At 35.1% G+C, this 72,089-nt stretch overlaps 1 protein-coding gene and 1 non-coding gene across 2 annotated transcripts; one reads left to right on the forward strand and one right to left on the reverse strand.

Annotated features, from left to right (window-relative positions):
* Window positions 1-4,571: 4,571 nt before the first annotated feature.
* On the forward strand, window positions 4,572-4,643 carry Trnag-ucc (transfer RNA glycine (anticodon UCC)). The gene has a single exon. It is a non-coding gene; the product is annotated as a tRNA-Gly (tRNA).
* Window positions 4,644-6,633: 1,990 nt separating this feature from the next.
* On the reverse strand, window positions 6,634-16,262 carry LOC125661541 (dynactin subunit 6-like). The gene is made up of 8 exons (XM_048893585.2): window positions 16,212-16,262; window positions 15,994-16,058; window positions 13,490-13,595; window positions 12,235-12,311; window positions 11,691-11,738; window positions 9,737-9,879; window positions 8,698-8,817; window positions 6,634-7,139 (listed from the first exon to the last, which is right to left on the reverse strand). The coding sequence occupies exons 1-7, from the start codon at window positions 16,223-16,225 to the stop codon at window positions 8,725-8,727; spliced, it is 546 nt and encodes a 181-aa protein (XP_048749542.1). The 5' UTR covers window positions 16,226-16,262; the 3' UTR covers window positions 6,634-7,139; window positions 8,698-8,724.
* Between the last annotated feature and the right edge of the window lie 55,827 nt (window positions 16,263-72,089).

Below are 72,089 nucleotides of genomic sequence, written 5' to 3' on the forward strand. Positions count from 1 at the left end.
AGGATTTTAAAAAGACGCCTCCGTAGGTTCAATGTATCTTAGTGATTTCCCGTTTCAATAATTTTGAATCTTGTTTACCCAAGTATGCTTTATGAGGCGTTTGGTTGAAATGGGTCAGCTATTTTGGTGAAGACGTAAAAATTGTGCAAAGTTTACAGACGGACGGACGGACGACGAAAAACAGAAAAAACAACAACACTTGAGCTCAGAAAACTTATACCGTATATCTTCATGTAAAACTTTGTTCCTCTGTTGTAGCCTCACCCTTCTTCTGGGGACTACAATTTGAAGATACACGAATCTGCACTATCTGAATTGCTTGCATATTGAAATGACAAAATCGTGACATTGTTGTCTTTTAGTATACTTGATTCTAACGATCCGGCGTGCCCGGGTTAACCGGCGATGACCGGTGACACACTTGATTGTGAACCGGAATTGCGCACGCATCCCGCCGGGTGACCCGATTGAGCCGGGAAATTTTGATAGACGAAGGCGGCTTGAAGCTGGCGTCCTTGGAATCAGTAGTATCGAGAGTGGCTTATTCTAAGACAAAATGTTTTTAATTTTTAGTTACACTGGTGAAATAAACATGATTTGTAAATTCATATGTTGGTCATTTCTATGCGGAATAATGTTTATACAATAGAAGGTCAACATTTTCATTACTGCACTGTAGCCGGGTCGCTTGATTCTTGGCGCGTCGCCGGGTATACCCGGCTTAGTTCGATTTAGCCATATTTAATCAGAATCAAGTATGCAACTTGACAAGATGGAAACTGCAAGTTCTACGGCTCAAAATATAGTCAGTCTAAATAAAGCACAATACATTATTGTACAAGTACTGACTTCATATTTCTCATGAAATTATCATAAATTTTACATGATTAATGCACGCAGCAATATTAATCATACACAAACAAAAGCAAACTCCATTTACATATACATTGTATACAGTATTACATGTACAGAGACATGTATACATATGTGCACGGAAAAGAAAAAAAAAATGCATGCTTGGTATCATGGATTTAATATGCAGAACTTTGATCCCCTTTGGCCCCATTTCCACTGGTTAGAACAATTTAAAATATACATTATGTCAAAAACGTTTGACATAAAGTTTCGTCTTTTCTAGCGTAGTGGTTCTTGACAAGAGGGATTTTTAGTTTATCTCCTTCTATATTTTCTTTTTTCTTGATTATGTCCCTTTGCAATTTGAAGCGCGCATAACCCTTCATCTGAACAATTTCGAACCCCACTCTTCATGCAAGGATACTGGATGCTAAGTTTGGATTGGGAAAAAAAGGTCGAAAATATGCAACATTTACAGAGAGACGGACAGACGGGGTATGGATAATCAGGTAAGTTGAAGACGTACAAAACGAGCACTGACTTCCAGGTGTGATAACTATATATGTGCATTGTTCGTTTACTGTGCATGACAGACAATGTCCTATGTACATTACACGACCCCAGTCTCCCAATAAATGCATTGCACGACTCCGTAAGTTATATCGGATTCCACATACTATCTCTTCCGTCTTAGGATCCTCGCTATTCCGTGTCCAATCACTACTTATATACAGCATGCCTTAGTGTGTGTACACAAAGCATGTAGTGCGACTTATTATCTCGTACATGTACTTAGTAAGTACGACATGCCGTTAAAATAGATAAGTGGTTGATTTCAGTGCTTCATTGTCCGTAAAGCGCAGCTTTGTCTTCTACTGCGTTCGTTGCACTTGGGTTTTTTTTTAAACCAAGCTGAGTATACTCGTCTGATAGCTTTTAAAATAAAACTGAAATTGTATCAACGATCTCAGAAATTGCTTCTGTAAACGTATCAAAGAGAAAAACACTAAATTCTGATCAATTTATCATACAATTGGCACTCTTGCGAAAGAAAATCAATATTACATAGACAAGATAATTCAAATTAATTTGAAAAACGAAGAAAATGACGCAGTTATGATGCTATTCAGTACACTAGCACTCAGGTTACATGTAATACAAACTGAGTCTCTCTCTCTATCTCTCTCTCTCTCTCATCCATCATTCTCTCTCTCATCCATCTATTCTCTCTCTCGCTCTCTATCATCCATCCATCCATTCTCTCTCTCATCCATCCATTCTCTCTCTTTATCATCCATCCATTCTCTCTCTCGCTCTCTCTCATCCATCAATCCATTCTCTCTCTCTATCATCCATCAATCCATTCTCTCTCTCTATCATCCATCCATTCTCTCTCTATCATCCATCCATTCTCTCTCTCCCCTCTCTCTCTCTCACTCGCTAGCCAGTCAGCCATCTCTATCATACTCTGGATTGTATAGGGGGAAGCGGTGTCATATGTAGGCATGTTCCTTCTTATTTTTAGGAATAATTCTTTTCTTTAAAAATAGCAGCACATGTTCCGATATGTATGCAAATATCTTCGTGTACTCGCATTGTACTTAATACTTAATGCAAATGAAATTCGTTATTTTTAGAATAGTAATAGAGAGATGGACGGCCGCAGGAAGAACGTTAAGATATCTAGCTTTGCGACTCAATGTTCGATTCTGTGTAAAAAGTTTTACGAACATCGTGGTTAGGGGGTGTGTGTGCTTGGTATATCAACATGGAAAAAACAATGAAGGTCCTACCCTGTATAATAAATTGAAATGAATTTTTTTTTATAGATTCATTGATTCGTACAATGCTAGCGCTATTGCATACATTGGTTCGATTTCTTTTCTTAAAGGGACATTAGCTGTGAAAGTAATGACAACTTTTTTTCTCTCAATCGCATAAAAATATATATTGATGACTAATAAAAACATTTATTTTGTACATAAACAAGAGAAACGTAATAAGAACTACGTTAGATAACAGATTTTAGAGTACCCCGGTAAAGAAATTGTAAGGAAGAATTATAGGCTTGAAAGACAATAATTATCTAATTACCAAAATCACATATCCATGTGCCTGGTTTGAGGTTAAAAAGTGTTTGATATACCAATGTTACTACTGAAATATATAATATAGAGCAATTTAAATTGAATTCAATTTTTGGTGACATATTGACAGCCAATGCCCCCTGTACTATCCAACTAATTCTTCCGTTATATACCATACGATACAGGGGTCCCGAGTATCGAGTCATATGGAAAACTAACTTGGGGGAGGGGCCTACTCTTAAGTGTGACCCCCCCCCCTCCCTGCAAGATCTTTTGTATTTAAAACAAACTGGATATCAATAACTTTATCAAATTCTGTCTATAAAATAGGATCAGGATGTATAGAAAATCGATATTCTACCAAAATTAATATTTGGAGATCAAACAAGATTTATACCAGGCAGAAATATTACGGAAAACACTAGATTGATTTATGATATGATGAACTACATTGTCTACTCAAGAAAAAAAACTCAGGTCAAATTCTACTTATAGACTTTGAAAAAGTTTTAGATACTGTGGCATGGGATTATCTAATTCGTGTTATGAAACTATTTAACTTTTGTGAATATATCATCAACTGGATTAAAATATTTCTTAACGATATCAAAAGAACAATAAATCAGGGTGGGAATATATCTAGATGGTTTAAAAATAGGTGTGGCTGTAGACAGGGGGACCCTATTTCTCCCCATTTGTTTCTATTGTGCGCAGAAATACTAACATTAAAGTTAAGGGGTAGGCCTAATAATAAAATCAATGGTATAAGAAGTGGAAATATAATGCATCTCATCTCGCAAGCAGGTGATATAAAAAAATTTCTCTTTTCTTAGATGACGCTGAAAACTTACTTGAAAACGCTTTTTTTTTTTAAAAGAGAAATGTCAGGACTTTCGGTTAATTAAATACTCTAAAAGCCAAGCAATATGGATTGTAAACTTGTAGTTGGCATGCGCGGATCTAGAAGGGGGGGGGGGGGGTCCCTCCCCTGGAATTTGCAAAGATAATTTTTTTTTTTTTTTTACAATATAACGATTTATAAGAAAAATTAGTTATATCACGGGTTCGATTTTGTGAAAAGGTTCGACCCCCCCCCCCCCCCCCCCGGAAAAAAATTCTGGATCCGCTCCTGGAAGGAATGCAGTAGAAATATTAAATGGATTAATATGGAATGAAACAAAATCTAAAGTTTTGGGAATTCTCCGAATTAAGGTTGCGATGTCGGACCCAAGGTAATGCATAAAATGCAGCTTGTTCAGCTCTGACAGTCTAAAGTTTATCGCCTTTGTACAGTAGATCTACGTAACATTCCTCCAATCGGAACTCCTCGAATGTCTCGCGCACTCGACATTGATTCTCGAGACATTCGAGGAGTTCCGATTGAACATTCCTCATCAATCTCTACCCAGAGTTGCATTCCTCATGTGCATACATATGGACTAGGAAAGATAACTCGCTTTTTCTATGCCACGTGTGGACTGTTTTCAATTCATATTTGGCATTTCCTGTTGAATCTTCATTAGCCTATTAAAACAAATTAGGCCCAATACTGATATATTATTTATGCCCAAGTATTATCAATTAATAAATCTAATGAATTTATACTAAATTTACCTTCTCTAATCCATCGCGTCGGTGGTGTAATGGTCAGCATGGTTGCCTTCCAAGCAGTCGATCCGGGTTCAATTCCCGGCCGACGCAAGATTTTTTTTTTCTTGTTCAATACTTTAACGTGGCAATATCTACACATTGATTACCACACCTAAGAAATCTGATATTCATGGAAAACGAAAGCGCTGTACAATGATTTTTTTTTTTTAATTGAAACCTTTCAAATTCAACTAGTTTTAAAATTGCAGTTTTTGAAGAAACTAATTTGAAAAAATAAAATAAAAATAAAACAAATCGGCAGTCGACATAATAACCAGTTAGGCAATCAAATTTAAAAGGAACACACAAGTTTTGCTGATATTTATAATTTCATTCATGTTTCAATAGAAAGTACTATTCCTCCTTAAAATCAAAAGACTGTACAGACAGAGGCTAGTACATATGTCTAACTAGCACTGGGTGTGTCCCTTTACAATTTAGAATAATTCCTTCTGTGGGACTTAAAAGTAATCCAAGTTGTTCCTGTTTCAACTGTTGTATAGGAGAGAAGAAAATCTAGGCCAATATCAATGGTCTGCATAGCCCTATCTACTACACAACTGTCAGTTTTCATTTTTTTTTTTACTGAATTCAAGGATTAGTAGTCTTTATAACCAAAAAATCTGTTGTCTAATGCTGCTAGCGGAGGCCAAAAGATTTTTTTGGTGGTCAAACAAGTCTGCTGTTGTCCAAGAACCCAGTCAATGAGTTTTGTAAACACCTTTACTTTTCTAAAGGACTTTTCATCTCATCTTATTCACTCACACAATATCTATTCACAAATATTAAAAGTGAATGGGATTAGGCACCAGGCACAACCTACTGTGAAATGTTTAGCAAGACACAAATTTAATGATTTTTCCATAAAATTTGGCTAGATCTCATTTTAGCGACTTTATGACTCCAGGAAAGGCAACTATTGCCTCCGAAATGTAATAGATTGTAAATTATATTCAATTCTAGAGACCTCATCACTCTCGCCAACAATGCCAAAATCAAATCAAAATGCACTAAATATTCTACTTATATGGTATAGTTCTTCCTTTGTATCCCATGGACAAAAAGCCTCTTTTTTATCTTCATACAGGTCAGCTCAATTATAGGATATGAGAATATATCTTTTTCTTTACATTCACCTACAATGATATCTTTATCAAAAATAGTAATTATTTTTTTTTTTTTATCGGGGAGAACATTAAGATACACAAAAGCAACGGTACACAAGAGACTGCTTGTGCCACTTCACGATCAAATACAAATGAAATATTCTCAAATTTATCTTACAATAAAAACAAGGCAAGCGTTCAAATAAACCAACAAACTATCAAGAAATGTTATCTTGTGAGTCTTGTTCCTCCATAAAATAGGTATAATGATTACATGAAATACATACTGAATTTACCGTTTTTATTTTTATCAAAAGTGCAACTTGAACTAGTTGCAATGAGATATTCAGTGTCATATTAAATATAATGCAGAATGTCCAATATCAGTATAATGTTTATTGTAGAGATTTTCACACTCTCAAGGAGGATAACTCTTAAATTGATTTGTAGTTTGAAAATAAGGGAAAGAGTTATCTTTCTTGCTATCGAAAAATAATAGTACTCTCAGTTTGTGATAGCTATTTAGATCCTTATCATTACATTTCCAATGTTTTTTGCCTACGATATGTTTACATAATGATATATATATATATAATTAAATGTGATGATAGCCATTTCCTTGTAAATGTGTTTAAGTTGTGAATAATGCATGTATGAAAGTTGATAAATATGTCTATTTTAACAGCTGGGAATTCTGACAAAAATAAAAGCAGATTGTAAATAGAACAAATAAATTTCTATTTTAAAAACACAATAGGGTAAGAACTGCAACATTTGACATAGGCATACTGTTCGTGAAGCACTAACGCACTTCACAAAAGTATGAAACGCCACAAGTTCATATCCTCATGGATATCAAAAATGGAAACTTATTTCTGAAACGAAACTGTAGCTGCATTAGTGATACTCATCATCATAATTTACACTTCTACATGTTAATGTATCTCATCTTTATTATACAGACTGGAATTGCATGCCTGCAATTTAACAAAAAATAAGCCTACTCTGCTTAAAAGCAATGTACATTATCCTCAACATGATGGGTGCTTTATATCATGCAAGGTAAATTGTTCAACACTTTCTCCAGAAAGAAAGTTTTAAAAGTCGTTCACAATTCTGACTGTTGGGTCCAGATATGAAAGGAAATTCAATATACAACATCTGTCCCACGCAAAATAAATCGAGACAAGTTGTTGACGAAAAATGGAGCAGTTTCATGGTGAAAACACAAGAAGAGGAAATAACTTGACTGATGCGGGTCTTCCGACACTCAGACTAAAATGTACTCCATAACATTGGTACTGTGAATAGTCCATTCTGCGTGAAATAAATTGGCAGGATGCAGCACAATGAACTGGGCATTCGCTGGACAGAGGATTGGCTGTAGACCACCCCTCCAAAATACCCAGTATCCAAATGTTAGATGAAAGAAAATATTGCACTGAAAAGGAAAAAAGTCCAATTTATTGATGTGAAAACATTATATAAAGCTGTATGATAACATCACAAGGGACAAGATGCCCACGGATACAGAAAAGTTTAAGCTATCTGGCTGTTTGTTCGGGTGAAGTAACACGTTACAAAAAGAGGTCGGGGGGGGGGGGGGGGGGGGGGGGGATCTTAATGGTCATCTGAGTATCGCGTAACAAAACAAAAATTGAGATAAATATGTTACATCTTCATTGGGGCAGAGATTGTGTTTTCAAAGCTCTTGAGAACTGGGGGTTTATCTGGGTTTTATTTCCTTATTTTTCCGTGGATAAGGTATAAAATGTGAGCAATCATTTCTTCATAAATGTCCTGGACAAATAGGTCAAATTTGATGAAAACCTGCTTCCTGTTCAGAGACTTTGTACATCTAATATCTCTCCATCAGACAGAGGCGGGTCCCATTATTTCTACCACTTTTTACTGTTGACCTTGAACAAATGACCTTGGTTTAGTGCTAAGACAAAAAGAAAGGTCATAAGCAACATTTGTGCCAAGTATGAGCTTCTTCTGTTTATCCATTACAGACAGATGCTGGACAGACAAAGGAGAATAGAATGATTAATTATTGTATACCATAAACAATAGGCCCATAGTCCACATCACTCACTTCAGCTACTGATTTTTCAACTACGAAATGAAATTTCTATTTTCACCCAAATATAAAGGGAATTGAAAATTGATATCCTTAGTTACATATGTGAGAAATTGTTATGAGTTTTCTTGTATACTCCTGTATAAAACTGAGAACCCCTCTTGTGACCCCCATCTTGACCCCAAAGTGATCACATGAACAACAACACTAACAGACAAGGGAAAATTTAATATGAACATGACTTCCACAAGCCTTCACCTTACGTGAAATAAAACCTTCATTTGTAAGGATTTTGAATTATAACTATGCCTCCATTTTTTTCTCTATGTGTTTAGAAATAAAGTAGAATTTTAAATATTTCTAAAACAGACCCCCATATATATATGTATTTTTCAAGGTTTATACATGTTAACTATGCTTCCTAGTCAACCCTGCCCTAGGGCTGAACCCTTACCCAGGATACATCAGTTTTACATCCTTAGAATAGGCCTTTATGCTCACTATACCAATGTATTCAGTTTGCCTAAAGTAATATTTAAGAGAAAAAAAATAGCCCCCCCCCCTTATGTGGCAATGGTGATACTGAAAAGGGTCAACTAGGTTACCATGATAAGAGAAAGTCAGAGATAGCCAAGTGTAACCTGAGTAACTCTGGTAACTTATAAAGGACAAAGCACATTCTTGTTAGAATATACACATCAAAGCATTGAAGTGTAGAATTATACTTTACATGCCGAATGTAAAGTCACATATACTTGCCTAGTGATGACCTGATATTACACATATACCTGCCTAGCGATGACCTGATTACACATATACTTGCGTAACGATGACCTGGTTACACATATACTTGCTTAGCGATGACCTGATTACACATATACTTGCCTAGTGATGACCTAATTACACATATACTTGCCTAGTGATGACATAACTTTGTCATTCTTTATTTCCTCTGTGGTGTGCCAGCTTTCACTTTCTTAAGGTAATGATAATTAGGCAAGATTTTGGCCAGGAAGTCAATCTGTAATGACTGTGCCTAAAAAACAAAATCAGGAAGTCAATCTCTGATGACTGTGCCTAAAAGCCTTAAATAAAAACAATGCAGGAAGTCAATGACTGCCTAAAAAACAAAATCAGAATGTCAATCTGTAATGACTGTGCATAAAAGCCTAAAAAACAAAACAATTCAAGAAGTCAATGACTGCCTAAAAAACAAAATCAGGATGTCAATATGTAATGAATGTTTCTAAAAACAAAATCAAGAAGTTAATCTCTAATGAATGTGCCTAAAAGCCTAAAAAATATCCAATTGAGGAAGTCAATGACTGCCTAAAAAACAAAATCAGGAAGTCAATGACTGCCCTAAGAAACAAAATCAGAAAGTCAATGACTGTGCCTAAAATCAAAACCAGGGATCATCAAATAGTAGATGTTTAACCCAAAAGTTAATCTGTTGACAGAGGGTGGATTAAACATGTTTCATTGATTAATTTTCAATGTAAAGACACTATCCAAAGAAGACAGTCACACATATAACAAGAGAAAGAAGATACGAGTACTGGAAACAGAATCTACAACAAGCTTTCACATCAGTTTTGTTTTTTCTGGCCCAGTGGTCCTTGAGAGGATGATTTTTAAACGACATCACCATAATTTCATTATTTCTTGATTATCTCCCCTTTGAAAAGGATGTGACCCTTCGTTTGAACAATTTTGATTCTCCTTTACCAAAGAATGCATTATGGCAAGTTTGGCCCAGTGGTTCTGGAGCAGAAGTCATAAATCTGTAAAGTTTACATCACAGATGATGGACAAACTTGATCAGAAAAGCACATTTCAGCCCCTCACATGAGCTAGGGGACAGCTAATTCTCCTTTATGACCTCAGATTTAATGACCTTAGCACTTGTATGCATGACCTTGACCCCTAGGAGTCACTTTTATCCTTAAACTTACCGGAGGTTTGTCGGCTGCTATCCGACGTTGGCAATCTGACCCGTATATGACCGAGTTCTCAGACAACACTTCACAAATAGATACTTCACATTTTGCCCCGATGATACAACCGGACGTCATTTCCACCTGTCGACCTACCCGTGCTGAAAGAGGGGGAAACACCAGTATATTATCTCGTGTTACACAGACAACATCATCTTTTACAACACATGATGACTGATGATATTATTACTTCTATGTTTACAGTTTGTACACATGGAGGAAATTTACACTAATTACGTGTTCACATGATAACCTCGTGAATTTCTGCCACACATATAGTTGTAAATATTTGATATAATATATACCATATTCAGTTACAAATGTATCTCATATTTTTTCCACGCATAACGTTGGAGGTAGAAAAATGCGTACTTAACCCCCAGCGTAAATAACAACTTTTACAGTACATAATTACTTTGTCTGCTTTCTGTCCTGTCGAGAATTTTTCACTGAATATATTATTGAGATTTTACTAGCTATGCTTAGCTCTCAGGGTCATAGCAGTGAGGTTTCTTTAACATGCCAACACCTACTGCAACACTTCTACATGATAGCAAAGGAGCAATTAGTACCCATGTTAACGTTTTAAGATGATATGGTCATAGCACGAGTGGGGCTTGAACTAACAACCTCCTGGTTACAAAGTAAACACTCTACCACTGACCTACTGCAAGGGGTAAAAGTATAATGCTGATAAGCTTGCTATAAAGGACTTACATGCATCACAAGTTTCCAAATCATACAAAATTATCCATAATTTGCCTTTCTTATGCGCACAGAAATTACTTCTAATAGTTAGTTTGCAGAACTTTAGAAATGATTAACCAAAATTTGAATTTAAATCAAAGCCCTAATTATAAAAAAAACATTAATTAGTTAGGGAGTCTTTTGTCACAGTGATGTCACTGGCCACCTTGTTCGATCAGCTGATTGTGCAAATAATGTTAGATATCTTTTAATGGTCAGGCTTTATTCACAATGGACAACAGTTATTCTGATTCCTGAGAGTCTTATGTCTGAGCCACCAGTGTACATAATTAGTGATGTCATTACCTTAAAATCAGTGAGGATGAATTTGGCAAATGGCGAGCAAATGTGTCACCATCTGAACACTATATGGATATTTTTCTTTACACATCTGTACTGGGCATTGTTTTGGTCATAAACCATGCAATATACATGTGTATATAAATTTATTTCTATATCAATATAGATTTAAATTATTTTTATATCTTAAAAAAAAATTCTATGATATTGTTGACAGCTATGGGTGCATTTTGAAAAAAAAATATAATCAAATGTAGAACCCACAGTACAATATCATAAAGGGAGGCAATATCATTATCTATTTTTTTTAAAATTTGATTTACATGGTGTTAGCAACATGAAGTTATATTCCATGTGAGTTCATTTTTAAAAAAAAAAAATTCAGATGCATTTTGAAATTGAAATTTAAAGTACAAATTACAATGTTTTACTATAAATGCAAACTAAACCATTTAAAGATTTAATTTTTTTTGTAAATTATAAAAGTTGATAGGAACTCTTTAGCACAAAGCTAAGTTGTATCAAAGAACAGCAACAAATTATGGCGAACCGTACACGCATAAATTTGACGCATGTGATAATGTTTTATACTATCACATGTTGTCAAGTACTGTTACCTGTTGCTAGATACTATCACCATGGAAACATGTGCTTTCTGTTCTCAGTGGGTGTAAACAATATGTGTTTTTCAAATGCTTCTCCACCAATCAGATTTGAGGATTTTACATGAAAGTATATAATAAATGTAACAAGGAATATACATGTCAAAAATCAAAGTCCCGTCTCTTCAGAGTGTCACAGACGGACAGACAGACAATGAACGGTGATCCTGCTTAGTAGATCACACAGAAATAAACGTACCAACCTTTAGCCTCTACAACATTATGGTCCCCTATTTTTGTAGCTTCCACATCTGGAGGTATGTTAAGGGAAAAAAACCTACATACTCACACATAATGTATGTTATATCTGTGTAGTATGTACATTAACACTTGTTCACATACCAATATACACAGACATGGTTACAACATTGTAATAACATATCTCGACATCAACTCTGTGTTATATGAGAAATGGTAGACATCTTACCATAGCAAAGTCAAATTACTGCAAACATAATCTTTTTTTTACCTACATCTCCCATTTAGAATTGACCTTGACCTGCACCTCTAATATAACATTGACCTTGATGCCAGAGAGGACTGACCTTGAACTGAATCTACCTTATAAAACTGACATTGACCTGTATCAGTCATACAACTGACCTTGACCTCATATAAAACTGACATTGACCTGCTCTGTCATAATTGACCTTGACCTCATATAAAACTGACATTGACCTGCATCTGCCATACACAACATTGTGTTCTTTAACTTCAGTCCCCGGAACCTTTCATTAACAAGGATACATGAATCGACTTCAAACACATTATTGTTCCCAATGATCATCACTTGTTGGGTCGTGCCAGATTTCCCCTCTGGATTTCTGTAAAAGAAAAAAAAAACTGTTCCTGATAATCTGATTACCTTTACAAATTATTTCAATGTATAATGAATTCAAATGAATAATGGACTATTAAACTGAAATTCTAATTTAACGTGCATCTTTTTATATTATCCGTTCACTTGCACTTACATCAATAGGGTTAAAAAATTACAATATACCATGGTTCATTTATTGCATAATAGTGGGGGAGATATGAAAATCTATTCACCAAAGAAAATCACATTGCCCGAGGGCAATATGATTTTTCTAGAATGGATAGATCTTCATACTTCCTGAACATTCATGCAATAAATTAATTATGATACCGAAACAAAGGAAGGTTACAGCAGAAAATGCAAAAGAAAATTTTTTTTTATAAAAAAGTCCTGGATACATCCATTTTCGTGTGGTTGAGCTTGCCCTAACTGCAGCACTGTTAATGTATTAGAACGTACACACAATGAGAAATATAGGATCTCCCATGGTTTGTGGTTTGATATGATTTATATACAACAAGTTGGGTGTTTTTCTTTCTCCCCGAGCCTTGGCAAGGGGATAGAAAATGCACAATGAATTGGATTTTATCACAACGAACACATATGTGAAATATGAAAGCCCTAACACCAAGGGTTCAAACGTTATGGTCAAGGTTAATTTTTTGGCTAACAGACAAACAGACCAAAAACTATATGCCCCTACATCTCCGTTTATGGGGGCAAAATACAATATTCTCCTCAATCCTTTAACTTTGATGACATTCCTCAGTACCTCTTGCTTGTCGTAAGAGGCAACTAAATGGGGACGGTCCTTTGGATGAGACCGCAAAAACTGAGGTCCTGTGTTGCAGCAGGTGGGAGACAATAAAGATCCCTCCCTGTTCAAAGGCCATAAGCACCGAGGATTGGACAAAATTTTGCAGCCCTTCACCGGCAATGGTGACATCTCCATATGAGTGAAAAATTCTCGAGAGGGACGTTAAACAATATACAACCAACCAACTTTAGATTATGAATCGATGTTAGACATTTTTATTGGATATCATGAGTATTGATGGATCACTCAGAAAAACGTGTATGTCTGAAAGCAGGATTTATATACAATGCATCAAAACACATGGATGAATGGAAAAAAACCCACATGTTGATATGTTTATTGAATATTTGTTCATATTTACATACCTATTGATTATCTGAACTAATTCTTCTATGATGTTATTTTCTCCGATGATAATCGGTCCATCTTCTGCGATTATCCTAGCCTTTGGATGGATCACTGTTCTACTTCCTAAAACAAATTGTTGTCAGAATCAATCAGGGTATATCGCTGTGATAATGAATATTCAAAAATCTTAATTTTATTCCTGATCATTGTTCGACTCCCTAGAACAAATTGTTGTCAGAATCAATCAGGGTGTATGTAACGCCATACTAATGAATATTCAAAAATCTTAATTTTATTCCTGATCATTGTTCGACTCCTTAGAACAAATTGTTGTCAGAATCAATCAGGGTGTATGTAACGCCATACTAATGAATATTCAAAAATCTTAATTTTATTCCTGATCATTGTTCGACTCCCTAAAACAGATTGTTGTCAGAATCAATCAGGGTCTATCGACGTACTAATGAATACTCAAAACTCTTAATTTCATTTCGAAATGAATTCATTCTGACGGAACACACACACAAGACAGGAGTAATTTCTTGACACTTTTTTTTTTTTGCATGATTGGATATTTAAAGTCCTACGTCACCAGGTTTTTGTCTAGCTTTTAAATACTATACATCGGAAAATTAACACAATATATATATGCATAGTTTTAATTTCACTGAATTCACAATTTCTCATTTTTCTGTGAAATTAAACCCATTGTGAATAATACATTAAAAATATTTCAATTCTTTCGTAATCGAAATTTGAAAGTAGACTTTCTATAACGTGAAATCAATACCATGATCGTGATTGTATCGTAACAGATCATGTATTCCAAGTTTAGCAGTGTAAAATTAAAGCAACATACAGTATTACCCATTTCATATTTTGGAGGAATTTAATTTTTTAAGGATGCAGACATAGGCAATTGTATCGCTTGGGTTCGAATTTACTATTAAAGAGTATATTCTTCAATAGTGAATTTGAACCCATGCGATACAGTTGACTGTGGATACGGGTGTACATGTGACATAATTCTGTTGTTTGATGTCACGGGTGATACTTAGTGTTAATTAAATCTATGATCTAGAGAGGACACACATTTCATATGTTCAAAAGGGCACTTTTTCGTCGCGGCAAGATAGTTCCGGAGCACTTTCATTGTATCATACTATGATCGTAATAGAGTAATCATTGAGCCTCTTTAAAAGTCAATACCTGCTGTCTTGATTTTAAACTTTTCAATCAACCTTGTGAAATAAAGAACAATTGTTTATATCAACAAATATTTTTAAAAAATTAATAGAGAAAAAGGGCATGGTGCAATTAAAAAGGGCATGGCGCCAGCCAAAAGGGCATGGTGCAGTGCCATGCTAGTTTGCCTTAGATTTAACACTAATACTTAAATAAAAACTTTCATGCCGTGGCCAAAGAACAATAGAGTACCTTGGGATGACGATCACTTAATGTTAAAATTCTGGACACAGAGAACTGCTCCCATTAAAAAAATCAAAGCCCTTGAGAGTCCACTCGTACTCGATTTTCAACAAGGAAGGTTATAAACAGCAACATCTTCTGAGCTTTGATTTTATTAATCTTTAAAGTATGGTAAAACAAAATGTACATGCATAATATATCTGTGGAATAACAAGGTCACAAACTAGGAACGCGGCACATCGTCTTGAGGTATTTACCAATAAAAGCTTCAAAAACTGTGAACATAAAGGATCAAGATCAAAGGTCACTATCCATGGTACCCAGCACATCTGCACGAGATGATCCCTTATCAGTACTTGTATGTCAGATATCAAAAGCCTACCGCAAAAAAAAACAAAACAAACAAACCAGCAACAGCCCGGACACAATTTGTAGCCGGTATCGATAAAAATTATTCTCTAGAAGTCTTTAAATATCTTGATCACCTCCTCCTTCGTCTTGTTTACATGAAGTATAATTCCCGCATAAATGTACCATGCTACAAAATTGTCAAGTAAACCTAATTTTTTGGCCTCTCATTATTTGAATGAGGTCAGCTTTCACCAAATTGAAATTCAGAAGTCCAATCATTCTTTAATGTTTAATGTTCTGGTTTGGTTTTCTCTCTACTTCTATCTATGAACTAACCCCTCTCCCCCCCCCCCCATTTCATGCAAATATAGCTATTTTTCCCAATTTGGGAAGGCCCTGACCCTTGAAATCAAGACCTTAAAAAACCCTGATATTAGTTCCAGAATCACCATATCATTCATTTTCACGGAAAGTAAAATGCAATGCATCAAGTGATACTAAGTCCTTATTCATCTAACCCTCCTCCTCCTTATATTTATGAGCGATGAAAAATATTATTTCGATAGACTTCATACTCAATCGAGTGAAATTTATCGACTTTACTCAATACTGATCAAATTTCCAACTCGGTCCAGCGGGTTCACCAACATTTACACCAATGACCTCTGCATTCTATATATATGGTTATATATATATGGTTATCGCTGATCAGAATTTTAGATTTTTATATTGATAGCAATACCAATTGTTATATCTCCAATCAGCTCGCTTTCTTCACAAATGACAGCGCCAGGCTGGATCTTTATGCTAAAAAAGATGGACGTAAAACATTGAGAAAATTCGATCCAATCACACGATTTTACTCCCAGAATAAATGTGAATGTATTAGCTTCACACACTATCAATTTCATTTCATAATGGCTTCAAATTAGATCATTTGCTATATACGATTTACGATACCTTGATCTGGACATAGTTTATTTGTCAATAATCTTGGTATATCAAACCCGATTATAATTTAAACGGTTTCTTTTTATTCGTACCCTGGTAATTTTCGGTCCCCCTTTTAAAAGGTTTTAGGATCTTCGTTATTTTAGATACACCATACGTGAATGCATATTTCGTCTTAATTAATGGAGGCAAAATCATGACAAAAACAAAAACCCGGAGTCGTTAGACAGGAAGTGTTGTGGTGCGCGAGGTGTTATACACGTGTACATGTAATGGTCCGTTCTAGGTTTTCTGTTTCTATAAATTATGAACTATTTCCATTTCCCTGTAACATTTGATTAAAGGTATGCAAAACTTATTGCGTGGGTTCTTCGTGGGTTATTTTCAATCGTGATGTAGTTTTGATTCATTTCAGGCGTTTTGAAACTATTTGAAATTTAATGTAGAAGGTTTGTCCGTGTAATTCCTCCCACATTTTTCAGTTGAAAACTTTCTAATATTACAGAGTGTTAGTATAAGTATTAAATAACAACAAAGCCTATCAACCCTGGAACTGCTGATTGATCTTAAAACACAAATAACTACACTTAAGTATACTGCAACTCAACATTGTAAATATGATGAATTTATATATCAGTGGAATACATGTACATGGTTTTTTCTCTTGGACAGACTCTGATTGGCACTTATCATTATCTATATTTTACTTTATATTTTGATCTTGCTCATTTATATCAACACAACATAGTTATGATTGTTTTTACCATACTTATATCAAATGACATCATATTACTCTCTCTCTCTCTCTCTCTCTCTCTCTCTCTCTCTCTCTCTCTCTCTCTCTCTCTCTCTCTCTCTCTCTCTCTCTCCCTCTCTCTCTCACCACCCCTCTCTGTCTATCTCCATCAGTCTTTCTCTCCCCACTCATCTTTTTTCCTATCTCTCTCTTGCTTTAATGTATGTATATATGTATATGTATGTGTATGAATTTATACACGTATTTGTGACATGGATCTCAATACATTTGTCATAAAAAAGTATTAGTATTAAAGATCTTCGTGTGGCAAGTATTTTTATTTTAAGCTAGGATCATTTATTCATCCACGCAAAAGGATTTATGTCACACACAGGCACTTGTTTCATACATGAGTCTCCCCTCCTTGATAGGAGGGGGGACTCATGCATGAAACAAGTGTCGGAGGACTCATGTATGAAACAAGTGCGTGGTAATTTTGTCATCTCTGCTAATCAATAACAGACGACAAACAACTCAATAAAACACCCTACCTAAGCTTGCGACGGGTGTAAATATATACGGTTTCCGGTATTCGTGTTAATGAAATAATGACACGGTAACTGGTAAGCATAGTACACAATACAATCTAGAAAATAATGCTAAAGATAAAAGCTTCTAGAAAACGGAGTATTTCAGTACGCCTTGCTTGTCGTAAGAAGCGACTGGCCGAAACATTGTCTATTTCACTTGATTATTTATAAGCTATATCAAAAACGACATGTAACGGCATACATGTACATTTTCTTCATATATGTTTTCCATAAAATAATGATATTGTTTTACATGTATAAATTTACACCCCCCCCCCCGGCATTATGGTACTGCTTAGATTCAGGACCCCCACTTTCCACAAATAGCCTACATGAGTATATTTGAATATATTTTGTTGAAAATATCTCTAATGCATATCAACAAAATCTTGCACATCCCAAAAGTAATAATTCAAAATAAACCCTTTAATAAAAAAAATAACCGTATTGGATATCATAACTCATGTATGCTATTCGTGGGAGGAGGTGAGGAGGGGTGGGAGGAGGGGTTCTGAACCCGTGCACCTGTGAATCTGGTTGTAAATACCTATACATGTATGATAAAAAAACAACAATACGTTTTTACCGTCAGTCCAGTTGGTATTCATGTAGTCCAAATATGATCGTGGGAGGGGGGGGGGGGGGAGGTGTCTCGGAAAAATTGGAATATATGCGACGGTTCAAGAACAGTGATTAGAATATTTACTTTGTAATCAGAAAGTTAATTGTGTGTTTGAGCCCCATTTCGTGTATGGCTGTGTCAAAGAACATATTCTGGACATTTTGAATATCTATAATGAAAATATATAATATAATAAAAGAAATCCTTGCTGTTGCTTATTGGGGAGATACTCATTTGATATAAAAAATTCATATATCCGGGACAGAATAATTTTTTTCAATTTTTTTTTTAAAAGCAAGGTAGTAACACTACTGGTCTGTAACTGTCACACGTATTTTTGGGTTTTGAACCACCTTTGTACAAGGGCATTATTAATCCTCGTTTCCATTCTAGGGGTATTTTACCACAGGACACAATACACCGGTTTCGAGATACACCCGAGTTATTTCCCTTTGGAGAACTTTCGTATATAGTGAGGCGCGAAACAATTTCTTTACACGCGGGAGTGGGACTAATATTCATCACTGCGTAAGTGAATGTACTTAGTAAGCCCTCACACACTGTTAAATCACCCGAATTCGTGTTTGCCCAACTATCTATTTTGTATTGTTTGTAGGAATTATGAGATTGATCACTGTTCGTTATCTTCATCGGAGGAAATTATCTCGTTCTCTGCCTCGAGAATATATATATTATTATATATTTAATTACTCCCTAAATACTTATAACTTACTTAGTTTGTGTATCAGTCGGACCACTGGACACACCAGAAGTGGGATCAAGTGCCTAGGAAGAGTAAGCATCCCCTGTTGACCGGTCACACCCGCCGTGAGCCCTATATCCTGATTAGGCAAACGGAGTTATCCGTAGTCAAAATTAGTGTGCCAATATATGTCTCGATATTAACTTATTTTGACATGAGACTCACTTCCATCAACGAACGTTTGTGCAGTCGGACAGTAGTAGATTGATTACAGTCTGTAATCGTGAGACCATAGGGTAGCGACGAATGTGGACGCATCAAATGAGGTAAGCTTTTGCTGTATCTACGTGGGGATTTTGTTTTATTTGATCCGTGTTTGCCCAACTATCTATTTTGTATTGCTTATAGGAGTTATGAGATTGATAACTGTTCGTTACCTTCATCTTTCATCAAACAATAATGTAAATCAGCAATCAAATATATGAAATGCACCAATGAAAAGACGTTTTAAAACAATTTCGTTTTTGGGGGGTAATGTTTTCTCATTGAATTGTCAGATTAAGGCAAAATAGAAATATTTTTTTTTGGTAAATATAAATTTTAGCAATTTTGAAATATTAACAAATAGTTTTACAGAATTCGATAACAATTTTGGGTGTATCCTATGTTCTGAACTTGGGCTTTTCGATGAGGAAGGGTGCGATCTATCGAATAACAGTCGCAATCATTTACATCCACATGCTTGTGTGTAGCGTGTAAACATTTTACGGGTTATAACCTAAAATATTTGAAATCAACATTTGCAGCAGATGCCAGTGAGCGTCAATTCAGGATGACAACGTCACTCAGTTATCTCCCGGTCAAATCATGAGTTATGACGTCATTCAGTCACCTCACGATCGAATCATGAGTTATGACGTCATTCAGTCATCTCGCGCGGTCGAATCATGAGTTATGACGTCACTCAGTCATCTCCTGGTCGAATCATGAGTTATGACGTCACTCAGTCATCTCCCGGTCGAATCATGAGTTATGACGTCATTCAATCATCTCACGATCGAATCATGAGTTATGACGTCATTCAGTCATCTCGCGGTCGAATCATGATAGACGAACTATATGCCTTGTTCGAGGAATGCTTAGTGTTAATTGGAGACATATCGTACATGTATTCCCGGTGGGCTTTGTAAGGCATACTTCGCTCAGAAACAAGATAATGTAAACCGACTTTCTGTCATTGGTGTAATAACAATTTTATGACTCACTGACGTACACACAATCAACAAAAGCGGAGGTCAATGCTCACCAGGAGGCGTTCTGTGTATCTATATTGCCCATAATGTCTCTATATCCACCTATTACTGAACGACAGGAAACTATGACGTCATTCGTAGCAAGACACCTGACCTGAAATGACCTGTTGTACATAAACCATAATGGGCAAAAAAGTATAAAAAAATAAAAATAAACGAAGCATATCTGATTTATTGCAGAAGTGAGCTAAGAGCAGTATATACACGTAAATACAATAAATCTGAAATTTAAACTTAAACCAATTGTAAAATTTTAAAAATATTTACTTGAAAATGCTTATCGATGTACACACATACATCAATGAATTCATTTATATTGAATATGAAATGCAATGTTATGTAATTTGATGTCGCAAAAATAATGACAAACCATGTTATTTAGCGGGAAAGAATACAGAAACACATGGGTCCATAAATGTGTATGTCTGCCGTTAAAGTTTTTGATGCGAAAAACTACACATTTCTCAGGAAGTAAAACTTACATTGTTTTACATACTTATTTAATGAAAACAAGATCAGTATCAACTGGACTTCCTTTATTGAAGTTCTTTTTCACACACACACATGGATAAAAGTGTGCAATGCACCCTTTCTAAGGTCGTGGGAAAAAATTTGCTATTTGCCAAGTATAAGCAGTCGTACGTTGGGCTTGGAGAGAACAGTAATGTATTGAATCCAAACGTCACAGGAGTCCCGGATGTTCCCCAAACAAAGGCGCCTCTTTTAGCCTGGTCTGTGGCCCCAGTTATATACATTCCCAGTGGTCCTGTTGATGTAGAAAAAAATCAAGGGTCATTGCTTACATGTACGTCAATACATGTTCAAATTCAAGTTTATTTATTTGCTCAAACCACATTATATATGGTACATAAACATATATCTGAGTAAGAATAAGGTCAGAGTATGTACAAATATACAATGTACATGTAGTGAAAAAGTATTTACAAAATATGTTAAGGAGGACTGACTAAGTCATTTATTTTTGAGATAAACATACAGAATTTTAAAGTCTTGAACCTTACTGGTTAACATAATTTCATGAAATTTAACAGTATTAGGTCTTGTGTACTACCTACTGTGTAGGTATTCTTTTCTAATATTTGACAAAGCACTACATTCTAATATATAATGGAATTCGTCTGCAATTATTGATTCATTACATAGAACACAAAATCTTTCAGTATATGGAATACTAATCCATCTGCAAGTTTCTACTGGAAACGTGGTGATTTGTGGTGTGAAGTTTAAGAAGAATAGTTCTAAATCTTTTCGACATTTTGTCTAAATATTTGTCAGGTCCAAAGTCTATCTTAAAAGTTCTGTATATTTTACCTTTAGATGATTTGAACATATTGCTCGACCATGTTTGAATAAATTGATCCTTAAATCTTTGTTTGAGAGCATTTGTTATCCATTGTTCATTTACTTTCTTTTGTTGGTGCCATATATTGGAAAGTCCACACATGTATAAAATTCTATGAATACATTCAAACCAGGGTTTCTTAACAGTACGGTTAATAGATTATGACTATGTATGCCAAAAAAATTATAAAGTACATTTACAAAACTCACAACCTTGCAATAATTTAGTCCAGTATGAAATAATTGTACTATACACATTTACTATAAATTGGGAAACGACCTGCTTCACTATATGCCATAAATGAGGACCAGGATCTTTGATAGTTGGACAAAGCACTGCTAATTTAGAGAAACTTCGATATCCATCGCTTACATCAATAGATATTCTGTTAATCCATTGCTTATATAATTTCATTGTTAATTGTAACACGCAATTTCATTGGCTAAGCACACTGAAACATTTAGAATATATTGCATAACATTATTTGGTATGGTGACAGGCTCCTTGACATCCCAGTACAACACTACTTTTTTAGCTCACCTCAGCTGAAAACTGAAAGTTCAAGTGAGGTGTTTTGATCAACTTTTGTCTGTCGTCTGTCTGTCTGTAAACGTTTCACATTTTCATCTTTTTTAGAACCACTAGGCCAATTTCAATCAAACTTGGTACAAATCACCCATGGATAACAGGGATTAAAGTCCGATAAATAAAGGACCATGTCAACTTTAAAACGGGAGATAATCACGAAAAGAAAAAAGTGTGGGGTCTTTTACAAATCTTCCCAAGAACCACTGCGCCAGAAAAGTTGAAATTAACTTGAAACCTTCCTGACATAATACAAACTTAAGTTGGTTAAATCATGGCCCACAATAGATGATCTAAGTTTTGCATGTATGCGAAAATATAAGAATTAAAAAAAATCTTCGAAAGAACTACTGGACTAGAAAAGTTCTTAAGTTCCTAACGTAGGGAAGAATCAAGTTTATTGAAATCATACTCTCGGGAGTAGGATGGGGTTACAATAGGGCATCAAAGCTTTACATGCAAGTATATAGTGAAAATCTTTTAAAATCTTAGCAAGAACCACTAAAGCTTGGTCAAAGAATTTCGAATTTACACGAAAGTTTCCAGACCTGGTGCAAATTCCAGGTTGGGTCACAATAGGGGACAACATTTTTTACATGTGAGTATATATGGAAAATCTTTAAAAATCTTTTTCTCAAAAAATCATAGGACAAGTAAAGTGGAAATTTACATGAAAGCTTCCTGGCATAGAGTAGATCCATATTTGTGGAAATCATCGTCCGTTGGAGTAGGGTAAGGCTATAATAGGCAGGTAAAGTAATATATACTGTGATCATTAATAGTTATAGTGTATTAGGTCCATGTCTTCCAAACGCAGAAGTGATTTATAATTTGGAATAATCCAAGGACCTGATTGCCCCTTTTGGATAGACATGGTCCAGTAGTATATAAGAGCCTGCAGTCGAGAAATCAGTCAGTCTGATGTGAACAGCCCAAGAGCAAGAAAGAGCAATAATAAGTAGGCTAAAAATAGAGATAGGCTAGAGAGAAAGGGAATAAGCATAAGTGAAAAGAGCTTAAGGAATTGCAGTGGGGTACTGGGTGCAATTATCCTGAATAAGGGTGAGGCACCCTGTACTTTCACTAAGCAATAGGAACTTGGCTCAGAAACACAGTGCAAGTAGCCCAGCCAGCGAACTACCCTCTGTGTATGATTAGAAACCTGAGATAAGTAACTCGGTACCAATCAAAGCTCCGACAGAGAAATAGAGAAAATTGTTTTAATGATAAATCAATAGCTCAAGTAGAGTAAGAGGAAAATTATAAATATATGACCCCATCTCTTGTAAAGAACCCAATAACACGTTACAATACTGATATATAGGAACATTCTTTGAAATATCTCTTTAACTACTTCATATTTTGCATATATTTTTATGAAAAGCCCTTTCATGTAATGTAATGGTGTGTGATATGACTTTGACCGGAAGTTGCATCTATTTTTAATAAAAATATTTGACCTATCAAATATGTCCTGAACTACCTAAGGTAGGTCTTTCATATATTTTATGTATATTTCTTATGATAAGACCTCTGACCGTGTGACCTTGGACTCGGAGTTTGGCCTATATTTGAGAAAACATAATCTATTAAAGGGAAAGGCAACCCAAAATATTTTTACATGATAAATGATAGGATTAATCATATGATATATTTCGGTTGAGCATCACTGAAGAGACATTATTTGTCGAAATACGCATCTGGTGCATCAAAATTGGTACCGTATAAGTTTTATATTGTGACCCCTGGGTCGAGGCCTCTGCTGGTGGACTGTTAGTCCCCGAGGGTCTCTACAGCCCAGTAGCTAAGTACTTCGTTCCTAGCTTGAAAATACGGATGTATATTTAATCGCTGTGATAAAATTTAGAAATTCATTTCAAAATTAAGGATTATCCCTCTCATGCATAGCTCTTATCCTTTGACTCCACCTTTTTTGCACTCTGAACTCCCCTAGAATAGCTCTTAGCGCCTACAAGTTTACTGGTATTTCGGATTTCAAAACTTTCGATTGAGCATCACTGAAGAGACATTATTATTTTGTCGAAATGCGCATCTGATGCATCAAAATTGGTACTGTGTAAGTTTTTTATTATATGATAAAGTTTCATCAGACAATTCTGTTCATATATGGCCTAGATAAGCTTTGCGAGTACTAATTTGAAAACGTCAAAAATTGAAATTCCTGCGATCTATAGAGGCCGCCATGATGTGTAACTCTTTTGTATTCAAAACTACAAAAATCAATCATCTTGACGTCACACCGTCTGTTCCGGTTTTGATGAGATTCTAAGGTCATCCACAGGTGCTTGGGTTCTGGACCACCCCCACCCCCTCCGAAAAAGCTACATTATTTTATGAGTTGATTTAATTATTTTTTTTTCTTGAAAATATTTCAAATGCATGTCAACAACGTCTTGCATACCATTAAAGTCCAAAATAATTCAAAATAAGCCCTTTAAAAAACCCTCACTGGTTATTATAACAGAACTTATACTACCAGTGAGAGTATTTGTTTTAGAAGGGCTTATTTTTGAAGTATTTTGAACTTGATGGGTATGCAAGATGTTGTTGACATGCATATTAGAAATATTTTCAACAAAAAAAAAATCATTTAATCAACTCATGTAGCTTATTCGGAGGGGGGGGGGGTGGGTGGGTGGGGGGTGGGGTGGGGGTCCTGAACCCAAGCACCTGAGAGATCATCAAATTTGTGCATGTGGTACCCCGGTAGATCTTACTAATAGATAGGTTGATGCCTTCCTGGCAACCCATCGTTTGCGTAATGACAAGTTGAGGTTCAAGACATTTGTATGAAGAAACGTGTACTGTCTACCTGGTCTTCGACTCGATTGAACGTATTCTTTTCTCAATTTCCTCAAATCTACACCAAAGGGGCTCAGCTCGTTTTGGGCCCGAACCCTGTGATACCATAATTATAGAAAGGGGTCTAACTCTGACCCAGATAAAAATCTAGCCACTTGCTTCAAATGCCTAAAAAATTCTTAAATTTGGTAAGCTATGCGTAATTTGCGGGTCTCCTTGCATAGATTAATGTTTACAGTACTGTTGATGAAATAAACCGGAACAGACGGTGTGACGTCATAAATTAAACTTCAATGCCACTCTCTTAGAGGCGGGTAATTTAAAATACATGATAGATTAATATTGATTTAATTGTTAAGCAAGGATTTTTGTTGTTTAAGACTGCCAATTACGAATTATCAGTAAGTGATACTTTATTCATAAAAGCAACTGTGTGGTTAGGGTTGCCTTTCCCTTTAAATATGATATGAACTATTCTAGGTAGGGCTTTCATTTTTTTTAATATATTGATTCTTTATGACAAGAGGTTGTGATCTGTTTACATTAATAAACTGGACTGTGCAATGCAAAGTTTGAGGCTTGTGAACCTCTGAACAGATTTTTATTCCATTGTTAGCTTTTCGCTGGAGATAAATATGGCTCAGCTGAATAACTACTGTAAGCTCAATGTGTGCCATTCACAGCTATGGAGTCATTAAAAGTGTCCGTGTGATTTGTACATGCAATTTCATGTATAAATCTATTTGCGCTTCAAGTAATCGTGAAAAATATTGATTAGAAATATTACTGAAAGATTACTACTTAAACGTCAAGGTGTTGAGAAGGTTTTCAAATTCATAGTATTACATATTCTGTTAAATCATTTCATATTACCTGTGACAGAATCCCACAAAAAAACCGCAAAAGTAAGGTCATGGGAACGAGTATTGCAGGAGCATTTCATATTCAGTAATCATTCTTAATTCGTAGAGAATTACTATGCCACTTGATTACAATAAGATACAATATTAATTTACTAATATTGACGTCATAAATGGAGGGAGATAACTTCCGGTGCAGTTTGAAAATTAGCATACACGTATTAGTATTTTCTCAATCAGTGCGATACTTTAACAATATGAGGAGTGCAATATTTTGCTTCCGAAGTGCATGTAGCTGATTCATCGCATTTGCCGGAAAATGTCAATAATTGTTTTAAATATGATTGAATAACTTTAGATATGAAATATGGCTTTTAGCTATAAAGCCTACAAAATAATGTCTGGTCGTTCATCAATGCATGCACCTACACTGCGAGACTTAACCGTCGTTGATTAGAAATTCGAGTTTATATTTATATGATTGAATAGAAACATCTAAACGGTTACTAAAACCATAGGTATTTGAATTTTAACCAGTAACTAGATATAAATTGAGAAAATAAGAATATATATATATATATATATATATATAGATATAGATAGATAGATAGATAGATAGATACACTAGGTGTGTAATGATATTTTGACCCCCTTCTCGATTCAAGTCCGATTGTATGATTAAATTTGCCAAAACAAATCTATTCTCCGACACGGTTAAGCTAAAAAATTATCTCCCTTCTCATTTGTGGCGTCAGAGGTCTAAACTCCCTCCCAACAATCCAACAACGGACATATCAATATTTTAAACATCCCCACCAAGGCCGGACTACCATGTCGTGACGTCACAAAATCACATCTCTGCATTCTATAATCTATCCCTACCAGATTCATTAAATTTACAAATAAATTTAGGTAAAATTGTGATAAGGAAAAATAAAAGAAATTTATTTGCGTGTTGTTCGTTTCGATTCTGAATTAATTAATATTGACTGACTCTTGTGCAGTTTTGGTTTCCCTTCCTATCCTTCGCTGATCTGTCATCTTTAGATCGGGTTCGCTGTTCCTATAATTCAACAACTGTAACGCCTGTTCGTGATGTAAGTCAATTATAGTGTAAGACATAATCGAACGTGAGTAGATACGTAATTTTTCATTGAATAATAATAAATCGTAACAATTTGAAAAAGTCAAATTTGATCGTGATCCGATGTTAGAAAACTCAAATGCAATATTCACCTACATGTAGGTGAAGGGCACGTGAGGAATTTCACATTCTAGTCTTTCAACTTTCAACTGATTCGATAGGTAAGAACACGTATTGTGTATGATCAGTTTTTAAATCGATTCAGACTACTGACAAATAAGTTGATGCATAAGGGTTTCAACAGTCTCCTTTAATATAGACATTTCGCAAATTATATGGTCGTTAGAACGATCTGATTTACAAACACAACTTGACATGAGTTGAATGCTGTCTGACGTGTTTCATAACAATTGTTAGGCCGAGTTTACATATTGATTTTGATTACAGATTACTCCGTTTACCTGATCAGAATATAGGGTACATATCGTATGCGTATTTTTCCTAGGCAATTGATCCCGTCTTTTGTAAGTCCAAGGGTTCATGTTTGCCCTATATTAAATTTGTAACATACGAATTATGAAATCGATAATTGTTATCTTCACTTTCTAATTTAAAAAAAAAAAGAATGTTTGATCTCTGTGAATTAGAGAGCTCGAAATTATTTGATCATAGGAGAAAGGTCATAACAAACATATGAACACAAAATATGCCTACATGAAAAGGTGAAGATAACAAACAGCAATGAATCTCTGAACTCTTTAAAGTATATGAAATAGAACACAATTTTAAAGCATAGTCTGTGGCAAACACAGACCCCTGGAGACACCAGAGGTGGGATCAGGTGCCTAGAAGGAGTGGGCAGCATTCCTTGTCGACATATGAGGAACATATATCTGTTATGACTTATTGTTTGTTTCATGAGTGGTTTTGCGTCATAATTGTATTTTTCTTTTAAATTTTTGAACATCACAAACAATGACTTATTCACGAAGATTAAAATCGTACCACTGAAATTCCTCTTCGAGCTAACATGTAACATAACTACTATTTTCAAGATCAGATGTAAGGAATCATGACGTTCGTTTATAAAGCATCCAATGCTTAGCTCTTAAGTATGTTATAGGTCGCCGAGGTGAAGAGTCGGACCCTTATCCTCTCAGTTGTGCATTATATCGTGAATCGCTCCCTAGTGACATAAATCTCTATGTTTGGTGTATACCTTTCTGTCGTAGAAAGTCCCATTCTGCCTGCGAATCGATTTCAAGAAGATATGCTCCTGTGCTAGGGCAAAATTTCTACAAAATATAGAACGTATACGATAATATATGATAAACCGATAACTCTGTTTACTCGATCAGGATACAGGGCTCACGGCGGGTGTGGACGATCGACAGGGGATGCTTACTCCCCCTATTCACCTGATACCACCTCTGGTGTGTCCAGGGGTCCGTGTTTACCCAACTCTCTATTTTGTATTGCTTATAGGATCACTGCTCGTTATCTTCACCTTTCATGATGAGATATACATTAAAGCTATGTAAGAATTAGATAGGATATACGATTTAAACATTTAATATCCGAGTCATTGGGACGAATGGATTTGAGTGACCATACCTATATTGGTTCCAAAGAGGTTCACTTGCATTATTGTCAAACAATGATTTACAATTACAGGGTTACATACTTTCATAAAATGATTGTTCTTAAAGGTCCATGCTACCTATTTAGGATGTGGAGATGTTTTCTATTTTCGGCGATTTTTCACAAAAAAATATGTTTTAGTCCAAAAGCCCTGAAAGCGCCCACATATTTGTTTCAAACAACTTGATATATAACCAAAGGGTACATAAGTTTAGAAATACTTGTTTACAAATGCCAATATCATCTATTTCGGATTTGAAGAGTTATCTGTTTCCAGCTTTTATTTTAACACGTTCAATGTTTGTGCCCATAACCTAACAACGCCCCCACGTAGGAATGTCAAACAACCTAATTAATAATCAAGGGATTGTGTATTTTCAACAAATATTTCTGTACAAAAATCTCTAAAGGGGGACCTCATTACCTTTACTAGCCCAAGTTCTAATACAAACATCATCATATTCAAGGAAAAGCGAAGATAACGAACAGTGGTCAATCTCATAACTCCTATAAGCAATACAAAATAGAGACCTGGGCAAACACGGACCCCTGGATATACCAGAGGTGGGATCAGGTGCCCAAGGAGAGTAACCATCCTTTGTCGACCTGTCACACGCCGTGAGCTCTATATCTTGATCAGGTAAACGGAGTTATCCGCAGTCAAAATCAGTGTTTCAAGAACAATCTAACAATCGGTATAAATTCATTATGGTAGGTGAAAGTGTTATTTAAATCGAATTGAATTAACGTTATATCTGGTATACTTTCTAAGAAACTAATTCAATGATGAATAATTACCTTGCAAGAAAGATAATCTGTCAGTGGAAGTATGTAGAAAACATACTGCTTGCCTGAAAAACAAATCCTAAAGTTTTGTTACAGAGACTATGTAAACTACTGAAGAAAATTATGATTTAAATTCGATGAAGTGACAACGGCAATAAGGCCATCTAGTAACTGCACACGGTGTAGTATTTTTCTGCTTTTATTAGTTTACATTTCTACGAATTCCAAAGTACACAAAACCCCGATGCTACACAGGCAGTATCAAAAGTACGAGGAAGGGGCAGGGTTGTCATCTTTTATTTTACATGTGCAATAACCTTAATTGGCGGGTTGTGCTCTACTTATCTTTTTCATTGTTGAACTTAATGGTAATGAAAACATAAGCATAAAGCGATAAGGGGCGAGATCAAAGTTTAATGTCTGACAAAAAACTAAATTGACATAGTTTTCACCAAGACCCCTCCCCCTTAAAACTAAATGTGAATGCTGAAACTAATCGTAAGAATAAATAAAAACATACGAGTATAAATAACAATCTGATTGTTTATTCACAAATGAAAGTGTACATCAAAACTATTAAATATTCATTAGAATGTAATATCATGTGGTTTTCAACAGTCACTTGTCTGTTTTTCTTTTTCCACTGAAGTGTAATCGATGTCGGATGACAGAAACGTTCGGGAGGTTTTAACCCTTCCTCCCTTTAACTACATTGTATTTGTATTTAGATTTTTATCCTACATCAATCTTTTGATCTCGCCCCTAAATTTAAGTCATACATTTTGAATGATCATTAAACATTTCCTTCCACCTCCTCAACAATACAATGCTGAAGTTTTGATGGAACCACCCCTATTACCTTCTTTAGCATGTATGAAAAACTATATTATGCGTCTGCTACATACCTCCAATAACCTCCACGTCAGCTGACTCGAAATCCAGATCCAAATTCGCTGACCTACTTAGATATCGTCCCTTCAATTGCACTGGGTCATCAGGCAGGGTTGTTCTTGGTAAAGCTACTGATAAGAGTGCACAGTAAGCACTGCCTCCATCAAACACGAAAGACAAACATGGAATCGTCTCTTCGAGGCATTGTCGTGAGCATTCCATGGTACTCCGTGCTCTGATTCTAGAGATGACGTCAGAATTATCTACAAGTGCGTCATCAAATTGTCTGTAGGTTTTAAATATTGTTGATCTATATTGTTGATTTCCCTCTTTCGATTCTCCATCTTTAATTAGCACCAGAGTAACTATGCACAGTTGAAATATCCGACACATTATTGCTCCAACTACGTCTTGGTGCCTTTTATGTTTCTAATGATGCTGTCAACTTTGCCTTATACTGAAAAGTAAAAACGAATTACAAGAGCCGTCACAAACCGTTTTTCCCCCCACATCGGCTTACAATAAGAATTTCTAAAAACTAATTAAAAAGGATCAATAAGTCGATAAAAGATTGCAGGTAACATTATCATTTCATCTACAAGATAAAGATTTAATAATATTATAGTTCAAGTGTCTGTTAAGAACTGTGACGTTTTATGCAAATGTTCTTTGTCATTCAAAATCCATCAATGCACTGGTCTTTCTCATTTTGACTATGCTAAAACAAAACGTGGTAGGGAATGAATTTTTCACTCCTCGCTTTCTCATTGTGTCTTCCATGGAATTTGACATCATTGTTGGAATGTACAATACAACGTTAATGATAATGCAAATGTAGTATTGAACAAGATTGGCGTGTTTTACGTCTCAGTATGAGTGAAAATATTTTGGCGGGACGTCAATAATGCAATATACTGTATTCTGTTCTCGTTCCATTCGAGATTTTTTTTTACTCATGAAGAGACGCCATTAGCTTAAGGAGGTGTGCTACACCAGAGAAATTTGACGTAGATGAAAAGTGGAGGATATGTACAATAATATTTTGAAGTTGAAAATTTTCAAATTTACTTTATTTTGTCAAAAAATACAGTTTTAGTGGAAGGTAGTCTGAAAAAATATTAAAACTCCTGCTGGACTTGAACCTCCGACCTACAGGTCAGCAGTCGTTATTCTAACCTACTGAGCTACTCGGCTAGGTATTTAAATTGAAAAGGAAAAGCCAAATATTGCTGATATCGATTTTTTCATCCATGTTTTTAAAGGAAGTCAGCCATTATGACGATGTAGAGTACTACCTTAAAGTGCAGTGTCGCAAATTTTTAGCAATGAAAAGGTGAAGTTATATCGAACATGGACCCCGAATACACCACAGGTGGAATCAGGTGACTAGGAGGAGTAAGCATCCCCTCTCGACTGGTCAAACCCGCCGTGAGCTCTGTATATCGATCAGGTAAATGGAGAAATCTGTAATCAAAATTAGTGTGCCAAGAGCGGCCTAACAATCGGTATGAAAAAAGTCAGACACAATTTGGCCCAATGATAGGTTGTATTTGGCAAATTAGATCGCTATATAACGACCATATAATTTTCAAAATGCTGATTTTAAACGCGACTGTTGAAACCTCTGTAACATACTAGTTTGCTTAAACTTCAAAATACTAAAGGGGCATTCATTGTAGTATAAAAACATAATCAAAATATTCAGTATATCCCAAACCAATGATAAATTGAGACATTTTTTTGAACGGGGTCAGTAAAAGGGTAGGGCCGCTTCCAAAGTCTCTTGATGCTACTGAGTTCTGAGAATTTCTTTTTCAATTTCACATATGAAAGGTAAAGATAAACAGTGATCAAGCTCATAAATCCCATAAGCAATTGGCTGAAATTTTAAGGTCAAGAGCATGTACTCCCTCTCTCCCTCCTACTGCAGTGAAAATTAGGTGTACACCGATACTCTTGTTTCACGGTACAATACTTATCACGATACAGACCTGACGATACGATACACATCACGATACTTTAACATGCTATGAATAACAAATGAACATTTACTGGTTTTGACATCATTTAATTGTAACATACTGGATCTTTGAGGGTCGTAGGGCGAGAAATAATTCAGCGGCACGGTCGACACAACGTTTTCAGTTACCGGAAACCATTTTTACAACATAATCTTAAAGCCAAATTGAACGGTTCAAATTAATCCGGACTGGGAATACCAAACTGCGATATAGTGTAAAGTATTGTGAATCGAACTGTAACATAACATTACCGTGATATACCGTCTCAGTGTTACTCGTTGCACCCTTACGAAAAAGTATACAAAGGTAGAGAATCTATTCCCTCCTCTCCTTGTATCCATTTGCGGCATAGGACGTCGATATCTCCGTAAAAGAACGAGTAATGTGTGTGCAGTGGCGTAGCTTCCATTGAGGCAACCGAGGCAGCTGCCTCGGTAAAAAAAACCCCACCTTTTACGTTGTTAAAATGTCGATAGCTTTTGGGGGGCGCAGAAGATAACGAACAGTGATCAATCTCATAACTCCTACAAGCAATACAAAATAGATAGTTGGGCAAACACGGACCCCTGGACACACCAGAGGTGGGATCAGGTGCCTAGGAGGAGTAAGCATCCCCTGTTGACCGGTCACACCCGCCGTGAGCCCCATATCCTGATCAGGTGAACAGAGTTATCCGCAGTCAAAATCAGTGTGCCAAGAACGGCTTAACAATCGGTATGTAACACGTCAGACAGCATTTGACCCAATGCGAGGTTTTATTGACGAACTAGATCGTTATAACGACCATAGAATTTGCGAAATGCTGACTTCAATCGAGAATGATAACACTCCGGGCACTGTAGAAATTAGATTACCAAATGTTAATTATCGTCCACCCGATAGCACTTCACTGTTGTAGCATATCCCCATGGAAATATATCTGAGGAATATATGAAGAAAGCCAGTAAGCTAAAACTGATTACTCATTAGTATTGATGTTCAACTATACTCACATAAACCCATTGAATACACCATTATACCATTAATGATATATACAGTGAACCTTTGTTAATCCGGACACTTTGGTTCCCAGCAAAATCGCCCGGACAAATGAAACGTCCGGATATCTGAATCGCATATTTTAGATATAAACCAGTGACGAATATGCTTACGTTATTGATGTGCAGTGATTTGAACATATTTGATCATTTAATTTAAGAATTTGCTTTATTAATTAAATCATGATAATGTTTACATTTACATGCATTTCTAAGCACTAGAATTGAAAGATACATGTGCAGTGTATTTAAATGCTTTACAGCATACATTGTACCTAAAGCACTGGAATCTAATATATACAAAGCTGTGTATAGCATGCACTAAAACAAATAATGAAGCACTATATGTAGCTGAAAAACAAAGAAATGATTTACGTTACTAACATAATCATTTACACTTCACACATTTCATCACACTTTTACTTCTGAAAGAAGCCGGTCATCTTCATATATCGGGATTCACGGGTTTGCCAATCTGTCAAAATGTCTATCTACCTGAGTTTATATATCATATTCTATAATTATCCAAGGCAATATCGGGGGGGGGGGATCATCTAAGCTTAGTATTGCAAACTAAACTACTACCACTTTGATATAGCCAAGCGCACTCATTATTGTGAGACGACAAAACCTGAAAAAAACACTCACACGAAACCAAATCGACGAGTGTCTACACACAATTGTAATTCTCTCTCCTTTTCATTAAGGAAGGGTACAGGTAATCAATTCAAGTAGTCTGGCTTATGTGTTCTTTATAATTCACAGCTTGCAACAATGGTCCGAGACATACCCCCCCCCCTGCCCAACAAAAAATACCGTCCGTGTCGATACATTATGGAGTACATTTTGACGTGTTGTACTATATAATGGCCACCCGTATCCGGAACGATTCAATCTAACGTGAAAAGTTTTTGTTCCCCAGAAAAATAGTCTGGAAGGTGAAGAGTCCGGATTGATAGCATCCGGATTACCGAGACTCCACTGTACTACATGAGATTTGCCTGTCATTAATGGGCTCGGCATTCTATCGTCAATGATATAGTACATGTGACATATCAGTCATCATTGATTCTATTTAAGCAGCATCGCTGCTATTTCACAGGCATTACACTTTAACATACTGTTCAACGTTCATCGTTCACAAAATATTTCAAACCACAGTTTTTTCACAAAGTGTTGAATTTTTAACTTATGCATATGTGAACTTCAAATAAGAAAAATCAACGCCAAAAAATGACAAACTATACAGATATTTTGGATGGGAGAAATACTTCAGACGACATCGGACCACCATCAAAAGTTTTGACCAATCTACTACTTCTTCCATTTGGAATTCCTATCTGCTTAGAGAATATTTTGGCAATCTTTGTCCTTATAAGAAGTTCCCGATTAATCTACCAGGTCAGAATTCTGTCCGTCAATTTGGCCATCACAGACTGTCTTGCTGGCTTCTTCTTAAGTATACCTGATGATCTATTTGGAAACTGTGGATTGAAGAAGTACTTAACGGCACCTTTTATCAACGTATCTCTGATCACCGTGACGCTTTTCAACATTGACCGCTGCTGTTCTCTAAAGTTTGCATTACGATACTATGAAATTGTGACACCAAAGGTTCTGAAAATTGCTTGCTTTTTATCGTGGTGGGTTGGGTTGCTGATATCATATCTGATGTTCTTTGATCCATCTCACCCTCTTGGGATATTCTGTGAAATGATGTTTAAAGCCCCTCTCAACACAGTAAGTTATTCAGCTAAGGTTTTGCAAGTTTTGACTATTTTGTCAAATTTATTGATGTACATGTATATGTCTATGTCGTTATATATACGTTCAAGATCTGTTTTCATTCCATCAATCAAGACTGTCAGCAAATCAAAAGAAAACCCTAATTTACAACATGTCCAACCAGCCAGAATTCCAACTCGAACTCCGAACACAGATAAGGGACAATCATTCAAAAACCAGGCAAAGGTCGTGAAAAAATTGGCCGTAATTACTGGGTTCTTTCTTTTTTGTTGCACTCCTTATTTCCTGCTTCAAATCATTCCGGATATGGACTATAATATGAGCTTCATGCGAACTATAGGTGCAATAACTGCAGTAATACTGTTTTTAAATAGTGCTATAAATCCTATTTTGTATGTTTGGAGGTTCACGGAGTCGAGGTATCAACTAAAGAGGATAATCTATTGTTGGAATTTGGAAAAATTACGGAAATTAGAAGTTGAGAGGAACAATTTTTTCGCAACATACGAGATAAACACATCTTCCAAGGAAAACAGATAATTTCCAAATCAAAAACATCTATGACGTTTGATTTGTCTCCACTCTATATGTAAGCACTATGAACTCTATTTTTAAAATGCTAATCATGTCGGAAGCGCTTTTATTACATTCAAGTTTTGGTGTGATTACTTTTGCAGATGTACATTTGCAATCCATCATTATTTATATTAATAACGCGTAAAAATAGTCAAACAGAGAAGTTTGAGTAAATTAAATGTGTACACAGTAAATAACCTTGCAAAAGAACTCGTCATAGTAGAGATATAATTAAGGGATAAAGTCGTCAAGAAAAGTATATACCTATAAAACAACTTTATGTTGACACCGATTGTATAGTGAAGGGGTGTAGAATATCAGGGAAAAAACTACCAATTTTTCATCACTAAGGTCTATGATCCCAGAAAACGTGATACTCTTCACATTTCATTTTCTGATACATGTATAAATGCTTTCATGATACACTGTATATCAAGAAGGAAAAAGATGAAAACGAAGTGCATATTATTTCTATCGTCATTATCTTTCAATGTCAGAATCCGGGTTCAATATAGATATTGCTAGTGCCCAATTGGGTAAAACATTCACCATTTCACTACTTTCTATTGGGTAAAAATTCGAAACTTAGAGAGCAAATACTAATATCTACATATTGATAACAATATCTAGGTTGTATATTAGCAACATAACCAAATAGGTGGCCTACTGTTAGCTCTCAGTAAAGCTACCTGCTATCAACTGCACATCAAATGCTTTAAACACAGCCTTCAGAGATGAAGGCAAAAGTCGAGAAGTTGTTGCATCCACTCATTTTTGAGAGCTTTGTATGGCGTTATACCTTAGAGGTGACAATGCTGATATGCGTGAATAACAGGGTCATCACAAAGGAAAATGTAATTTTGTCGGCACGGAACATCAACGGTCAGAATTAAGTGATGGTCAGCTCTGTAGGGCCACGACTGACAAGGAGTCACAAATTCTCTGCCAATATGCAAGTGAAAATGTCAAAAACAGGATTGTTTTATACCCATTCTTCAGTATTTTTTGGCGCACTGATTCTGACCACGGTTTTTTCCGTTTACCTGATCAAGATGTGTGACTGATGGCGGGTGTGACAGGTCAACAGGGGATGTATATTCATCCTAGGCACCTAACCACACATGTGATACGCCTAGGGGTACGTGATTGCCCTTCTTTGAATCATATATTTTATATTTTTGATGATTGGTCACTGTTCGTTATCATGTCTTGCTTATTGTTGTATTGTCCCTTTGTTGCTCGGGCTGATGCTACTCAGAGTATTTATACTAGAAAATTGTGTTTTGATGGAAATTGTAATGATTATATTGTGGTAATAAATATGTGCAAATCATGTTGTTGAATCGAAGAGCTAATTTTGAAAAATGGCATAAATGGCCTATATATTTCTTGAAAAATAAATTATCGTTTCCTTTGAATGTATGTACCTTTTTCTAATCTACGTTTACATGATCTTAACATGCATGAATCATTTTTCTGTAACGACCAAATATTGCGGCACGCACTGAAAAAAAAGATTCTGTTATAAATGTCATCATTCAATTGAAATACAAAAACTCTTTAAAAATATTGTTACACTTATTCTTAAAAGTGACTCTTTTCCATAGCTTATGTAAATGTTCTCGGTCATTCAAAATCCATCAATGTACTGGTCTTTCTCATTTTGACTGCTAAAACAAATCGTGATTGGGAATGAAATTTTCACTCCTCGCTTTTTCATTGTGTCCTCCACGGAATTTGACATCATTGTTGGAATGTATAATACAACGTAAACGATATTGCCAATGTAGTATTGCACATTGTTCATATCAAAGACCAAGAATAAATGACGTCACGTTTTATTTACTTACCTTAGGTCATAGATAACTACACGTAGGCCCACAAAATATTCGTACAAAGCTATACTCTGTTCCATTGAGAGTTTTACATACGTTATTTCAAGAAGCCACAATTAGTCTATACTTGGATTTTTCAACACCTGGATAAAGACTGATGATTATGGATGTTGCCAATCACAGGCTCTTTAAACCAGCACGGGTCATGGATGACATTCCTTCCAAATCCTGCCGCCAGTTCCTTAAGCTCAAATTTACAAACAAAGGAATATATAACGTCAACATCAGCAAAATTCTTTATCATAAAAGAGTTCAGTCGTGTATTCAAACTTATTTCAAGTTCAAGTGCACACCCAGTATTTCCTACAAATAAACTTCTACTATAGCATCCAAACTTTTCAATTATAAACTAACTTTGCAGTTCATAGATATTAATCTATATATGAACTGAAGAAAGATGTACAACGGTTCAATAGTTGGTATTTAAGTGACATACAGGAATGATAAATCAGGAAGAAACTATCCTTTATTAAGATAAATATCGCAAACCATGTGATTTATTGACATTTATCTTTGTTCAGGAGTTGTTTTCTCTCTATTAGCGTTAATTAGAACCAACTGTTCACGACCTTTAGATGAGGGTCTTCATTTCATTTCCTCAACAAGCCTCTGCAGTGTTTATTTCAAAATTTTCAACAACAAAAAAGATTTGGAAAGAAGCAGAATTTCAAACTATAAGATTTATTTTATGTTCCTTAGTTAATATGACTTGCCAAGTAGCCTTTCCCACATTTATATAGCAATATTAGATTATCACCTGCATATGGTGTTTATATATCTCAACTGATTCAATATGCAAGAGCTTGTTTTGGGTATAGTCAGTTTTTAAATCGAGGTAACCTACTGACAAACAAGTTGATGGTACAGGGATTTCAACAGTCTCGATTGAAGTCAGCATTTCACAAATTCTATGGTCGTAATAACGATCTAGTTCGTCAATACAACCTCGCATTGGGTCAAATGCTGTCTGACGTGTTTCATACCGATTGTTAAGCCGTTCTTGGCACACTGATTTTGACTGGGGATAACTCTGTTTACCTGATCAGGATATGGGGCTCACGGCGGGTGTGACCGGTCAACAGGGGATGCTTTCTCCTCCTAGGCACCTGATCCCACCTTTGGTGTGTCCAGAGGTCCGTGTTTGCCCAACTATCTATTTTGTATTGCTTTTAGGAGTTATGAGATTGATCACTGTTCGTTATCTTCACGTTGTTACTTGATAAAGACAGTGAAAACAGGACAGTAATGAGAATTGAAAATAATTATACCATGCATTTTGAAGATGACGAAGTTATATAACAGAATAAGCTAGTGAGGGTAAGAATGAATCGAAAACAAAAATACAAGAACATATGTATCACATAAGTATGATTATGCAATCTGTCCCCTACAACACATAATGAAATATTGAAATAAGGCTGCCTGCAATCAAATAAAGTGTGTTTTACAAATAAAACAGCTCACATATACTAGCATCAAAGTAGCATTACAAAAGAGGATGTGGAGGGTGGATGGTGGGTATCAAATTATTTTTTGTATACACAAAATAACTTGAGCAGTCTTTGCACTCCAAGCTAACAAAGAGGAATGACCAAAGCGTCCTAAGGGAGCTCTGCAATTGGCCTTCCATGTAATAGGCTAAGTACTGGACTCTAAAACAAAACATTACATCATTAAGTTTGATCGGAAATTTCCACCCAAGACAGCGATAAGAAAGCATACCAATATGAGGCATCCCAAAAGGGGGGCCTCAAACAGAAAAATGTCCATACACAACATCCATTAAACGTGAAAGAAACAAATTTAGCATGTTATACAAAACATTTATTTACCATATTTTACCTCTACAAAATATACATCATTGAGCATACACAATTAACACGTTACATAAAAGTCATTAGATACCATAATTACATATTTAAGAAATATGAATACCTCTTAGACTAGTATAAATTTGACATTTTTTGTGAAACTGTTGGAAAATTAAAATAAATCTAATTGCTTACTTATTAATGTTTCTGCTGGTGAGCTGTTATCTTAAAATAGTAGGTATGAAGTGATCTGGGCACTGAGTTGGTAGAGGAACGATGCAGAAGTACTAGTCTACGGTAGAATTGACACGGAGTCCACCTTATATGTCTCCGTTTCAGGTGACCTTTCATCTCTAATATCTCTCTTTGAATTTGACAGGTGTCCTCCAAGAGTTTTAATGTATGTGTACAAATTCATTGATTGAACATTGTATATTTTTTAATGGCCCTCTTGAAATGTTTTCACTGATATGGAGATATCTATGTGTACCGAATGGGTAACAATAGGAGTACCACCAATTAACACGATAAGTCACTATTATCATAGAAAAAATGCGGGCATTCCTTTACCGAATTCGAATGCAATATAAATCCTTTTTCATTTGAGAAATAATTATTATTAACGATTTTCGAATGAAAATTTTTAATCATTACTGTGAAATCATTTTAATTCTCGGGAGCTATTGTTCATGGGTAAATAAAATGTTGCTTGTACGTGGGGACTTAATTTCATAGATAATCGATGCGATGTCACTAGGAGAGATAACTCTACTTGGTTTAAAAAAATGTTCGAGGACACGTGAATTCGTGAGTAAGAGTGACCCATGAAATCCACGAACATCAAATCCCACGAACAATGATGATTGTAGAGTATTCATTGTTTAAAATCATGTACATGTATTGATCTTGTTAAACTGATCTAAATACAGTATCCTTATGAGTTGCTAGAACTTGTAACTTGTAACTAATCCCTTTGTATATTTATAAAATAAAATATGTTTAAATCAAATTAAACATTTCAAACGGTTTAGGACGCTCAATACAAGGTAATACTATTCATAGAATTAACTATAAATCCATTCATTTTAGCCAGACTTAAATATATTTTATGTCTGCGGATTTGTTCGGAAACACTATTCCAGAATCCTAGAAGCACATCCGGCAAAAAATTTAGAAATTTTGAAATACATGAATGATGTGATGTGATGTTATGTTAGCAGCATCTAGGTCAGGAAATCTTGGATTTAAAGAGTATGACCAACAATTCAGATTAAAAATGGCAAAGAACCCTACAAAACCATGGGGTAAGGTTCATTTAGAATTATGGTTGATGTTTATTTTACCAGCTGTTAAAACTCTGTATGCTGCTCCAACTTACCAAAGTCAGAGTAAAACATGCTACAATTACAACTACCAAGGTTCATGCTTCAGATCACCCTGTGCAGATGTATATGTATGTATCAAGTGTGGAGGTCAACATCCTAGCAACATTTGTCAATCATAAAACATCATCAGACAAGGGGAAGGTTTTAGTAATTTTCGTGGACAGGGAAATTACAGATTTTCAAGGGGTCAGTACCAAAAACACAAGAGGACGAGGGGAGGGGGTCCCAATTCAGAGGTCAAAGGGGAACTTTCTAATGTATGGAAACTTGGGACCACTCCTATACAGATAAACAATTTAGAATCATTGTTACACAGTTATCCTTACAAAATATAGCTTTAGGACTTTTGCAAGGATTCAAATTTGGATTCAGATTAGGGTATAAAGGGCCAAGACTAGGGAGTGAATAAGACAATCTTACATCTTCATTGTTATTTCGGATTTCAAACATTTCGGTTGAGCATCACTGAAGAGACATTATTTGTCGAAATGCGCATCTGGTGCATCAAAATTGGTACCGTATAAGTTTTACATCAGTCAAAAAACACCCTGAGAGGGCAAACGAAAAAATAGATAATGAAGTGGAAAAAGGATGGAAAGGGGGGTTCAAATAAACCAATATCAAATTTTAAAATATCGCCAATAGGCATTGTACCCAAATAGAGGGAATGTGGCGATTAATTACTGAAGAGACATTATTTGTCCAAATGCGGATCTGGTGCATCAAAATTAGTACCGTACAAGTTTTAGATATATATCTTTTCCAGAAAATAATGGTGTTAATCACTACATAGATCCCCAAGAATGTACAGTAGCTTATACATCTTTAGATCAGCTTTTAGAAACTGTAGCTAGGTTGGGACCAGAAACATTGTTGGCTAAAATGAATATCAAATCTACATTTAGACTAATGATACTCCTTCCTGGTGATTTTGAATTGCTAGGTTTCAAATTTCAAGGAAAATATTACATTGACAAATGTTTACCAATGGGTTGTGCAATGTCATGTAGACTGTTTGAAAAGTTCTCAACATTTTTACACTGGCAACTCCAAAAAACAGACAGGTATTGGCACGATTTATCATTATGCGGATGATGTCTTATTCATTGAAAGAGTAGGTACTCAAGAATGCTCACATTTAATGGAAGAGTTTCAGAATTTGTGCAGTTTGGTGGGTGTACCATTAGCAAATGAAATAAATAGTAGGGCCATCTACAAGCATTATATTTTTAGGTTTAAAAATAAATACGGTTGATAAGGTAAAAAGGTAAAACAGTTGAAATCTATGCTAAATATGGCCCTCATTAAAATGTCATTACAGTTACAAGAAGTACAAAGTATAGTTGGAAGCTTATGGTGTGCCAAATGCAAGAGCATTCAACAGGAGGTTTTATGATGCTACTTGTGGGGTGACAAAAGCTCATCATCATATTGAAATTACAAATGAGTTTAGGCAAGATGTTAAAACTTGGTTACTTTTTTAAAGAACATTTCAATGGTGTTAGACTCTTTCATGAGAGTGAATGGCGAAGAAATGAAAATATCTAGATTTGGGAGGTGGTGCATACTGGGAAGGTAGATGGGTTTTCTGGCCTTGGCCAACAAAATGGGAATTATATATTTCTAAAGAAATGTCATTTTTGGAGCTAATGCCCATTGTATTAGCTATTTACATGTGGGGCGAACTGCTCTTTAAGAAGATGAGGATCATGATGTACATTGACAACAACGCACTGGGGTCAATTATTAACAAACAAACATCAAAATAAAAAAGAATCATGTTCTTCATAAGAAAGTTGGTACTTATACTGTTAAAAAAAACAACATAGTATTCAAGGCAAAACATTTAGCAGGTACACAAAATAGTATCGCAGATGCACTGCCACGGAAACAATTTAAAACATCTCAGGAATTGGCTCCACAAGCAAACAAGATACCAGAAAAAAATACCAGTAGAATCTCAGCAGTTGACGTTAGAAATGAAGTAAAAAACTTGTTACATCTAGCAACAGCCCAGAATACTCAGGAAACATGCAATCAGGGACTAAGATGCTTTGAGGGTTTCCCGGATTCCCTAAACCTTAGCAAAATATGGCCCCTGCGTGAGAGCAGCAAATATTTCTACTTATAGGTTATATGTCAGCAAAACATCTCTCAGTGGCAACAGCTAGAACTTACATTTAAGCTATTTCTTACAAACTAAAAATTCAAAACGATAGAGATGAAACTCAAAACTTTCTGGTTAAGAAACTTTTAGAATGATTCAGAAGAAAGGTCAGGAAAAATGATGCCAGACTGCCAATTACATGAAATGCATTAAATCAGATACGACAAAGTTTGCACTTGGTTTGTACAAACTACTATGAATGCAAACTGTTTCAAGCCGCCTACACTTTAGCATTTTTTGGTTTCTTTAGAGTTGGAGAAATGACAGTAAAAAACCCAAAAAGATCTGGGGCATGTAAATGATTATGAAGACATAGCAATGTTTACAAAAAAAAAATAAATAAAATGCAAATAAAACTAAAGCATTCCAAAGTGGATCAAATAGGGGAAGGAGAAACAATTACTATTCAAAATAGCCAATTTGGGTCTCAAATAAGATTATTCAAGAATATCTAGCAATACGACCTTCAGTGCAGGGGAAATTTTTCTGTCATTTTAGTGGACAACCACGAACTAGATATCAATTTACTGCAGTTTTAAATAAAGTGTTGTCGATAATAGTGTTAGAAGGTAAAAAATACTAGTCTCATTCATTTAGAATTGGGGCAGCAACCAGTGCAGTAATGTTTGGCATGTCAGAGGAAGAAATCTGTAAAGCAGGAAGATGGAAATCTAAAGCATACAAAATCTATGTTGTTAGGGTGTAATCCTAATATAAATGTAGGTGTAAACCTTGAGATTGTCATATGTTTAAGTATATGAAAATGGTTTCAAGTCATAATGATATAATCTTATCATGTCTCTATATATACACTTTCAGAACAACAAGTATGGTTAGTGGGCTCATCAATAGTCAAAAGAGCATTTTAGCAGCTAGAGTCAGACGAGGTGGAGTTAACTTGGGACTAATGGCTAGATTAAATGTGTCTATTTTGTAGCAGGGAAACGGGGGTATAGCCTGGTATGAAATGTACAACAAGATCAAAACATTGTTGAAAGTTGCTGACCCTCCTCATTACATTATTCTACATTGTGATGGTAATAATATTGGGTACACACCAGTCAAGCAGCTTATACAAGATATGAAAGGTACAATTGACAAAATTTGGAAACTTTTGCCCAATACAAAGCTAGTATGGTCACAAATATTGCCTAGAAAGAACTGGTATTCATCAGATAGGATATGCAACATGAATAACTCTGCAAAAAGAATCAACAGTTTAGTGGCGGCTTATATAGTAAGGAATGGGGATGTTATATCAAGTATTTGGATATCAGACATGTAAACACAAAGCTTTTTGAGACAGATGGGGTCCATATATCAAATATCGGCAATAACATTTTTCTCAACAATATTAGTGCAGGGTTAGACCAATTTATAACGAATGGATGGCAAGTGTATCCACAGTTATACTAGAATTTGGACGGGGTATTTTGTGGCAAGGTATTGACTCCAGGAACTAGCCGCTTCCTCCGTCCCCCTTGGTGGCGATGGCTTCAATGGTTAATATTGTAACCAATTCCGCCATGTGGAAGAATGCGCGTCTGGTTCCTTTGAATGGACATTGAATAATTTGATTGGGCAATATTGTATGTATTGAATTATTTGGTGACAATTTTATAACATATTTATATGATAGACTTTGATTGCAGATCATCGGAATCATAGTTATATGGTTTTTTGTTTAATTGAAAATTGGCATTTTAATGATCGATGTTTGGGGGTGATTGCAAATCCTCTCATTGTCGTCAACCGGTTTGAGAAGATCTGCTAAATTTGTTGCTTGATTTTATGATATAAGATTTAGCAATGATGTGTTTTTGGCCTATACCATTTGGGTGTCAATACACAGGTGTAATTTTCACGGTAAAATCTTAATGTAAAACTTTAAAATTTTACTCATTGCCTAGTTGCCAAGACCAACGACAGCCACAATGGAGAGGTGGTGTTGTTTTAGAATACAATAAGTGCGAAAAATAAAACTTGTATAGGTAAACATATTGTTGTCTTTATTTCCATCCAAGGACAAGGTCAGCTTACAAGAACAATATACACTACAAAACTGCTATCATTTTGAAGTTTTGCAAGGCTGGTCTATAATAATGTACAGGTACATTAAATTTTGGATAGTTATGACCCATTGATTTAAAGTTTACAAGAAATACGTGTACAAACTGAATTTCTTTAAAAGAAAAAAAACATCTGCACTAGCAATTGAAATATTTCACGACATTTTAAAGTTAAGGATGACAATTTTACAGAAATGGGATCTGAGATAACCTTATGCGTTTATTTACATACATCGACTACATTAGATGCATGTACATATTCCGAAGTGGAATTTAAGACACTTATAAATGTATGTATTAAGTAACGTTCATCCCCATCCTTCCATTGTAGAATATTCATATTTATTTTTATTAGATTCAACTTTTATCTACATGTATGCAAGAAATGTCTCTTTTTCCCGAAATGTGTAAGTACATGTATGAATAAAAAGTGTCGAAAATGCTGAAATTGAAATCTATGCCAAATCGTTTGTTCCCATCTTGGTCGAAAGTGTTCTCTTCTCGCTAAGAACCGTTCCGTTCAAAAACTCACTTGTGTAATGGCGGTATGGAAGTGTATTTTTGAGAACAGGGAGATTAGTGACATTTTGTATCAAAAGAGCCGAAATAGGTGTGTGTTCAATTCAAGGTGAAGATAACGAACAATCGAAATTCTTTTGGTTCGGTATGCCACACACTAGTCACGGAGGTAAATGAAAACGAAAGCGACCCCCCCCCCAAAAAAAACCCCAACAACAAACAAACAGAAAGCCTATGAAAAATGTGAGGTACAAGCTCCATGTGAGACCAAACAAAAAAGAAAATATTATCGATGAAGCGGGCGTGTTCGAGAGTATTTCTGACTGCAATTTAAATTAAAGCCAGAGAAAACAGGAAAAAGACTTAGGCGGTGAGTCTTTCGGTACAATTTAAGTTGTGAAATGGAGGATATATTGGAGGTTATGTAAACTAGTGAAATAAATATTGTAAACAATGAACCTTTGTCACCACCAGTCCAATCAAATGTTCATTCAGAAACACATGCAAGGCCGTTATGGGTAGAGGAACTGTTTGAAAAACTTATAATAATTGACAATAAACTTTAAAAAGTAAACGGAAGCAACTATAAACTCTCCGAGGTGAAAAAAGCTCATCACGTATGGTATTAGAGGTAAATTACTTCGCAGTATTCGGGTTATATATCAAGGAATGAAATCTAGTGTTAAATCTGCAATTATGATCTCAGAATTTGTTAAAAGTAACGTAGGACTATTACAAGGAGAAGTGTTATCTCCCATTCTTTTTTCGATGTGTGAATGATTATGAAGTAGAATTTTAAAAACATGATATTGTGCCATTACATTTGCGAAAACTAAACATGTATGTTTTGATGTATGCAGATGATATGGTCATTTTTGCTGAAAGCGTACATGAGCTTCAAAATATGTTAGATGAGTTATATGAATGTACAACTGACTGGAATCTTACTGTTAATGTTGATAAAATAAAAAATGTTCTTTTTAGGAACGGGTGTAAAATAAAAAATACGGGAAAATGGAATCTGAATCGTCAACCAATTGAAGTTGTTGATATATTTGGATACCTTGGTGTTTTGTTTAACGGTAACTTCAATTTTGCGCAAAAACAATTAGCCTGTCAAGGTAGAAAAGCTATGATCTCATTCAAATCAAAAGTAAAAAATATGTGCCTTAACACAGAAACACTATTGGCACTTTTTGACACATATATAACAAGTATTCTGAATTATGGTTGTGAAGTATGGGGTAGCCATAACGCCAGATATGTAGAAAATATACAGTTAGAGTTTATAAAATTTGTTTTACGTGTGGGGGGGGGGGGGATATAAATTCTGCATCAATGTATTTTGAAATTGGGAGGTTTCTTATTAAAATCATTCGATTCTTCAGAATGTTCAAATTTTGATTTAAAGTGTTGCATGATGAAAATTGTATAATTAGAAATTGTTATGATGAATTATATTACAACTGTGATAGAATGAAAAATCGCAGCAAAAGTTGGGTCTACTGCATTAAACAAAAATTGTACGAGATAGGGTTATGAAATATTTGCTGTGATCAAGAGAATTCAACTTCTCATTTTTTCCTTTCCGATTATAAAACAGAGATTGACCGATATGTTTGTTCAAAGTTTACTTGAACAAATTAATTGTTCTTCAAAGTGTATTATTTACAAACATGTTATTGATGACTTTTTGCTACAGTATCACCTTTGTAAACCTATATCTAATATGTATAATAGACACATGTTTTATATCAGACTATCTTCTCACAATCTTGAAATAGAAACGAGCAACCATAACAGTATCGTTTGAGAAAATATATTTCTTGTAAAAATGACATAGAGGACGAATACCAGTTTATATCAATTTGCCCTTATTACGAGGAATTTCGTCATAAATGTATCAAAAAATATAATTGGCAAACACCATCTGTTTTCAAATTTGTACAATTGTTAAGTGTTTATAATGTACAATAATTTTGTAATTTAGAGAAATATTTATGTCTTGTACTTAAAGCTGCGAGAAAACCTTGTTTAAAAAGTATTGTCCGTTGCTTGCTTGAATTCGTACACCGCCATACAATGTCATTTTTATGCATTTGTGAAACTGATGTGATAAGACATATGTCTTAAGCAATTAAAGAAAGTCTATAAACAGTTCAGCGTTCGTTTACCAAACAAAACCGTTCGTTCCCAAACTGTTAAGCGTTCGTTCACCGTATCACAGGTGTAGTAGTAATAAGATACATGTATAATACATTAAGACACAATCTAATATTAAAGAAACGTCAAGGATAACACCCCGGGCACTGAAGAAATTTGATTACCAAATATTAATTATCCTCTACTAGGCCTACTAGTCTTATTAGAAATTCCCTTCACTGTTGTAAACTATTTCCATGGAAATATATCTGGAGGATATATGAAGAACGTTAGAAAGCTGAAGCTGGTTACTCATTATTATTGATGTTCAACGATACTCACATAAATCCATTGAAAACACCATTTTATCATTAATGATATATACATTGGAGCCTTGTTAATCGGACGGTTCCCAGCAAAATCGTCCGAATAAATGAAACGTCTGGATAACTGAATCGTCCGCATAACTGAATCGCAGATGTTGAATATAAACCGGTAATCAATATGCTTACTTTATTGATGTGCAGTGAATTAAACATGTATTATCATTTAATCTGACAATTTGCTTTATTAAATAAATCATGACAGTGTTTACATTTACATGCATTTCAAAGCACTAGAATTAAAAGATACATGTACAATGTTTTTTAATATGGTTTACATATTACAACGTATATATTGCACTATACACATTTCATCACACTTTTACTTCTGAAAGAAGCCAGTCATCTTCATCTATCGGTATTCACGGGTTTGCCAGTCTGTCAAAACGTCCATCTACCTGAGTTTATATTTCATATTCTATAATTATCCAAGGCAATATCGGGTGGGGTGGGGGGGGGGGGGGGGGGTAAGCTCGGTATTACAAACTACCACGACTTTTATCTAGCCACGTTCACGTATTATTTTGAGACGACAAAACCTGAAAACAGAACTCACACGACACCAAATTGACAGGTGTCTATACAAAATAATTGTAATTCTCATTCAAATTATAATTTTCTCACTTCTACCCAGAGTTTGAATAAATCCAAGACAATAAAGTTCTACGACATCGTAACAAGAATCATTCGTGAACAGGTACAGGTTCATTTTACATGCTTGGTATTTTGTACATTAAAAACTTACAGCGTGTGCATGCACATGCATTTATATTCCACTTCCATCAAGAGTATAAAATCCTAAATCTAGTAATAATATGCATAGTTCGTTTTGATTTGATGAAACCGATATCAATTTACGAATGAGTATATCTGATTGGTGTAGCAATTCAATAGAATATATGATGGCGTTATGATGGTTAATCTATTAACAGGCTATTTACCAACACTATGAAATAATAATCTTCAAATTTATCTACAAAATTCAACGCACAATACAGATACAATATGCAAAAAAATGAAAATACAATCTCTCGATCAGCACGTGCTATCTCACTGACAACTTATCACGTACCACCTCAATTAATGGAGGTGTTGACAGGGTACGGGTAATCGTTTCCATTAATATGGCTTATGTTTTCTGTATAATTCACGCCTTGCAACAATGCTGCGAGACAGACCCCCCCCCCTCCACAAAAAAAAAAAAAAAAAACAAAAAAACAAAACAAAAAACAAACAAACACCGGTCAGATTAACGATATATCATTCAGTGCATTTGACCTTTTGTAGTACATAATGGCCGTCCGGATCTGGAACACTGATTTACCTATTAATGATGCAAACTAACATGTAAAAATTCTGTTCCCAAGAAAAATTGTCCAGCAGGTGAAGCGTCCACAATAATAGCGTCCGGGTTACTGAGGCTCCACTGTACTACATGTGATTTGTCCGTCATTAGAATAGTACAGGTAATGTTTAACTCATCATCGTATTCTAGTTAAGCAGAATCGTTACTATTTTACACGCATTGCACCTTTATCGTACTGTTCAACGTTCATCCTTTAGAATATATTTCAAATCACAGTGTTTTAACAAAGTGTTGGAATTTTAACTGATGCATATGTGAACTTCAAAGAAAAAAATCACCACCAAAGAAATGACAAACTATACAGATATATTGGAGGGGATAAATACCCCACACGACATTGGACCACCATCAAAAGTTCTGAACAATCTACTACTTGTTCCATTGGGAATTCCTATCTGCTTAGAGAATATTTTGGCAATCATTGTCTTTATAAAAAGTTCTCGTTTAATGTACCAGGTCAGAATGCTGTCTGTCAATTTGGCCATCACAGACTGTCTTGCTGGTTTCTTCTTAAGTATTCCTGATGATCTATTTGGAAACTGTGGATTGAAGAAGTACTTTACAGCACCTTTTATCAACGTGACACTTTTCAACATTGACTGTTGCAGTTCACTAAAGTTTGCATTGCGATACTCTAAAAGGAATTAATTTAATAGTGTGCATTGTTTTTTTCTAAAGGCCGGAACTACTTAAACGTATACTATACTTGGCCGATATATTTAGGTCAAAAGCATGGCGCACCCTCTCTGCCGCAGTTGATTTATCCTTTCGCCTTCAATCGTGTCAATAAAATATACAAAGATACGGAATCCATTTTCAGGAATCCTTCCTGTTTTTTGTGGCATGGCCTTCCTTCCTCTCATTGTATCCATTTTCGGCGTAGGACGTCGATATCTCCGCGGAGGAGCGGGCTGTTTTTGTTACGTGCAAGGGCAATTGCACATATTTAATTGCCTAATCACACACACACACACAAAAGAAAAAGAAAACATACTTAATAACCTTTACTAAGGTCCCTTTATTGCCGCCGATTTGCAAATGATAACTACAAGCATGTTTTAATAACGACAAAAACAATCCAGGACTTCAACGAGCCATTTCTATATCGTTTTGTTTTATTTGCTTTGGTTTAAAACAAACCTCAGAATAAGAAGAAAACAATAAAATGAGTGTTATTTTATTGTTTTTAATTTCAACGGTCATTCGCCTGTTTTCACAGGTTACAGCAACGGTAGGCGTTTTTGTAAAGAACATGACCCACAATATGCCATTTTTGGCCTACCAAATTTGGTAAACTTAAAGAACACTTTAGAATAAATATAAGATGATATTTTTTATCCATAACATGAGCCAAGTTGTATTGCGCAATTGTTTCATCACACCGGATGTTTAAAGCACTCAAGTAAATGCCCAAACCTACCGCAGTTTGACGTTTTCCGGGAAAATCGCATAAATTTGCCAACTTCAGTCTATAAATTCACATGGGCCGCATTACTCACGACTCAATTTTGTAAACTAAAATTAAAATGCAAAGTTAGATTAACACTTTCCATTAAAAAAAACTCGTAATCAATGCGGCCATGTCGAAAAAAATAATAATAATAACAAAAGTGTCGTCTGGAAACGTCAGATTCCAAGGAAGTCAATACATACAATCGAGGTGAGCTACTGACAAACAAGTTGATGGTACAGGGATTTCAACAGTCTCGATTGAAGTCAGCATTTCGCAAATTCTATGGTCGTTATAACGATCTAGTTCGTCAATACAACCTCGCATTGGGTCAAATGCTGTCTGACGTGTTTCATACCGATTGTTAAGCCGTTCTTGGCACACTAATTTTGACTGCGGATAACTCCGTTTACCTGATCAGGATATGGGGCTCACGGCGGGTGTGACCGGTCAACAGGGGATGCTTACTCCTCCTAGGCACCTGATCCCACCTCTGGTGTGTCCAGGGGTCCGTGTTTGCCCAACTATCTATTTTGTATTGCTTGTAGGAGTTATGAGATTGATCACTGTTCGTTATCTTCACCTTGCATACATCTAACGCAGTTGATACGACTAAAAAAAAACGACAAAGAGGTGAGTTTTTATGTTGTTATATATTTTTTAAATAAAAAATCAATATCTAAACGAGTAAATGAGAGTCATGGCCTATGGTAAAAAGGTACAGGGGAGGGGGAGCCGGGGGGGGGGGGGGGGTGTTACACCTATCGTGGATGTTTGATTCCGAAGTCCGCTCCGATGGATTTAAAAGTTCCGATTTCCCTACCTTTTGTTACTTTAAAAATTATATTGTTCTAAACAGAATGAATGTTCGAATCAAACGTACAGTACAAACTTATACGGCCATACGGAATTCCCCAGACACATTTCAATTACACAGGCGCAGGCCCAGCATGTACACATGTATTACGCATGGGGATGTGCGATATATATACAGACAGTATGTTCTATCGTATGAATTTGTCCGTTGGTTCTCACAATTTTACAAATTTTGTACGTTTATTATAGGCTACAGTTCAAAGTTTCTTATAAAATATGAAGTCTGTCAATCGTAACTGTAAAGTTGTACCAACGTGTTACACTAACAAATGTCCGCATATTACGGCAATGTCAAACACGATTAGTAGCATTATCTATTTTACGTTTGTACTTGAGAATTTGAACGCACAATATTCATGCATCGAACGGGGAGAACACACTTATGGTTTTGTTTTCAATTTCAACTATTTAAGTTTGTAAACTCATAGGTCTCTTGTATATACTTGAAAAAACCACACAAAAACACACAGAGACTTTGTTTTTAATGAAGTCGGTCAATTTAAATACATATCAAAGTATATCTTGTTAAATAATATTTGACATAACTTGTGTTGAAATGTAGAGTATTCACTTAATTATATTTATTTACTTTTTTTCGATTGAAGGGCATTAACTCTAAATCGAAAATATAGCTTACTTGTAATGGATCCTAGTTTTTTTCTTCTCGCTTTCGTTTTGTTTTATATATATACACATGTATATCAAACGCTTTAATTGATTTTAGAATTTCTATTTTGTGCTATAGACAAAATTGATATTGAAAAGACATGTTTTAAATGTTAGGGGAAAAAACATCTATAAAGGTGAAGCAGCAACACCCCCCCCCAACCCCCCAAACCCCCCGAAAATGTATTACAATACTACTGATAATTTTTGTATTATCTCATGCATGGAGATGTGCATGTTTTTACACCAGTTTTCTTTTTGGATTAGGACAATGGTTTACTTTTTCCTTAAAAAAGGACTTTGGAAGGGTGCAAGGTGAAGATAACGAACATTGATCAATCTCATAACTCCTATAAGCAATACAAAATAGATAGTTGGACATTAAACATTAAACAGACCCAGGTTGGCTGATTCCAGGCTCTCGTGGACTTAATTTCCGTGGAAACGAGGGGGTTATTTATATTCGGTCTTTCCTACCCCGGGATAGGAAAGACCGAATATAAATAACTTCCTCGTTTCCACAAAAATTTTCATGGACTATATATAGAAATAAATTAACCATGTAATATACATTGTTGTAAACCCCATACCCCCTCTATATTTCACACTGACATTAATCAACAAAACATTTGAAGATACACATTTTCAGTTTAATAGTGGGAAAAAAATTCCAAGTTTTTGAATACAATTTATTAATTGATTCACCAAGCATTAATTAACAAGTTACTTGATTTATAATTAGATTTTAGGAAAAATAACCTAGGGTAATGGGTTTTAACATGAAGATAAGATTTTCATCCAACCCAAATTGTATAATTTCAGTTACATGTATATGACATAAATATTTCAGATATGCCTAGGAGTGGTCCCAAATTCTTTCTCTGTTTCAACTGTCCATGGAGAGTAAAAACCAAAACACAGATCCAGGATTTCAAGGAAATATAGGACAGTGATCACCACTCTGATAGGGAGGGGACCATCTGAGCATGATTTTCTGTACAATAGATGCCAGAGTGTGTGTGTTACTCCCATATCAAACAGAAGAATATCAAGTCGGTTAGGCCACAGATTCAAGACAGTCCAGCACCATCACCAGCAGTAATTCAATTAGTCCTCCTTCTGTATCACTCCCATGTACATCAAGAGGGCACATTTCGTGCTGTATCTACAAGCGACCAGGTCCAATGTTAGTTGTAGTACCAGTAGGAGTAAGGCATGAAATCTTCATTTCAAAAGAGGTCATCATTCCTGCCGGGGCTCGCTGCTGTACAAATCACCTACAACAAGACATAGAAAAACTTGAACCTATGGCTGACAACACCATGTTCAACAAAACAGGAGTGACACAATTAATCAATCAAGTTTTTGAGAGCTGAAGTTTTGAGAAAAGAGAAAATAAGGTTGGATTTTGACAACAGTGAAAGTCTAACTAACAGTGAGCATCAGAATCTCCTGGGAACCCCTAAAGCTGCTTTTGAGGACTTGCTGACATATGTAAATCTGTAGAATATGGAAACTTGTGCTAGATAAAAGATTTATAACCTTTCTACCAGTGATGTATTTGTTGACAATAAAAAGGGTATTTGATTTTAGCAGAATAATTACTTATTATAAACTACTAGTATTATCATTATGATACTTAACTGACAAATAACAAACAACAAACATGAAGCGTAAATGTTATTTCCTGTATAGATCTACATGATACTTCTATTTTGGGAACATTATGAAAAGAGGCCAATTTAGATTATTTCTCATTCTGTGGCATATACCTAAAGCATGTATACATTACATGTAAATGCAATATAATCCAAACAATTTAAAACTACAGAGCCTTAGGATATATTAATTTCAAATATGTATCTAGATCTAATTCTATTCAAATCTATATTAATGCCTGAAAGATTTTTAGATCAAAGCTTATGAATTACGTTCTGTCAGTCAATAATGTATTGCACAAACATTTGAAATTGTTGGGTAAAAGACCTCAGTATCTTTACATGATTAATACGTATAGGAATATAAAATTATTGATAAAGATAAATACAGTAAAATTTGTACAGTATCATTTCTCAAATCGTATTTTCAGAATCAATAATATACTGGCTCTGATCCCCTATATCAATGTTGTGTTGTTATTATTCACGCTATGGAATCTACATGTACATGTAACAAAGAAGATCATTTGATACTCACTATTAGGTGTCTACAGTACTTTTCCTTTAATCAGGTTTCACAGCAAATGCTCGTTGAACGTGTAATTCCGAATAAATTCGAATTGAACATGTTTTGACGAGACGCGGTGTCAACTTAGTTCGTTACCATTGATATCGATACTCGGTCGTTTTAATACCAAACAAAAGAAAAAAACACGAAAAAAAAACTATGGAATATGATATGAAACAGAATTGTTCCAATGATTCACTTCTTTCACCATGTAAATAGACTACATACTATATTTATTCTTCTTCTTATTTCAGTATTTTAAAATTCAAGTAAAAATAATTTAAAAGTAAAGTTGAACAATCACGGCTTTGAACATCATTTCCAAAATATTTCTTACTTCTATTTCCCACATTTGGTCCAAAATGCTTATTATGATAATTGAATAAGCCATTCTAGCTATTTGAGTGCATATAACTTGATATATTTAGAAATTTATAGGTTTATGTTCATTGTACATGGTGAATCACCGTACATGGTCATTGGGGGTTTATTGTTGTGACGTGTATCCCGAAATGTTAAATTTTTTAACATTAAATACCACAATATTCAACGTCATAGTAACAAAAAAGTATAGGATATATGAAAAAAAGAAAAACATTTCTAGAAAGCATATATCCCGAAGATTATTATATACGGAAATTTTCAATATCCCAGGCTAGGCCATTTTTCATGGTTCGTGGGTCATGTTCTTTCATTAATGACTTCCCATCGCGTGATTAGAACAAATACTTATCTTTGAATTGAACTCGGAATATCTTGCTTAAAATATCAATTTGGAATGCTGGTTTGGGTTAACTTCTTTTTATTCCAATATATAGCAGCCTATCCCGCACATCAGGTTTTTCCCGCGTGTATCCAATTTCCGCTTAGTTCGCGACGATTTCCGAATTGCGGAAAATGAATCAGCGTAAATTTTATACAAAGCTTTGTTTTCGTAATAGAGTTATACAGTATTCAGGTACATGTATTTGCAGTAAAGTGCATTACGCAAAATGGACGAGAGAATAAACCTTTTATACTATTTAGAAGCGTTCAGGTGTCAAAACGAGATACCTGTTCTACCCGTGTTGTTGTTTAATGCATTTATCTTGGCTCCTTTCGGGGATGTTTTTTAATTGCGTGAAAGGCGAAGATAACGAACAGTGATCAATCTCATAACTCCTAAAATCAATACAAAATTGATAGTTGGGCAAACACGGACCATTGGACACACCAGGTGGGATCAGAGCCCATATTTACTAAAGTTTGGAAACCTAGAGTAAATCTTAACATAGGTTACGTTTATGCGTGGGACGATATTCACTAACAATCGTAGACGTAGATTTACGTCAGAAATAAGCGTAACTCTACGTGTGCTATACTAGTAAACGTAAGCTGATCTTAACTTTAAGAATAAACAAAGCAAATTGCGACTTGTCATTTTTATCGATAATTTCTTGCGTAAAGACCTTACGAACCCTCTAGATGCATATAAGCTGGTTAGTAATACACAAATTAATTGTATTCATCCAGATTATCGGTGTTTTTTTTTTTTTAGATCATCTGCAATTGTGTGACAATTCTCAAAATTTTGAACCCGATCTAATTTACCTTGTAGCGGATCTGTCTGATTTAAATTAAACCTCTCACTTCGTTCGATATACCGACAGTCGCTGCGTGCTCCCAATCGTGGGAGCACGTAGCGACCGTCCGTATATCGAGCGAAGTGAGAGATTTGATATTAATCAGACTGTGCGGGTGTAACCTTGTCTTTAGAAATACTTGGGACGCTTTTTTATTTTAGACATGCAGGATATTTAAAAAGAAGAATATTTGCCATTTATCTTATTATATAGGGTAGATGTAGCATCTTTGAGGGAAATGCATTTTTTTAATTTTCCAAACATGGTGGAATTAATGTATATTTATGCAATCAAATATGCGATGTTTTAGATTTGAACAGAATAGAGTCATGCACTGTGTGTACAAGAATACATGGTGATCGACAGCTGTAGAAAAACTATTTCTACTTGATAGATAGGTGATTTTTACTTTGTGGTCATAAGCAAATACTGGTAGTCCAAATAACTATTTGTTACATTGTAACTTACACAACAGAGAAATGAGACTCTAAATAAATATTTCTTTAAAGATATGCATTTCATTTTAAGAATACAGTTTTGTGACATTTGTTTTAGAGAGCAATTGTGATGCCTACTAGTGTAGTCATGTGTAGACTTTCAATCTTTCAGACTGAGAGTGCCATTTCCTATTAACTATAAACCTACATGAGTCAAATCTTCATTGATAATGCATCTATGAATCTTTCTACCATTCACAATTTGTATGTAATTGACCTTTATATGTGATCAGCTAGGTAAAAGTCTTTGCAGTATATATTACCAAACTCCAAGGATGATGCCTTCAACATACATATTTTTTAAACCCCCCCCCCCGTATTTACAAACATTTCTCTGATAAAAGTTCATTCTGCAGGCTTCTCACATTAATCCGACAGATGTACTAATGCTCCTCTTTACAAATATTAACCCACCAGACAACTTTGTTGACAAGTATTTAAGATTTATTTATATTGTCATCTTTTTAATATCAAGATTTTGAAATCATTCTAGAAATGGAAGTAGTACATGTACATGTCAATATCAATAACAACATGAAAATTCATCTAAAATTTATTTATTAACAAATACAATTATATGTACATAACTGTATGCATAACAATGCATGTACTTAATTTCTTAAACATGTATTGAAACAAATTCTATTTTGGTGAATATCAAACTTTTTTTTATTTTACTGTCAAATGTCCATATAATATAAATGAATAAATAAATATATAAGATGACATCAATGTAGCAGATGGACCATCAGCATGGATTGGTCAGTGGGTAGAGTACCAAACTATGGGTCATGGGTTGGTTTCGCAATCCTGCCATATATATTTTTTAATCATTCCTCTGCTCGTCTTTTCACACAATCATGGCAATGGAAGATGAACATTTCTCGGTTTCGCAAAAGATGTTTTAGGCCATTACAGCATTGTACCCATAGACCTAAAAAAAATAATAGTATTATATTGATTTAAACAACTGTCATTAGACTGCAATCAAATATCCCAATGGCAAAGGAATATGTATTACTGACTAATAAAAATATTTCTTTTGTAAAGGAAAAAACAAACACAAGATAACCGTAATAAAACTACATTTGATAACCGCTTTTAGTGTAAAGAAATACATGTATGTAAAGAAGAATTATTGGCTTGCAATATAATAATTGTTTAATCACCAAAATTACATATTCATTTGCTTGCTTTGAGATTAAAAGGTGTTTGAAATAATTAACTGAATACTTGTGTTATTACTGATCGGAAATATATAATATAGAGCAATTTTTATCGAATTCAAATTTTGTTGACAAAATTACAGCTAATGCCCCTTTAAAATTATTTTGGAACACATGCAAGAATTCTTCATATCGAGGAGATAAAAAATAATTTCAGAAAAACATAGTGTACGCAGTTCTTAAATTTCTATTCGCCAAAAAGGTGAAGAAATGCTAGACAGACAGGTACAAAAGATGCAAATTGGACAAACTTTGATCATAAAAACTCATAAATTATGTTCTTAAGTCTTTGCCTAAGGTTTTGATCATCAATGCATTAAGAAAATCATTACATGTACCATACGTACAAATCACACATTTTAGAATTAGTGTCTGTATATCTATTTTTTAGATTCATCTTTCACCAATATTCTTGTTTTTCTTTTTGCAAAATGATGTGAAAGCATGTGCATACTTGTGTACAGGTAGCTATGCTACTGCGTTGATCTTGTTCCAGTCATGAAATAAAATGGGATAAATAATTTTGAATTTCAATCATGGTATTTTCAAAAGTTTGAAGTTACCATGTATACAAATGAGCTTGTGTCTTAAGGTGTAAGTAGTGAGCACATATAAAATTGTAAATAACTAACACATATGTATATGTGCTCACTATAAATGATCCAAGCATTATAGCAGCTACATAGGTGAGAACAAAATGGATAAGGGACTGTAATTTTGCGATGTGTTTCATGTAGTGAATCCGTTTGAAGACAATTTAACATTATCTAGGGGCCTAGTGACGAGTTGTCAGTGGTAAACCAAAGGTTATTTCTACACAAACAACTTCAACTTACTTCTCAGTCCATGCCGACTTCTTTTTGAACACGTACAGCATCGCAGATCCATGCACAACTCAAATGCGTTAAATTTGATGAACCTTCCATTTGAATTTGTAAACAACACTGAATAACGGTACAGTTGATCGACATGTACGTTGAAATTCGTTGCTTTCTCACAACGTTCTGCGTTCTTTTTCGTCATAATGCAGCGGTAGCGCAGGGGATTCAACGTAGATGAGCAAATTCACACGTTTTACGCTTCAAAGTGAAAATAGCCACTGCGCACGCGTAATTGTAATCGTAAGTCACGTTTACGGCTACGAATGGTTTTGTGAATACCATTTATGAGTACTTAACTCTAATCTTAAGTCAGACGTAAATCCTACGTTTAAGTTTACGTCCACGACCTTTAGTAAATATGGGTCCTGGGCTCATATTCACAAAATATCTTACGACTAAGATGAAAAAAAAAAATTCTGTCTGATAATCAAATATCGATCACAAGGTCATAAGTATGTATTCAACTTTTATAAACCATGGATGTACTTTATATATTAATTAAGAAAGTGTACAAGAAATCAAAAATAAGGAAATTACAGTGTTTGTAAATTTTGATCTTAGTCGTAAGATATTTTGTGAATAGGTGCCCTGGTGCCTAGGAGGAGTAAGCATCCCCTGTCGACAGGTCACACCGACCGTGAGCCCTACATCCCGGTCAAGTAAACGGAATTATCCGTAGTCAAAATCAATGTGCCAAGAACGGCCTAACAATCGGTATGAAACACGTCAGACAGCATTTGACCAAATGATAGGTTGTATTGACGAACTAGGTCGTTTTAACGACCGACCATAGAGTTTGCGAAATGCTGACTTCAATCGAGACTGTTGAAACCCCTGTACCATCACCTTGTTTGTCAGTAGCGTGTAATCCAAACAACCGCACTGGTAAATTTTGAAGTAATGCAGGTACACCTGTAAATTATTGGCGCTAATTACTAGACTATACTTATTTCACATGCATCGTTTATACTCTTGTATTAACAAATGAAGTACTATTTATCTTAAGTCAAAATATATAATTGCATGTAATATACCGAAATGAGGCACCAATATTCATGATTTGTGAAAACGTCAAGAATTCTAAATATTAGAAAATATATGTTTCTATTTTCTATGTATACATGTACCTGTATATGCTATACTGTAAACAATGTACATATGAAATTTTCTTTTGTTTGTTCATTGAAGTGAAATTTATGATATTTTCATGAGAAATATACATCCAGTACTTGCACAAAAAGGACCAAACAGGTGTATTCATATATATATATATATATATATATATATATATATATATATATTCTACCGGATTATAAAGTAAGTAACATTCAAGGAAAAAATCCGAAATATACTGAATGAATAGACCATGTTGCGTTCACCGTGCGCTCATCGTTCACTTTTCATTCACCGTGCGCTCACTGTTCACTAAGTTGCGTTCACTGTTCGCTCTACGTGCGTCCACTGTGCACTCACCGTTCGCTCTGCGTGCGTTCACCGTTCGCTCACTGTGCCCTCACCGTTCGCCCACCTTGCGTTCACCGTTCAAGTGCGAAAGTAGAACGTTTCAGGAACTATACAATACAATAGTATGCACGTAGAAATCGATGGTAAACCGTCAATAGAATATTAAGGATATAACGTTCCGTGGACAGTGTATACATGTAACTTGGTTTACCAAATATGGACTGTCATCACCCAATATCCTTATTAGAAATTCTCTTTACACTGGTAGTCTTTTACCATTGAAATATGTGGAAAAACGTCCAAAGCTAACGCTATTTACTCATTAGTGTTCATCGATACTCACAGAAACCCAATTGAATGCACCATCATATCATCAATAATATAGTACGCAGCATTGACGTCATTTCTCATATACGTGTATCATTCTTTATCACACTGTTCAACGATCACCAGGTATCCGAAACTAGACTGGTTAACAGAGTGGTAAATATTCAATTTATGCATATGTGATTTTCACTGGGGCATCATTACCAGAGAAATGACAAACGATACAGACTTATTGGGTAGGAGAAATACTTCAGAAGACATAGGACCACCATCCAAGATTCTGACCAATCTAGTAGTTATTCCATTTGGAATCCCTATCTGCTTAGAGAATATTTTGGCAATCATTGTCCTTATCAAAAGTTCTCGTTTAATCTACCAGATCAGAATTCTGTCCGTCAATTTGGCCATCACAGACTGTCTTGCCGGCTTCTTCTTAAGTATACCTGATGATGTTTTTGGAAACTGCCTATTAAAGAAGTACTTCACAGCGCCTTTCATCAACGTGTCTCTCATCACTGTGACGTTATTCAACATTGACCGTTGCTGTTCACTAAAGTTTGCATTACGATACTATGAAATTGTGACACCACAGGTTCTGAAGATTGCTTGCTTGTTATCATGGCTGGTTGGGATGATGGTGTCATATCTAATGTTCTTTGATCCGTCTCACCCTCTTGGGATATTTTGTGGAAGAATCATTCTAGCTCCTCCAAACGCTGTAAGTTATTTCGCGAAGATTTTGCAAGTGTTGACTATTCTGTCGAATCTAGTTATGTACATGTATATGTCAATGTCGTTGTACAAATGTTCAAGATCTGTCTTAACTCTACCAATCAACACTATCAGTAAGTCAAACGAAAATCGTAATTTCCAACATGTCCAACCAGCCAGAGTTCCAACTCGAAATCCGAACACAAATGATAGACAATCTTTCAAATCTCAGGTCAATGTCGTGAAAAAATTAGCCGTAATTACAGGGTTCTTTCTTTTATGTTTCGGTCCTTATTTGCTGCTTCAAATTCTTCCGAATGTAGATTATAGTAACAAGTCCATGCGAACTATATTCACGATAACTGCAGGGATAATGTTTTTGAATAGTGCTATAAATCCTGTTCTGTATGTGTGGCGGTTCACGGAGTCGCGATATCAACTAAAGAGGATAATTTATTGCTGGAATGTTGAGAAAGTAGAAAAATTGGAATTTGAGAGGAACAGGTTTTTCGCAACATATGAGATAAATATGTCTTCGTCGGAAAACAGATCATTTCCAAATTAAAGAACTATATCAAGTTTTATTTGTCCCCGTTACACATCTGGTATATCCTCTTTATTTTTGAATGCCAAGCATCTTTTCGTAAGCAATTGTTAAAAATATCTGATCCATAAGCGCGTTTATTTTCCCAAAAATTAATATCTAAATATAAATCTTTTGTTAAAAGAAAATGCCTACTTTTTAGTGAGATAGAGAGAGAGATAAAGAGAGAGAGAGAGAGAGAGAGAGAGAGAGAGAGAGAGAGAGAGAGATGACATATATATATATATATATATATATATATATATATAGAGAGAGAGAGAGAGAGAGAGAGAGAGAGAGATAGTAAATGATGCTCAAATCTATTTCTAATGAATTGGTTTTTGTCAGAGCTATCTCTCCTTGTAGAATATCATTGTAATGATTAATTGTATATTGAGGGACTCTCCATAATATTTCACTCACATGGAGACGTCACCATTGCTGGTGAAGGGCTGCAAAATGTAGGCCTTAGCTTGGCGCTTGCGGCCATTGAGCAGAGAATGGTCTTTTTCGTCCCATACCTATTGCAGCAAAATTAAATATTTTCATAATTTGTATGGAAACCTTTACTTTTCGTTGCATATTTTGAAAGACCAATGTAATATAATCCTTTTCACTTTAAGATTTCTTTGAAAATTATGTTGCAATTGACTTTAAATTGCAGAAGTGTGTTTTTATTATAGAGATTATTGTTAATACCTATCACACATATTTCTTATATGCCTTGTCACTTTTGAAAATTATTTAGGTGAATCACTGTGTATATTAATTATGTTTTATTTGATACTAACTTTTGTATTATAAAATAACTCTTGGAAAACAATTGTTGGTTTTATTGATCGGATAGACCGTAAACCATTTGTGATCAATTTTGCTCATGCGCAAATGTAAATCGGAATGGTAACTCGCATTCACAGTCCATCTTTCTTGACTGTAGTACTCTTAGAACATTGTGAAGCAGAGATAAATGCCTATGTACTAAATACCCTTGCAAAAATCTCCGTCGTAGATCTCCGTCTGTTGTTTATTTTACTTTCTGTCGAGACAATTTTAATGATATTGAGATGTCACCAATTGCAGGTGAAATATCACAAATTCAGACGTATGGTTAGCACTAACAGTGAGGAATCTTAAAGTAGCAATGTCTGCAGACACGGGACCGCCGGTATTGAGGTCATGATTCCCACTTCTAAATACCGTGTTTTGGGCGAAAAGGCCATTACAACTTTTATTTACTTCTAAATTTTGACACGGACATGACATGAGCGGGGCTTGAAATCATGTTTGTTTTTATTTTGCGTTCACTAGCATATATCGAATCGACATAAAGATGAAACGAAATACAGTCTACTCCGGATATAATGAAATCCAGGGGACCGACCTGAATTGTTCATTATATCCAAAGTTCAATATAACCAATGTTGAACTACACAAATATTGCTACTGGGGGATTTATTTTAACTTCAATATAAGAGATATTTCAATATAACCGACTTCAATATAAGTGGCGTGGACTGTATTGTCAATTGATAAATAACGTTGTTGTTACATCTTAATGTCGAGTTGAAGACCACATCGAGACCTTTTTTTCTTCTTTTATAAAACCTCTTGAATACATAATGCCTGATAAAACACAAACACAGGTAATCTAATAAAGGAACATGATTTGCACCCATATAATTTCCAACATAATGTTATACGACCTGGCTTGCGTATCTAAAAAAAGGTGAACTGTACTCACTGCAAGTCTGAAATATTACTCAAATTGTGACTGCGTAAATAGAGGAATATCTCAAACTGAAGTTTGAGATGTTTTCGAGAAATCCAAACCTGATCTACAAAGATAGCATATATTTTACCAGTGATAAACATAATTTTCATATTAGATTAGATATTAGATACCTGATTTTGACTACGGATAACTCCGTTTACCTGATCAGGATATAGGGCTCACGGCGGGTGTGACCGGTCGAGAGGGGATGCTTACTCCTCCTAGGCACCTGATCCCACCTCTGGTGTGTCCAGGGGTTCGTGTTTGCCCAACTATCTATTTTGTATTGCTTGTGGGGGTTGTGAGATTGGTCACTGTTCGTTATCTTCACCTTGCATCATATATAGATAATTTGGACCATTGAAAACAATTATTTTTTGAAAGTATGTAACTTTAATTGTAAACCAGATTGTTTGACATTAATGCATGGAGACCTTTTCAGGTTTTGGAATAAAAGCATGACATATGATTAAATTATTGTTGAAAATGGAGTTATTAATAAGCGATATTCTTGCATGCAGTATTAACCCAGAATTTATAATCGCATTCCAAATAACAGTTTCAAACTCCAGTAATAGTGTGATTAACTATGTTGTTATTTGTCGGATGGTGCATAGTCAAACGTGAGGTACTTAGGTAGTATCGATTTGCCATTCATAGCTGAGGCACATATGTTCTGAGAGTACGATTTTGTAAACCACTTTGCCCTTGAAAAAAAAATGGGTTGCCTGATACGTCTTGAGAGAGAAATGCAATGAGATAGTCTATACACATTCAAAGATGATGGAGAGATGGATATAGTAGGTAATTGCAAGGTAATTTGTGGCAGTCAAAATCTGCCTTTTGATTATCATAGCAGCGTCTTTGAATTGAAAGGGCTGCCGACTCAATTGCTTGTTCAGTAGCAACACATGCAGAATATATAAATTCGCCTTTTGAAGTTTTTCAAAATTCAATTTTCCTACAAAATTATCTGTTTTTGATATATGGTTTGAAGTTTTGAAATCAATGGTAATTGAGTCAGTATAATGACAAGTATCTCTCTCTGAGCATTGTCATACTCTCAACCATGTAATTCTACACAATATTTATCTCCATATATTCGGATAAAGTAAAATGCTTTTCCTTGATGCTCAAAAATTATATCATTCTTAGTTTCTGACTTGTTTTGATCATCGAACATAGTGTACGTTTTTCTACAGGTTGGATAAAACACCGCCCCTTTAACAACCAAATCAATAAATCGAACTTTACTTATAGTTGTCCTGTGGGGATCCGGGTTGGAATTTGTCTTCAATACCCCTTGCTTGTTGTAAGAGACGATTAAATGGGGCAGTCCTTCGCATACGAGCGCAAAAACCGAGGTCCCATTTCACAGCGCGATAAAGATCCCTCCCTTTTTTTGTAAAGCCGAAAGCGCCGATCATAGATCTAACTTTTGACGTCTCCATATAAGTGAAAAATTATCGAGCGCAACGTGAAATAATATACAATCAACCAACTAACGTATTGTGTCATAGTCACTTTTATTCTTTGCAGGGGTTTTAATGCCTTTTTCAACTGTTTTTGTCACACACTTTACCAGTTTTTGTTTTTCTTGTGCTTGAGTTTCTTTATTAGAGAACATACATTTATTGTCGGGGAAATGTGCCGATAGTGAACACGGGTTGAGTGAACGTCTCTTACAGTTCAATTGACTCGACATGTATTCGTCATTGCTCAAGTTTTACTTCTAGAAACCAATATCTGTAAATTATAACACCAGCGATAAAAGTCATGTAAGGCACCATTCAGAGTTTCCAGCTAGTAAACAGTATATGTCTTTATTATTCTTGGGAATCTGTCTTCTAATCTGTTGGGAAAAAATGTGCTCAAGGAAAGATTTTAAGAGCCATTCTCTGTAACCACTTAAACATTTATATTAGGGGTCCGCCATGCACTATCATCGATTTTTTTTTCAGATTTGGCACATCGACATAATCTGGCATAATGTAAAACTTATACGGTACCAATTTTGATGCACCGGATCCGCATTTCGACAAATAATGTCATAAGTATTGTAAACCCATCATAATTTAGTTGCTATGCAACTCCGCTGCCATGGTAACTCCTGCATGCCATTCAGATGACAGAAGAGTCAATTTTTACATGACAAATGACAATTTCATTCAGCTATCCTGAATTTAGTTGTTTGACTTCTTATAAAATCATTATAAAATGACATTATATAGCATTTTATTATGTAGTTTGATATTTAGTTAAAAGTATGAATATTTCTATCATATTTTCTTTCTGTCTGGAAAAAAGGATTGTTTGAAACATTCTGAAAAAGCTAATTCAGAGGCAAATTTGAATGATAGATAAAAACTCCCGCATCCAGCTCGAAATATATAAATGCTTGTTCAACATACATTAGACCTAGTACTATCATATAACAATGAGACATGTTTGGGAATCTACCTTCTAAGCTGCGTTTCCATGGAAAGAAAATGATGGATTTCATCGATATATGACAGTAGAGGTGCATTTTCCAACGAAGAGTGACCAATCTCAAAACTCTTATAAGCATTACAAAATAGAGAGTTTGGCAAACTCGGACTCCTGGATATAACAAAGGTGGGATTAGGTACATAAGAGGAGTAAGCATCCCCTTTGGTATAATGGGATAAAATGTTATTTTTCATGAAAAGAGTTTGGAACATCTTTTAGTATTAGTATTGATATGCACTGGGTAGCATTGGAAATATATTTGGACTAAACGAAGAAACAGCAGCCCTTTCCCATTTTTTACAACGTTCATGTTCCGCTAATTGTAAATTGATATTTTTGAAAATGTCAATAGTTTGCTTACATCAATTAATTATTTACTATTATGTCATTATTTGTTCTGTTAATGTTTTTTTTTTTTTTACCAAATCATGTTTCCCGTGGGGATCCAGGTTAGAATAGGTCCTCAGCACCCCTTACTTGTCATAAGAGGCGACTAAATTGGGCGGTCCTTCGGATGAAACTGCAAAAACCGATGCCCCGTGTTACAGCAGGTGTGGCACGATAAAGATCCCTCCCTGCTCAATGGCCATAAGCGCCGAGCATAGGCCTAAATGTTGCAGCCCTTCACCAGCAGTGGTGACGTCTCCATATGAGTGAAATATTCTCTATAGGGACGTAATACAATATTCAATCAACCAAATGATATATTTTGTTATATATCTAATAAATAGTAATAAATAGCAATAATAACTTTCATTCATATGTCGATTTGATATATCCCTGTGAGGTCGAAATAAAGGACACCACAGAGTCGTCCACTTCTGCTTCATACTTAGATATTTTATTGAAAGTAGACATTAACGGCAAACTAACAACTCGAATATATGACAAACGGGATGATTTCAGCTTCTCCACCGTCAACTTCACATATTTATGTAGCAATATTCCATTATCACCTGCATATGGTGTTTATATCTCTCAACTGATTCGATTTGCAAGAGCTTGTTCTTCGTATAGTCAGTTTTTAAATCGAGGTAAGCTATTGACAAACAAGTTGATGGTACAGGGATTTCAACAGTCTCGATTGAAGTCAGCATTTCGCAAATACTATGGCCGTTATAACGATCTAGTTCGTCAATACAACCTATCATTGGGTCAAATGCTGTTTGACGTGTTTCATACCGATTGTTGAGCCGTTCTTAGCACACTGATTTTTACTTCGAATAACTCCGTTTACCTGATCAGGATATGGGGCTCACGGCGGGTGTGACCGGTCGAGAGGGGATGCTTACTCCTCCTAGGCACCTGATCCAACCTCTGGTCCGTGTTTGCCTAACTATCGATTTTGTATTGCTTGTAGTAGTTATGAAATTGATCACTGTTCGTTATCTTCACCTTTCATATTATAGAATCTGCGTAAAATCTAGAGAATGTTAGCGTTCAATATCCTGAGAATTTATTGAACGCTAACTTTGCATTGTGTGAATTGTGTGCGCCCGAAACATTTCGAGTATGATCGTTCAATATTGACGTTACTGTAACGAACTAAACAAGCCAAAATGACGGATTTAATATTGAACAGTTAAGAAATGAATGCTGATATTGCACACTTTCACCTTATATGCCAACATTGATGAATTATCGTCTATTTTGGAGTATTTTAAGTGAAAAGGGATATAATTTAACAACTAAATACTTTAGCTATATGATAAAAGGGTTATTAAACTTATATTGGTGCATTTTCACAGTCAACTGACGCCAATATTCACCAATATAAATAAGTTCAACAACCCTATAGTATTGGCAAACTAGATAATTATAACGACTATCGAATTTGCGAAATGCTGACTTTAAACAAGGCTGTTGAAACCCCTGTAACATCAACTTGTTTTGTCAGTAACCTGACTCGATTTAATAAAACACTGATCATTCACAGAACACGCTCTAGTGCATCGCATCAGTTGAAAGATATAAATATGTAAGTAATAATAGAATATTGTATCAACTTAATTCTTTTAAAACAATCGAACAATTTCATAACATTTTGAGTTAAGGGTGACAATGTTACTGAAATCGGACATAAAATTACCTAATATGTTTTCCTGATTTTCGACTTTAAAAGTTTTTTTTAAAGGTATTGATGCATGCAAATATTCTCATGTGGAATTTAAATATATATATATATATATATATATATATATATATATATATATATATATAAACTTACTTTCATTCCCCTTCCTTCCATTTCAAAAGAATTTGTTAAATTCAACATTTATTTATGCAAAACATTCGTTCCCTTCATAGTTCAAAAGTGTTTCCGCTCTCGATAAGAACCATTAGTTCCCAATCTGAAAGCGTTCAATCTCGACGAGGGCCTTTCTGTTCAAACCATTCAACGTCCGTTTCCCAAACAAAACCGTTCGTTCCCAAACCGTTCAGTGTTCGTTCGCCGTCTCACTGGTGTAGTAGAATGCTTCAGGGTTTGTACCATACGACAGAACATGAAAGAAAATGTCAAGAATAACGTTTCGAGCACTGTATAACCTGGATTACCAAATATGGAATATGTGTTCTATCCAATAGTCTTATTAGAAATTCACTTCACAGTTCGCAATATATTCCTATGGAAATATGTGTGGGAAAGGTGTGAAGAACTCATTAGTGTTGAAGTTCAACAATACTCATGGATACCCATTGAATACGCCTCTATGTCATCGATAATATGGCACAGGTGTCCGTCATTATTTCATTCTATTTAAGCAGGATCGCTGTTATTTCACACGCAATATTCTTTATCATACTGTCCATCATTCTCAAAATATTTGAAACTGAAGTGTATGCATCGTATACATATGTGAACTTTGCAATCGCCAGAGAAATGACAAACTATACAAATGTATTGGACGGGAGAAATACTTCAGAGGACATCGGACCACCATCCAAGATTCTGACCAATCTAATAGTTATTCCATTTGGAATTCCTATCTGCTTAGAGAATATTTTGGCAATCATTGTCCTTATCAAAAGTTCTCGTTTAATCTATCAGGTCAGGATTCTGTCTGTCAATTTGGCCATCACAGATTGCTTAGCTGGCTTCGTCTTAAGTATACCTGATGATCTTTTTGGAAACTGCCTATTGAAGAAGTACTTCACAGCGCCTTTCATCAATGTGTCTCTGATCACCGTGACACTATTTAACATTGACCGTTGCTGTTCACTAAAGTTTGCATTACGATACTATGAAATTGTAACGCCAAAGGTTCTGAAGATTGCTTGCTTGTTATCGTGGTTGATTGGGATGCTGATATCATATCTGATGTTCTTTGATCCGTCTCACCCTCTTGGGATATTCTGTGAAGTGATGTATCAAGCACCTTTCAACGCTGCAAGTTATTTCGCAAAGGTTTTACAACTTTTGACTATCATGTCAAATCTATTTATGTACATTTACATGTCTGTGTCGTTGTACACACGTTCAAGATCCGTCTTCGTTCAACCCATAAACGTCTCCAGCATTTCAAACGGAACCACAAATTTACCAAACGTCCAACCAGTCAAAATTCCAACTCGAAAACCAGACACAGATGATAAACAGTCATTCAAAAACCAGGCCAAGGTCGTGAAAAAACTGGCCGTCATTACTGGATTCTTTCTTTTATGCTGTACTCCTTATTTCCTGCTTAAAATTATTCCGGATGTGGACTATACCAGCAGATTAATGCGAACTCTAGTTGCGATAACTGCAGGGATAATGTTTTTGAATAGTGCTATAAATCCCATCTTGTATGTGTGGAGGTTCACGGAGTCGAGGTATCAGCTAAAAAGGATAATCTATTTCTGGAATGTTGAAAAACTACGGAAGTTAGAAGTTGAGAGGAATAGTTTTTTTGCAACATACCAAATCAACACATCTTCCACGGAAAACAGATCATTTCCAAATTAAAAAAATATCTGTTATTTTATTTGTTCCCACTATACATGTGGAATATAAACTTTTATTTCTTCATTCCTAAGCATGTTTTCGGAAGTGCTCTTATTACAGTCAATGTTTTGTGCATATTGGACTGACTGCGATTGTGACTGGTTGATGATGGATGTTTAATCCCCCTAAGCACCTGATTGCACTTCTTGGTTGTCCTGGGGTTTGTTTGGTTTGGTTTAGCACTCTTTAACGTCACTCTCGAGTATTTTCCCCTTATACGGAGACGCCTGGGGTTCATGTTTTCCCTCCTTTTAATTTCATAGTCTAAATGTTATTCATGAGATTGATCACTGTTTGCTATCATCACGTGTTCATTGTTGTATTGTAAGTTTATTGCTCGGACTCATGATACACAAAAACAGGGCGTAAAATTTACTTTGCACTATCCGATCTTGTTACACAGTTTCTTTTGTACTACCATCAGTGCTTCATGGATGTGAACACTGGAGCAACATGTCATTTGTTGATAAAGTTCGACGTAACACATTCCAACATTTTATCTTCAAAAACTCCTTTAATTTACCAAAATTATGCATGTCAGATATGTGTGAATCATATTGCAATGATGTACCCATATGTGCTGAAATTTACTTGCGGAAACGAACATTAACGAGGTAAATATTTCTCGCAAGTCTATTTTCCTATCTTTACAGTCTTTCGGATGTTCATTCTGGTTTTACTCCCGATATTGTAAGGACTCTCCAATCATATGATCTTGTTTTCCATTATGGAAATTTTTGGAGGATGGATCCTTCCCTTCGAAACTCAACTGGAAGAATATGGTACGTGGCAGAGTCATGGCGTCGCATATATCCCAGCGTCAAATACGAATGAAGCACGTCCGTGAATTTCTTCCCTTCATACAATTTTTTCGGACTTAAAACCGTCATATATCTGGTATATAGCAAAAAACTGTCAGGAGATTGAACTCTTCAAATTCATGTGCAAACTGTGTACCAATATGGAAAATGAAATGTTCCTTGTTCTACTGGGGCGGTATACAATATAAGAAACAGATAAACAAACCTTCCGCTTACTGAACTTCAATCGTGTTCGAATAGAGGTAGCGCATTACCACAGAGCTCTCGTTCAATTACAGGTATCGCCTCCCTAGCTGTCAGACACACAATGCCGTTATCTGCCCCCTATCCAACACATATTTTAATGGTATTGTATATATGTTTATTCTTCTATATTGGTTTTGTATATATATATATATATATATATATATATATATATATATATATATATGTCTGTTCAAAATGTAATATTCGTGTACATATAATTGTATGTTAACTTATATTGCAATATCTCCATATGGAGGAAATAAAGAATGAATAAATGAATATGGAAGAAAATTTTGTTGGTTATGATTTGGCAGTAACTGTGTGTAAATTACATTTCTGAATCCTAATGTATCTAACTCAATAAACACTGGAAGTAATCAATGTAATCATTCTGAAAACATTATTTTATCTGAAATTTCTGACTAGACAACCAAAAGACTTCATCTTGAATCAACCATAACTCCCAAAACCAATCACCCACACATAATCCCTGAAGAAATATAATTTCTATTCTTTGAAGTATATATCCAATATAAATTGTATCATAGAAATATATTATCTGGGATGTTCTAAAGAAATAATATGATCATGATGTATTTGATCAAAGTTATGAAAGTACTGACACGAATTCAAAGTGACACATAACCATAAACTACTTGAAACACTGCATGATTGATGATTGTTTATGAATGAAACCAAATTGTAAAGAAAAGACGAAATATGTCTGATTAAAAACTTTATTTCAATCAAAAGAACTTTATTTCAAGTAATTGAATGGAAATTAGACACCAAAAACAAAACAAAAACAAAAAAAAACAAAAATAAACCCCAAAAGGTATGACAGGTTGAATAGGTCCGCAGATTCAAAGTTGTGGATTAATAACCTTCTGAATACCCGATACGAACTGATGCTATAAAATGCCATTTGACA

This window comes from Ostrea edulis, chromosome 8 (assembly GCF_947568905.1).
Source record: "Ostrea edulis chromosome 8, xbOstEdul1.1, whole genome shotgun sequence".
NCBI lineage: Eukaryota > Metazoa > Mollusca > Bivalvia > Ostreida > Ostreidae > Ostrea > Ostrea edulis.

What these genes read in the sequence shown, in the direction of transcription:
- LOC125661541 (XM_048893585.2), bottom strand. An exon ending in TTAGTTCAGATAATCAATAG is followed by an intron (nt 12,312 to 13,489) that starts GTATGTAAATAT and finishes TTTCTTTTACAG; the next exon opens with AAATCCAGAGGGGAAATCTG. An exon ending in TAATGTTGTAGAGGCTAAAG is followed by an intron (nt 9,880 to 11,690) that starts GTTGGTACGTTT and finishes CCCCTCTTTCAG; the next exon opens with CACGGGTAGGTCGACAGGTG.